Here is a 72,089-nt window from a genome sequence, read left to right on the forward strand (position 1 = left end):
CTAACAACATCATTCACCTTTGTATTGACTTCACATATGTGGTATTTCATGTTGTGCAGCCCAGTATATTTACCCGCAGCGCTGAAAAATGTACTTCATAATACTGAGTGACATGACTTACTAAAGCAGAATGAGATTCCTTCCATTGCATTTACCACCTAGTATCAGACTGCACAGGTCCAATCCTATCCTTTAGAACTTAATTTCATGCATTGCCTGCAAAACTGGCTGTTACATTTGTACAAAAAGGTCCCTGCAAGTGTTCAAAGCAGCTAATTTAGAAATGTCAGGCGATAGCGTGATTTAAAGGTGGCTCCAAAGTCCATTAAATTGCTTCATGGATGTGACTCCTGCACATATTGCGCTGTGGGTTTTATCACAACTTCTCTCCGGAGAATTGAGGCAAAAGTGTCCCCAGAGTAAAACATTGGGGGAAATGGCAGCGCTGAAGGAGGAAATGAAGGCGTTTTACTGTCTGGTAGACTTGTAATTGTTTCCATTCTCTCCAAAGACCCCTTTTGCTCCATAAGAGAAATAACCTAGATATGCAAATGTGCATTCCCAATTAATTTAATTCATATAATTATACAGCAAAATGAGATTGGGTTTTCTAAGAAGTCATACCTTGTACCAACTTGCCCTATCCCCTCACACTGCAGGGTAAAGCTAAATTAGTGTGGAACAAAGGAGCATGCTCGGCTTCACAGATGAGCATCAATTATCGCTAACATTTTAATGAGTAGTCGACAGGCTTTCAGGATGAACAAACATTGTGTTTTTGGAAGTAATCAATATAAGCAGGGCTTAAATGCAGCAGCTAAATACATAAACATGACCTTATGATCTTATTTTAAAGGCCTTTTTATGTTCTAATCTAAAATACAGTTTTGCACTGACTTTTATCAGCGTGTTTGTTTGTGGCTCTGCTCAGTTTCTGAGGTTTGGTGAGCATGAGTTATGCTTTGCCAGCTTCACAGTAGGATGGTTTTGATTAAATGCAGATCTTGAATTTTTTTTTTCACTATACAAGACAAATCTTGACAGCTGAAATATTTGTCAAAAAACTCGCATTTACTCCTAGTCATTAAATGAAGAAACGTAATAATAAATGCCCTCGTTCCAACACAGTTCTGCAGTACATGATTCAGAATGCTTAGCATGATGTGTAGTTTTCTGACAACAACATCCAGGAGACCAACACACTCGTTTTCGCTGAAGGCAAACAAGCTTCAACAATACCGAGTATAACAACTGTGGCACACTAATGCCAATTAGTTTAGTGAGACAATTTTTGAATATATGTAAATGTCCTGAATTAATTAATCCCATGACACAGTTCCACTAATTAGCTGGTAATCCCTGACTTCTATTCTTCCATATTTAAGGCAAACCCACTCAGTCCACGTATACAGTCAGCATACATCAAAGAGTGGGATCTGTGGAAATAATTATTACTTTAAATGGATTGTGAAACTAGATCTGAATAATTAGTAATGGCGCTTTCTTGTCAGAGGAGATGACAGATCTAGTCTTCTAGGGCAAAGGCAAACCAACAAGGAACCTGTTGACGTTAATCAAAGATATAGGCTTCCCTTTACAGTTCTAATTAAGAGTGATAATAATTATAGTGAATGTGTTTCTTGCATGGTCTGTAATTGACTTCAAAAGGACAGGTTTATAATCACGGCAAATAATGCAGCCACAGAAGAGCTTGACTTCCAGCATCTACAGATATTTGATTTCTGCATCAACTGCTTGTTTGTATGTTAAAAGACCCACTCTTGGGAAGTCAATTCTCAGAAAGTAGTACACAGTCAGTCTGTTTTTAATGAAGTCTGTAGCTCTGCCCGATTTATTTTCTGAGCATTAAACAAAAATGCAACCCCCGTGATGTTATCTCAACTTGATCTTAAATCATACAACTTTTTTGTAGAAAGCATCAGATCATGAAAAATTGGTGTTTATCAGACACGGAGGCTCAAACAAAATACTGTGTTGCTTCATGGGAAGTGTATAAGAAGCGTTTTTTAGTTATTATTTTTTTATGTGCCTCTGACTCTATACATAGTGACCCAGAAAACTACACATTACACAACATTTCCTTGAACATATGTGTATGTTTATGATGACAATAAGGTATCACATTCATTATGGTTTGGGTTCATAGATGTTTTTCGGTGCTTTATTGTACAGCTGTCTCATAATGTGTCGACACAGTGATCAAAGTCTGCTTTCTTTGACTCTTGGGGTATTGTTCAACAAATCAACATCTTATTCTACGTTGACAGACTCACAGGCAGACAAAGGTATGTGGGGAATTTCAACAATATGTATGAAAAATGTCAGGAAAAACAAGAAAATCCCAAGGATGGTTTATCCTTGAAATGCAGCAGAATACAAAAAATGAAATGAGAACATTGAGTGTCTCCACTTGATTCTGAAATACTGAAATTCAATCCAAACACTTAAAAACATGTCATGCCAAAGGAAGATAAAAACCAAATAGAATAGAATAGAATAGAATAGAATAGATCTTTATTGGCTCTGTCACAGGAACAATGAACATTCATTTTGCGGCTCTGTTCAGTTTAGCAGCAAAACAATTTGTGCAAAAAGGACTGTACAAAATATCACACAAAATACTGAAAAAGATAAAATATTAAATATACTGTACATATACTATCAAAGTACTTCAAAAACTACTGAAATATACAAAAAGCTAACTCTATGCTACAGATAGGAAATATGTGCATATTAGACTTCAGTTACACACATTACTTAGTTACGAATGTCAATATTTTGCAACTATTGGATTACAAGGATCAAAATGTCTAAATTTCAATTAAGACTGAGAGATCACATGATACTTTCATGGTCAATCATAGTCTCTTAAGCCTGGTTGTCCCCGGTACCTGAGGCAGCCACAGTTCTGTCTGTGTTACCCCAGTAACACTACAAAAAGCTGGTAGCAATATATACATTCTACACATCTGCATAACAAGAAGAACATCAGCTAAAAACTCAACAACACCAATTGTTGGACAACAGAACACACTCCAAACAAGAAATTAAATGGGTGAATATCTAAAACAGTGGTTCTCAACCTTTTTTCAGTGATGTAGCCCCTGTGAAATATTTTTTCAGCCAAGTACCCCCTAACCAGCGCAAAGCATTTTTGGTTGGAAAAATTACTTAAAACAAACTGCTGTGCCATCAGTGTCTGATTTATTAAACTTTGGAACTCCATTTGTAGTGGTCTCTCTTGAACTATTTGGAAATAAAAAGATATAACTAAAAAAGAAAGAAAGAATTAACTTAATTATAAATAAAGATTTGTGCACTTAAAAATAATTATCAACATAAAGTGTCCTCCTTTGGGATCATAGTAAAGATCTACTCTCAAAAACATAACATAACATAATAATCTTCAAGATACAGCCGGAATTTTGCCGGCTCTGGTTTGGCCTTCTTTGCCACTTGTCCCTCTGTGTTTTCAAAAGAATTACGCTTCAACCACAACTCCATTGTTTGAGTTTTCAAGTGATTGACAGGTGATGCTAGGTAGGATATGACAGGTTGGGTCGAACCATTCTGGTATGGGGGAGACTCTGGGTTTTTAGGATGATGAAACTGAATAGCCTACTGAATATAAAATTCATTTTATGAACTTATATATTTTCCTGAAATATTTAACTAATTTAATAATTGTTTTAAAGGATTTTTGCATGGATGCTACTTTGTAAATACATTTTAAAATCTCACGTATCCCATGGAGTGCCTTCACGTACCCCCAGGGGTACTCGTACCCCCATTTGGGAACCACTGATCTAAAATACGTTAACAGTTTAAGACCAATGAATGTCACGAATAATTTCATGAAACATCAGACCAATGTGACAAACTTTACAGTTCTAAGCTAACAATAAGAAGATCCAAAAGTATTATTTCTCTAAAACTAAAACTCACAGAATGAGGCAAAGAAAAGCAAAAATAAATGTTGAATTATGAAGCGACGACAATGTATTTTGATGTTTTTTGATCACAACCTGGTTTTATATGAATGAAACTTTGCTACTGACTAATCCATTGTTTTGTGTTACAATGAAATGATTCCCACTGGAAACAAATGGCCCAGGGCTTAACAGATTTTGAATGTATGATCTGCTTTTCAGAGGTATCATAAAATTCATGTTTTAAAATAACAGTATTGTCTGCACATAAGAGTTCAGTTTCAGTCTGCATTAACTTGCAGAGTTTCTGTAACTTTCTGCTTTGCTGTTCTTGATGAAATTTCAACTTCTGATAATGAAGAAATAAGCAAGTCCCTGGTCTACACAGATGGTTTAGAGTTATGTTAGAACATGGGTGTCAAACTCATTTTTAGTTCAGGGGCCACATTAAGCCAAATTTGATCTGCTGTGGGCCGGACCAGTGGAATAATAACATAATAATATATAAATTATGTCAACTCCAAACTTTCCTCTATGTTTTAGAGCAAAAAAAAAAGTAAAATTATACGATGAAAATGTTTACATCTACCAACTATCCTTTAAAACAACGTGAATAACATGAACAAACTGAAATTTCTGAAGAAAACTAAGTGCAATTTTAACAATATTATGTCTCATTCTACCATTTATGCATGTAAATTACAACGTACAGATCACAGTGGATCTACAAATACACAAAACATTTACTAACAGGCAGAACATTGTTAAAATTACACTTCAGACATTTCAAAATGTTCATATTTGTTGAGGTTATTCGTGTTTTTGTGAAATTTTAGTTTGTTTTTGTGTAAATACAGTAAAAAGGCATGAAAATGTTTACATTTACAAAAGGAAAAATTTGGAGTTATGAGTATTTATAGGTTATTATGATAGTATTTGACTGATCCGACCCACTGGAGAATAAATTGGTCTGTATGTGGAACCTGAACTAAAATGATGAATCTTTTCAGTGTAATTTTTGCATTTCACAAATTCATCCCAGGGGCTAGACTGGACCCTTTGGCGAGCCGGATTTGGACCCCCTAACACCTGTGTGTTAGAGTGAAAAAACATGTTTTGTCCACTATAAATCTCGACCTGACACGTTAGACAGTCACTGTATCTGTCACAGATGTACAATTAGGAATATGTGGACTAATGTTTGCTCACATCAGTTGTTGTCAATGATTTCTAATAATGTCTGAAATGATGGAAAAAATGCAGAATCTCTAGTCAGGTAACAACAATAACACCAAAAGCAACCATCACATGCACCCATTCGCCTCTAGAAACCAGTAACTTCCCTGCATTTTTCAAGGAATATTGTTATTCATATCATGGGTTGTTATTAAATGATAGAAGATCGTGATCAGCCTAAGCTAAAACAATATCTACATGATCATTTATGCATTTCATCCCGATGCATAAATACAAAATGCATCTACCTTTTGATCAGGATGGCATTGAGCCTCTATTGCAACTCCTTAAAATCACAATAACCTAGAGAGATGTACCACACAAACAACGCAGCCAAGGACACTGCAAAACCAGACCAAGACTGTTCATATTTAACCATTAAATTAACAGCATGACAGACATATTAACTCACTTGCCAAAGAAGCAGCAAATTAAAGCCTGCTACACACTAGCAAAGGGCAACAAAATGAGAAAAAATTGGCTACTGGCCTAGAGCAGACTAAGGCATAAAGGGCACAAACAGTTTGCCAGAGAGCAATTTAGCAAGCACAGTAAAATTAGTCAACCAAGCAAATATTCAATGAATAAAACAAGACATATTAGAGGACGAACTTAAAAAATAAGCATATTAAAATTTACCATGAAGTCAAGCAGTGGTAGCATTGAAGCAGCGCCAAACTCCTGACCTGAAGTGTGCCTTAAGGGGTAATGCAAACTGACAAACAAATGCCCAGGGGTGAATGAAATATTCAGATTCTTCATTTACGTATATGCAATAATACCACAATGAAAATACTTTGCTAGAAGTACAGGTTCAGCCTTTGAAACCTCGTTCAAGTAAACATGTGCAAATGTATTATTAGTAAAATGGTCTTCTTTTATATCAATGTATTACTACAGGTTGTTCTTGAATATATGATGGGATGTGTGTGTTGTATTTTATTGTTGTCATAAGCTAATTCTGACATTTTAGTTTAGTTTAGTTTAGTTTAGTTTAACCTCCTAAGACCCAGCTATGGGTTTTCTGTCCACATTTTGTGTATTTTTGTATTGTACTGATGTGCCTCTTGGTCAGGTCTCTCTTGAAAAAGAGATTTCATTTCAAGGGACTTCCTGGTTAAATTAAGGTTAAATAAAAAAATAAATTGTGGACAAAAGTTTCACAACTTTATACAAAAAACCAAAAACAAAACAAAACTGTCCACCACAAAGGACATTCCATAAAAATTTTAAAAACTGCATCTGAAAAAACTGTGATCTTTCCAATATAGGCACTTATTTAATAAAAAAATAAATAAATAAAAAAAAAAAAGCTGGTACTTTGCTGACATTTCCTGGGTCTTAGGAGGTTAATAGTTTATTGCATCGTGGACAATCCCAATTAATGAACTGTATCAGTAACAGTAAAAAGGGGCAGCTTTAGCCAATATGGCAAGTATCCTGCTGTAGTCCCCAGCCTGATGACAATAGGCACCCTAAAAAAACAATATATTAGAGCACATTAATTAAAAGAGAGAGTTAAGACTGCTAAGAGACAAGATAAATCAATAAAGATAAAAAAGATAAAAGAGAACAGTGAAGCATCAGTACAATCATACAGAGACAGCACATCGTCGGCTTCCTGATAAAACCTGCTAAGTGACATTTTTGGTTGGGAATAAAACCTGCAATCTCCCCTATTATAGCTTCAAATTTCAGTCTCCTGTGAAAGTTGTTTACATTTCATCATGAGTACCAACATTAAAGAAACAGATATTTTTTGTCATATTTCACAGTTTCCTGTTATATAAACAGTTTTTTGTTTTTCCTGTGAAATTTGCCAAAAGTCACATAGCAGGTTTTATCAGGAAGCCAACGACATGTAATCCAAACGTACAAAATCAGCACATACCATATAATCACACACAATACATCAGCACAGAATCACAGACAGGGATGCAAACAGACATCACATGTGGACAGACAACATCTATGATCATGACACAGATAACACAGAGCCATTTTTCTAAACAGTTTATGGTTTAATCTCCAGCAATGCATCATAGTCTATGAAACTATCAAGTGTGTGTTGCTGTCCTGTGAGAACCACTTTTCTTTAAAAAGTAAATTTTTCATGAGTTGCTTGAAGTTGTTTGACAAAAAAAGGAGTAAAATATAATAGTTAACTTGCTTTATTATGCTCATAGGGAAATTCTGTCTCTGCATATTACCCATCCTAAAACACACACAGTAGCTAGAATTAGCATTAGCATTAGCTGTTAGCACACACATTCAGAGCAGTGAGCTGCCACTGAAGGCCCTAGTGGGATCTTCAGATCTTCATAAGAACCATGGTCAAGGGAACTGACCTTAATCTCTGAACCTACATATACCTGTTTTTAATGATAGGGGAAACCAGAACACCCGGAGGAAACCCACGGAGAGAGCAGATAAACTCACCACAGAAAGGCTCCACTGTGACTCAGAGTTTAACCTTCATGCTATAAAGCAGTGGTTCCCAAACTTTTTTGGCTCGAGACCCCATTTTAACATCACAAATTTCTGGCGACCCCAGACATTCAAAGTGGAGACTTTTTTTTTTGCTGAAAATAATTTGTTTTTGATCATGTAATACTTTACTATACTATGTTGCAGGGGCATAGAATTGCGTAGGGACTCTAGGGACACATCCCTACCAATAACCAACCATTACTGTGTAGTCACTATCAATACAACCTCTGTCCGAATTGTTTAGTCAATGATTATGGCACACAAAGGGTTAACAGTCGGTCTCTGCTAGAAGTCCCACCTCTAATGTAAATATCGCTCTCCGATTGGCTCTTTGGTTTTGCTAACATACATGTGATTGGCCTGTTCCCGCTGTCGTTCCATCTACTTGTAAAAGGAACCTGCTAGTTGGACCGCTAACGTGAGTTGTCAGCATGTTTGGCATTTGTTCTGCCTGAGTCACATTGGCTAGACGGATTTGAATAACAGTGGTGTCATTTACATGTACATTTGTACATGTGTTTGTTTGCGTGTGCGCGCGCCCGTGCATGTGTGCTCAGTAATTAGGATTTGAAGAATGTCAAATAAAAGAAAACTGGTCATAAGACACTTCTTTAGGACTCGAAGTGTAAGTTAGTTCAAGGGTATAGAACTGTAGAGGCTCAGCAGTACAGATATTGAATAAAAGACACTATTTAATGGCAAACCGAAACACTTTTTTAAAGTTATTTTACTTATTATTTTCATGTATTTCTATGGAAGAGAGCAACTGTTAAAAACACAAATAAAGAAAACTTGTGGGGAAAATACAATAAAACCTCAGATTGTAAATGTGATTCTAGATGTGATTTTATCCATATTTTTGGGGAATAAATTGCATGTAATAATTGAAAGTAAAAGCCTTTTTTGCTCAGGCAATAACTGTACCATCAAACTCTATGATCACTGTGTGCCTGATCTGTTCATGCATGAACAGATTTATGTCAGGTGACAGTAAAGAGGCAGGAGGAGGTAGAGGAGGAGAAGAATGAAGAGGTAGAGGTAGAGGAGGAGAGGCTGGAAATTCACAGGTGAGGTTAAATAATAAAGGATATGTTTGTCATGAGAACAACATTGCAGAATGCATTAAATTTTGTATTGTCTTTAGATATTCAGATATGCATTATAAACATGTCAATTACTGATTTTTTTTTTTTCTGACTATGATTGCTCATTTGATCAGCTCTACATGATGTGAAATTATGATTGCAAATGCAAGAAACATCAACTTTCAGGTGTACTGCCTTCAAGCACTTTTGTGTCCCCACCAATGTCAAAATCAAACCTACTCCCTTGCTATGTTGCAAATAAACGTTTATTTTAGACAACATTTAGGCCTAGTCTATATAATGTATATTATTATGGACGGAGGCAGAAAAGCCCAGTTGAGATTACTGCACAAGGTGAGAATTTTATTTTCCTTGGTCAGGATATGTACAGTCAGTCCAGCTTGGATTTACAGGGCTGCAAATTAACACTGAACAAACAAGAACTCAAAAAATGAATTATGAAAGAGCTGCAGCATCTGAAACCGACCACAATGAACATTTGAAAGATAAACAGTACCACAGTGCTTCAGTTTCAGCTTCAGTTTGTCATGTCTGTTAAGTATTGTGATTGTCTCTTTCAACTCACCATATATTTTTTATTTTTAAGTTTTTATTTTTATTTTTACCAATTACTAGAAATTTGAATTCCAGGCAACCCCACATTTAGTCCTGACCCCAAGGTTGAAAAACACTGCTGTAAAGGTGCAACTACTGCCCCTTAAGTTAGATAAAATGGAAATACTCGAGTATAAAGATAGTTTTGAGTACTTTCCACTGGGTTACTGTATTTTTCTTAACAAAGCTTTATTGATGGAACTGTATGTAATGTTAGCAGGGTTGTAGCTGTAGCATTAATAGTGGCTAGTAGCTTTAGCATTAGCTAGATTATTTATTTATTTATGTATTTATTTATTGTAGCTTTGACCATTTGTCTATATTATGGAAGAGGATTAGGGACACATTTGTCATTCATTCATTTGTTGGAATTCTCTGAGTAAAACTACTTTTACTTAATAAATAGTCAAATTTATCAGCTGAACCCCAGATGTTCAAATCTGAAAATATCTGTCTGACTTTATAAAAATCTACAACGCTGAGTATTTCATCATTCATATGAACTGCATTTCATTTTCTACAACCCAATGTATTTACCTGAATCACTGAAAAATGCATTCTACACTTGTGTCATTCAAGGAGATGCTCAACATTCCTCATTTTAACCAAAACAACAGACTGTTCCTCTGATACTTCCCTTTCTTTATGATTTTATTCACATAAAATTAAAGCTTTTTACTCAAAATGTTGTGTCTGTATACTTGACATATCCTTTTTTTCAATCCTCAGTGTGATGGCCTTTTTTTTTTTTTCTTAGAAATGATTTTTTTTTTCTCATACAATTCTGACTTTGTTGTCATAACATAACAATATTTTTTTCCTGTTATGTATATTTTTTTTAATATCTTCAGCCCTAACTTAACCTTCAGCCCTAAACCTCCCTCATGCAATACAATTCCAACAATAAATAACAGAATATCAAAAAATATGTTTCTTTTCCACTGGGTAAAATATTGTTCATTACAAAATAGAAGAAATTTTTAAGCTAGTTATGTAAGCCTGATACAATGAAGTCTATAGAAGTTGGTTTCACTAGATATTTTCCTATTAAACAAACAATACTGAGTTTAATTTTGTATTATTTATGTAGTGAATTTCCCTCTGAAGATCAATAGAGTTCCTCTGCATCTGTATCTATGTGCGTCACCTGAATTTTACTCTTTAAAGTTTGTACTGGAAATGCTTTGAGCTGAAGTGGTGCAATATATTCAGTAGTAAGAAAACAGACAGGGTGCAAATTTCTGTGTTGAAAGTGCATCATATGTATGAGTTGCAGGATATTTCAAGATGTCTGGCTGATACACCTCAAAGGCTTTGCTCTGTAATGTGAAAGTTATAACAAACATTCAAATCTGTGCCTCATTTAGACGTCTCATCCACGGAATAAGCTACGATGTCATTATAATTCAACAGCATTTCAAACTGTCTGTGAGTTTTCTTTTTTTACTCAGTCCAAATGAAACCGGTTTTCTGTTCAAGCAAAGAAGAGGAGTCTTAATTATGATTATTTATTGAATTGTGATGGGATTTTTTCCTAACATCACTGACGTTATTATCTGACGCTGCAAGAAAGATGCTTTTATATTTAAAAGCATCAATACTGTACAAATGTAATGTGTTTTACAAACGTAGGCTGTAAATAATAAGTGTTATTACAGCTGGTAGGGAGTGATTTCTCCTTGTGAATGGGTGAATATGATAAATTAGCATGAGCAAATGTTCTGAATTAGTGTGACAAAACAACAGACTTATTTTTAAATTTTTTTTTTTTTTTATCATAATCCAAATGTTAACCAAAGCCGACATGTTAGACTGAAGATGAAGTCAGACACATACTAGATTACGTGTGAAGGCTGATTTAAGTCCAACAACAGGACAAAATGAGGTGCTCAGACAGAAAATAGAACAGTATATACTCTCATTGTGTGGTGTCTGCTAAGGGATCAATTTCAAGTATCTGACTCATTGTACCCCTAAGGTCCAGGGTCTCTGATTGCAGCACATTACAGATTAAAGGGCCCTTCATACTGTTACACAAGTGCTCCCAACATACTGGCTGGTGCCTAAGACGAGATGAGGATCAGGGTGGGGTGTGTGTGTGAGAATGTGTGTGTGTTTTTTCTGTTTTTGGGGTGAGTGGGGGTGCTGCTGGCCCTCCTCTTGTCCTTCCTTGTACGATTTAATTCTCCTGAGTGAACAGAGAGAATGATTCAAAGACTGCAGCCAAGGTGCCAGAACCATTCAAATAAAAAGATGCATCCCTGAGGGAAAAACTGTACATGCAGTTGCTGTATACAACAGTAATTTATTTATTACAAGAAAGATTACGCAAATCATTGTGTGGATTTAAGGAGCCTCCTACTCACTGCAGATGTGCTATTTATATTACTGCTCTACTGTTTGAACTTGGAAATGTTAATGTCATTTTTAAGAAATATGAGGCTTCAGTGGTTTTTACCTTGTTGGTCCCAGGGAGCGGTAGATGGATGGCTCTTGAAGTTTCCTGGCAGATGACCTTGAGTCCTTTATTAATTTTCTTATTTTTAGGGCAGTACCTCAGGCTATCCACCTAAAAGATGAGTCAGGGGATCACTAGAGGCATATGATTTGAAACTAGACAATTTCCTGTTAAAATACTCCACAAGCTCATTAACTATTTCAATTATAAATTCTTGTTCAAGAATAATTAAATTAAAATGATCAAATTAGCTTTATTGCTTCATGTAAGATACCCTTTTCAATTATTCAAGGGATGGTAATTATTTAAGGTATTAAGTGACATGAATGTGGTTAACGGTTAATGTTTGAATAGTTTAACATGAAAATTGGAGATAACTGCCTGAACTGGAAAAAGTAAGAATACAAAAGAAACTGATGACTGATTCAAGTTTTGAGAAGAATTAAGTGGCATTATATCACTTACATTAAAAGCTTTATTCAAGCTGGTCATAAACACATGAGAGCAACTGGATTGTGACAGAAGACTGAAAATTAGGAAGTGAGTTATGTAGTTTCCAGACAAAAGCTACATGGCTGTGTAGGTTGACAGATCTGTAATGTCTTTTAGTTCAGTATATAATTCACAACTCACGCACGGAGTCATTGTGACCTGAAATGCATTCCACTCAGTGTGTCATCTTTGAAAAGGTGTGAATGAGACAGAGTTTATCGTCTGCATTGTTGGCATTCAGTAAGCTGCATGCTGTGACTGATGGACGTGACAGTATTTCACTTAATCTTATTTTACCTTCATGTAGACTGATATTCACAGAAATAAGTTGCAAGGATATAAATGGTGATTAAACAGGCATTTATTTCCTCCAGTGAAAGCATACAGATTCACCCAGCCTTTTAGCCTCTGTGAGGAGACATAAGAAAAATAAAAACTGGAACATGAAATGTTGAGTGCTGACACTGGTGCTGACAGCAACACATCACATAACCTTGTGCTAACAATCTGACCGTTCTTCTTACATTACAGCGGAAAATGTCTTTTGGTGAAATGCGCCTCAATCTGTCACTTATAGCAACTTAAAATTCTTGCAACACAGCAGGCTGCTGCCGTGTGTCAAGTCTTGGCAAGTTCACTGCACAACATGGGGTCAGAGCAATTTATCATGATGATTGGTGTACAATAGGGTCACATCTGTCCTCCAGATTACGTCCAAGGCCTGGGAATCAACCAAACATTCCTGGAAAGATCAGGTGGGATGATTTTTCTGCTCATAATAACTTAAAAACAACCAAATATACTATAGAAGAATTCTGACTGAAAAACATTTCCTTGACACATCAGTAGGGATGGGAATTGATAAGAATTTAATGATTCTGATTCCATTATCGATTTTGCTTATCAATCCGATTCCTTATCAATTCTCTTATCGATTCTGATTGGGTAAGGGAATAAAAGAGCATAAACCAGTTTGTTTGCATTAACTGTCTTTTATATTTCCATCTCTGCACAGAAAATATAACATATACATATACAGTATGCACAAATAATAATAATAGATGACTCTGGGCCTGGCTCCAGATAGCCATATATGAGGTGGCAATCAGGGAATGTTTAGAGAGCACATGCTGCTGACGGAAGCGGCGATGGGGGTGGGGTGGTGGTGGTGGCCGTCACACCATACGACTGTACAAAATGAAAGTAATTGAGCAACTGGGTTCTCGATTCCCATCCCTCTCGATTCCCATAAATAAATGCTGCTATTGTGACATCAGTAGCATTTATTTTTTTTCATCCTTATGGTGTTTTATGCACATCTGTGTATACTGTTTTGCACATATAGCTACACAAACACATACTATCAATGTCACAGTGAGTTAAACTAGAAAAACATTTTTCTGCACCATCAGTAAAAGTAAGAGCACCATTTATTGGTCAGAATTTCTTATGTACTTTGGCAACAGACGGTCAAAAAGGACCCCACTCATCTACCTTCACAATATACTAAAATCACTCCTTTTCCTTCATGTTTTCTGCTGGTGCTGCTTGCCTCAGCACATCACAGCCTAACACCTTGGCTGCCTGAACCCACTCCTGCATCACGATCTAATGACACACGCTGATGCTGTAATTAGGTGTGGGTGGTATAGTGCAGACAGATATCATTAACTCTGAGCGACAAATGATAGTAGGGCTTGACAGCATCAACCTTGTCTCCGGTACAGAGGGGAAAAAATGTGATTAAAGTTCAAAATGGCTTTTGTCTTCTGCAGCACTTATAGAATGACAACTTGAAAACTCAACCTTAACAAAAATAGAGCAAATTCAGACATTTACCCTACACTTGGGTTATAGGGAATAAATAAGACTCAACACTCCGTGGTTAAGTCAGTCGATGAAGCAGAAACAGCCCAAGTCTGTAATTTTGGCGCATCACCACATCACCTCTGTCAGTGCTATGGACTATTGTCAGCGTTTGATCATTCACACAACTACTGTTAAATCAAAAACACAGTTATCAGTTTATCTGGTAATAGCTGTGCTGGATGTTTTTACCCTTCTGTGGTTTTTAAACTTAAAATCTTGTAAACTCATGTGTAGCCTGGGTGTTCTGTGTAATAATAATATTCCAAACTGTCAACAGTAGGGGAAAGGTGCATACTAGAACAGACATATGACTATCATAACCACCAGTCAATCAATGCTGTGTATCCAAAATGTATAACTCACTGAATAAAGTATAAAGGCCCTTGTGTGCACACATCTGTATGATGGTATCAACAAGTTTTCTTCTTAAAATCAAAACTCATAGTTCTTCACAGTTGATCAAAATATCACTCTTGTAATCTTCACGTGCTGATAGTTTACATTATAGCTTTGTTATCTTAACTCAATTTTTAGACAGAAAATAGCCACAGTAAAACCACACATTATTTCTGTTTTATGTCCACTTTGTGCTCAATAGCTGCATTAAAGATCTATATGGATTTGCTCAAACAAGGTCAGAACTGGCACAGTCTGGATCAACAAACAATGAACTTTGCAGCGATAACTTTATATCTTCAAAAGCCTCATCATCAAACTCCATTCTTTCATTAAGCGCTGTGCCCACTGGTGAAAACAACAACAGTGGTTCTGGCTTTATAACTTTCTTTGACTCTAAACATACATTTTCCTTGCCATTTGAGATTGGCAGACAGACTCACTACTCCCTCTAGTGTCTGTCACTCTAATGACAATTTTATTTATTTATTTTTTTTTCAGTTGAAAGTGTAAATACTACATAAAGCCCCTTTAATGGTTTATATGGAGCACTGAAAAGTTGAAAACCAAACCAGCAAACAATACATTTACTGTGCACTATTTAGTTTAAGTAGCTTTGTTTTTAAATCTTGCAAAGTATGCAAAAATGAAGGAGAAAAATGTGACAACAAAACAGTCAAATACATTTGAAAAATAGATCCTACCTTAGTATTATTTACCTCTCATATAAAATAAATGCAAGTGTATGAAACAGACTGTGCTTGCAGCAAAATGCAGTAAACTTCTGTTATGATACATAGCTTAACAGAGGCAGTGGGGACTGGTTAAACTCAGGACCATTAAAACATTGTGTGTTTGTGTATTGTGTTTTTGTATAAGACTCACAAATATAATATCTTGGTCTCTCTCTTTCTCTTACAGAAACATTTTTCTTGTGGTATATGTCAAGATCTCCATGGAGTTTTGTGGTGGCCACAGGAGCCTTCGTCACAGTGAAGTCCAAAGGCTAAATAAGTTAAAACAGCATAAGTGGAGCAGTTTAGATACTACATATGTTTCATATCTGGCCATAATGGGATCATAGATGAAGCAGAATGTTACATATAACATTCATATATTCATACATTACATTCTCTATGATAAATATTCAGTCACTCCAAGCACATTGAGAGTAAGCCAAACCCACAGACACGTGCTAAAGATCATTTTAATTTATGTGGCAGGTTTACATGGCCAAGTCCCTGATCCGGAACTGCATCACATTCTTCTCCCTGATCATTTTTCCAGATCTACGCTGTGAAGTTAAATTTGCTGTCAGCGTAAAATTCCACTAGTAACAGGAATCGCTAATGACTAGTACTTTATAGCCATGAGACCATTCTGGCAGGACAAGGTCAGAGATGTGATTTACAGCAATACTCCTGGAGAAACGGCGAGAGAAGAGCCTCTGCCTTGACAAGTGAACCCTGCAGAGGAACTGTGATGTTTGCATCTTAGCTTCTCCTCTTTACTGTGAGCAAGGTGAGTCACAGCTGCTTAAAATAGCGCACAGTTGGATTTTTGCGGAGAGTTAAGCCTTGATTAATGTTCACATTTTTTTTGTTTTGTTCTGTTTTGTTCTCTTTTTCTAAAGTAGAATTACACTGCATGATATGAACCTCTCTACTGTTTTCATCTTCTTTGTAAGAAGTGTATTTTCTTCAACTCAACACTAAGTAGCTAAACAACTCAAAGTGTCGGTACATGGCATCTGTTTTAATAAGGATGACTTTACACACTGACCCTTTAAGTGGGTTGTATTAATGTCTTCCTAGACCCATAATTAACGAGACACAATTTTGCAAAGCAGCACCTGCAATAGAGACTGCTAAGCTGCTTTCATTGTGTGCACCACCTTTATGAAGGAGTCAGGAGTGGAGAGGGGGAGGACAAGAAGCGGCAGTGGGAGGGATTTGGAGGGGAGGAAAGACCACTAAAGCTACTCAAATGTTTCCCTTTGGTGGGAGGATGATAAACACGTGCACTGAGCATGCAGGTGCATATTTTATGGTTAGTTACCAACCCACACTCATCTATTTTGAGCAGATGTTTTGAACAAATCCCATGGATTAAGGTTTTAACAAGTGTTAGCACAGGTAACAATTAAATAAACACTCATTATACCCTAAAAGGTTGCAAAAGGAAGGTAGCTCAAAGGAGCACATGACATCTACACTGCAGTAGCAGTAGCACATAGGCGCATGATTTAACAAGGGACTTAATACAGGTTGTACTGCAATAAACAAAGGAGAAAAAAAAGGAAGAGCTTCCCCTGGTGCTGTCCGTGGTGCTGAAACCTCAGCTTGTATAGAGATTCCAGTTTATAAATACAGCAGGGACCTATAGATAGAGTGTCTATGGTAACTGCACAGATATTCTGTTGCTGTGTAATATATTAGGGCGACTGTGTGACAGTTACCATGACAAGAAATGTCTCATAATACCTTACAATGTCCAAACCTATTAACTTTGGTTTATTTTTAGATGAAATGACTTTAACCCTTTCATGCATAGTGGTCACTACAGTGGACAGCTGATCAAAGTTGTTTTCTTGTATATTTATGGATTTGTTGTTTTGTGCATCCTCAAATACGCTGCAATTCATACCATTACTGTAACTTTGCTGTTCTAGATAAGCCTGATCTGACTGCAGTAACATGTCTGAGTGTAAAAAAAAAATGCTAATTGTTACTAGACTGAAATAAACAGTTTTGTTTTGTTTGTTTTTTTAAACAAAAGTCGCTTGTTTGTTTGGGGTTGGGTTTTTTTTTTTGCATATTATCTCCAAGCAGGTATGTTAAAATGTGAGAAAACAGATTAGCAGCATTAAACATGTTTTTATTTCATAGTTTTCACACAGTATATCAGTAAATACATGTTTCTTTGCTTCTAAAATTAAACGCATGGTGTCCAGCTGAGTGAACAGTTTTGTAATTCCATGAAAAATAGGTTCATAAAAAAAAAAAAATCAATGACATCTTTTTTTTTTTTTTTTTCATGCCTAAAGAGAAAAATTGTGATTAAGGCTCTCATAATTCATGCATGAAAGGGTAAACTGGTTCATTTCTAAATTGAAAACAGATCAGATTCTTAGTGTGTGTGTGTGTGTGGGGGGGGTTAGTTTCTTGTAACTCTAGTCTCTAGTTTCAGGAAGCTACAGTCCCTGGTGGTTTAAGAAAATCACCCATCCTGGGATTTCCTCAGGACATTTCCGCGGGATAAAGGTGTCTCACTAGATACTCAGGATAAAGCCCACACGAGGGATTTAAAGGGGAAAAAAAAAAAAAAAAAAAAACTTGTCTGTGAGTTGCTCCAGTCAACAGATGAGATCTGAATGATTTAATTCCAAATCGGATTAATCACGGAGGTAGATGATGGGAGATGTGGCAAGAGAATTTCAAAGGAGGTGGTGTGGAAGTATCATCCATCATAAAGGGAGCGTGTCTCCTCAACCTCTGCTCACTGCGGAATAAGACTAATTAAAAAGGCGAATGTTTGTCGAGCAGCACCAACTCTGACAAGACACTGGCAGCGTCTGCTTCCACGCTGTGCGCCTCTGAAAGACGCAAATACAAAGTGCGCGTCAAAACACACACACAAACACAAGACACCCGAATGCCAAGACAACGCAGTGTTTATCATCTGAATTGGACTCGGTCCCCCCCCCTACCCCTATGAGCTCTGTGGTTCATTCCAGCGCCTCAGTATCCTCAGTGCGAGGTGTTTTCTTCTGTCATCAACACATGAGCCTGGTTCAACGACTTCGACTAGAAACCAGCAAAGTGAATTTCGATGGAGATGGAAAGACAGCAACTGAAACAGAGCAGCGATCTACTTGTGCAGGACCGATTTATTTGAACTGTTAACGGGGTGAGTTATTACCGGCAACGAATCACGAATCGAGTTTTGGCTTTTTTTTCTTTTTTTTTTTCTTTAGATAAATTCACCAGGATAGAAAAGTGAAGCTGTGTTTTGGAGACGTAACAAGTGATTATAATATCCATTTTTTTCTTATCCAGAGTCAGGGATACAGACACAGGATCCCACGGGACAAATAAAGCCAAAGTTAGTCCTGTACAGATCACGTCTTTGTTAAATCTCTCAACAAATACACGTGCGTGAGCGAATTTTCTAACTTTATTGTCATTGTGGAGACGCAAAATTGCAAATGCATCAACCTGATATATGTTATATATATATTTGAGACTTCACACATAGATGCAAAGAACAAAGAACATATGAAAACGCTGCAAAAAAAAAATACAGCATACCATCTAAATAAAAAACTAAATAAAGTAAGACTATCAGCAACAGTAAGTGCAGCAAAGATGCATGTCAGATGTGGAATGATGCTGTACCAGGGTGTTGAATGAGTAAATACATGCATGTATACTCAGTGATATAAAGCACATGAGGCTGTCAAACTGAAAGGAGGTCTGAGTTTAGCTGCACCTTCCTTTGTGAAATAAGCTGTTTTTAATTCTGTTTGTGCATGTGTGGATGGACCTGAAGCGCCTGCCTATAATGGGAGGAGCTTAAACAGATTGTGTCCAGGGTGTGTAATGTCTTTATGATATCCTCACATTGCCAGTGCTGTGAAGGTGCTCTAGTGATGACAGCAGCAGTGTCCTGCGCTGGAGGGTTTTTGTGTCCGCTTTGGTGCAAGCTGCTCTACCTGATGTCAAACAGTTTGTTAGGGCTTTGGCAAGGTAGCATGCTTTAAATATCTTATAGCCTAGTATACATCATGTTCCTCAAAACCACAGATAAATCACAGATCCTAAATCAGAAGACACGTCTCCATGGATCTGTGCATACCTTCCCCCTTTTCATCTGTAAATGTCACCAAAGCTTCAAACCTCAGTGAAAGTCTCATTGGAAAAGACTGTATAACAAATGAGTGTGCAGTTGTTTCAGCATTGAAGACAGAATACACATTTTTTTTTGCTTTTTCCAATGCAATGTTATGACAGTCAGTTTAGACATAAAAAAATGGAGTGAAAATAAAATGTCAGGGCATTTTTTCTTGAATCTGACAGCCTTAGAAGCCTGTAAATTGTTTCTATCAGCAGGCTGGTGACATATGATCCCCAGATTCAGAAATTCTAAACAGGAGAATTGAGTTAAGATGTTAAAATGAAAACACATATTTCTAACATGGTGCCAGGATATAAAAAGACAAAGAAAATGCAAAGAAGCACAGAGAAATAAAAGGTAATGCTTTTGAGGAATCTTTTCCAATTGTGCTGTCCTTATTGGTTATGTCATTGCTGCTAACACTAATTTTCAGATATGATCTAAAACATTTTAATCAAAAGTTGTCCGCAACAGTGAAATGAAGTAGCTTCTGATACAAAAAACTGGCTTTTGTTAAGTCAGAAATTTTGTTACTTATTAATCAGAACATTTTCAGATCACTGAGAAATTCATGTGGTTCAGATATTCTCCCTTGCAGTAGTTCTTTTGTTCTATGTATGCTGTTTCAAATCTTCGCCTCTGACCTACCAAGCAAAAAAAAAAAAAAAGTTACATTCAGGTAATGAGATTCCAATCATGCTCTGTACATTTTTCACTTCTTTTTTTCCAACTTATTTTATTGAGTTTTTTTTTTCGGTCGCATATTACATGGAAAAACTGCTCCAAATAACTCTATGCAATAAATCGTAACCCTGTTCAACCTGTAGCATGATCAGCATCTGCACAGCTGTAAATAGTAGACATAGCTTTTTTGATTTGTCTTTATTCTTTAATTTTGCACTTCTTCTGCTCTTGTGTGCTTTGCTGCTGTAACCTGGAATTTCCCCTTGTGGGACAAATAAAGGCTTATCTTATCTTATCTTATCTTATCTTATCTTATCTTATCTTATCTTATCTTATCTTATCTTATTCATGTCTTTGTGCATAAGAAATCAATATAAGTGAATCCCTAAAGGAACTTAGTGTTGGTAAATGCAAGTTATGCAAATTTACAGGATTTCAGTTCTGTTGCAACATGTTGATGGTCATATGAACTATGTTTTCAGCTCAAAAATGTCCAATTTCATCACAATTAATGCTATATTTTCATGTCACAAATGGCCAAGTTATATTTTAACTGAATTTACCTGAAAAACAAATATTCTATTCTTTTAGATTCCCCAATTTTTCTTACAAGATTCTATCCTACATATCACATGTTTTATTTTTACAGGTTGCACTATGGAGTATGGTGCTGATCCATCCTGCTTATGTTACGCCAATACATACATGAAGAATGTCACACATCACTTTTTAAATCAACGATTTTCTAATAATAAGCATTTTTATAAAGAAATAACAATTCTATATTGTTATTTACTCTTTAGTATGATGATAAACTATACAATAAATAATTATGATATTAGTTTTTGCACAGGGATCATTAGTGTAAACGGTGACATGGCTGCCGAGCATCAGTATGATGGGATCCGTAACAACCATGTTACATCCGTCCACTGCCACATCTTGTGTTTTTGTGTCAGCTGTTATTGTTTTAGATCCACAATACTAACATTTATGAATAAGAGGAGAATTAGCAATAGTAAGTATACAAGTTTATTACTAATAAAGTACTGGTACTGACCAGAGCATCATGGGTAATGTCACGTCCGTCCACCAGCAAAAGTTTTCACATACACGTGCTATTCAAAACCCAATATTTCTGAAAATAGAGCTTCCACTGTCAAGTAATATCAGTAGTCTGTGCACAAATGTATTAGCATCATTTCAACACAGTTCTATGCATTTCTTACAACTTTTTTTTTTTTTTTTGACAAAAATGGCCACTCATTTGACCCCCTAAGTAAATTTGAACCGAAAAGCAAACTTAAACAACCTCAACAAAGAACAAAACAGACAAGCAAACAGTACCTCGACGTTAAAGAATACAATTATATGGTCCTATGTAGGTCAGTCAGTGTAAACATGGTCCATCTCAGCATTTAAGGTGCCTCATTACGCACATGATCTCAGGCTCCTATATGTTCAGGAGTAAATTAGGTTTAGCTCATTCCAGTCCAGTGGGAGAACGGCCATATGTGTGAATACAAAAGACAAAACTAATCGATCAGGGATTCACTTTTTAAAGTTAACAGGAACTAGAACGCCTCCAGTTGGCACCTGTAAGACATGAGGGTGACCAGAGCTGACACTTTCCTCACGTCTTTATAAGAAAAAACAAGTTAAAATGATTCATTCTGTCAATCAGTGTCATCTTTGTCATTCCTCAAACGTATGCGCATCTACTTATTTTGCCATCTTTTCGGTTCCGTTGGTCTTTTTATTGTGATTGGCAGCTGCTGTTAAAGAGTGCTGGTTGACTGTTGATGTCAGTGGGGATATCGTAGGATTGCGTTGCTGAATGATGCATGTTTGATAACCTGTTCCCTTCATAAGGGTTGTCCAATTTCATGGCTATTAGGCTTGTTAATAGGAGTGGGAGAAGACAGAGCAGAGGGCCAGACGGTGTGCTTGGCTGGATACTTTGATTAGAGGGCATGATTTGTGATGCTAACAGACAGTGTCAGATGTCAGAAAAATATAACAGTTGACAAGATCATGACTCATACTGTTATTATCTGATAGGACTTTTTGTTGATGCCCTTTGACTGATTACAAACCCATTGATCTGACCCAACCCAGCAGATGTCAGTGCATCAGCAAACGATTTCATGAAGAAGTCTGATTTATTTCATTTTTCAGTGTCTTTTTTTTGTGTTTTTCCTGCAGAAAAGTAAAATCCACGTGTCCTTGAAAGTTTAATAAACATTTGATTGATTTGTTGAGGCTTTATTCATCAGATTAATGTTTTAGTAACACAGCCAAAAGCCAAACAACCCCAAGAATATGAACCTATTGATTAAATCTTGTAATTTAAATCAAAATCAATTAGGGCCAATTATTTCAACTGGATTATATGCATTTGCTACATTCATTATGGGCACTTACACTAAGTACAGACGCCTGGGAAAAAGAAAACCTGAGCAAGTCATCCACTTCTGCTCGTGGCAATGTCGCAAGAAAAGTCATGCAAAATGAATGATTATCTTTAAAATTCAGGATTACAGGCAAAATTCCACTTTTAAGCCTATGATGCGATAGTAAGAAACCCTGTTATTTATTTTTAACCAGCCTGGGATCATTAGAAAAAGAAGTGAGGAAAAGAAAAAGTAGAAAAAGTACTGGAGGTGCATTTATAAATATACATGGCTGATTAATCATTAAAATTATTAAACGCCTTAAGAGATTGTTAAATCAGGCAAATCTGAATAAGCCTACCAAAAATAGGGTGCATGAAATCATTATTGCCCCCAGTCATGCTGCTGAAGTGATTTTGCTGTAAGTCAAATATGTCTTATCCTAATGAGGTGTTTTAGGCTGAAATTAAAGGTTTGATGTTAGTTCAACAATTTAGTGCATTGTTTGTTTAAAGGTTGTTGACATAGATGATCAGATGTATGCATTTGTGTCGTTTTCCAGCTCGTACTTAAGTTGGTCTACCCGTTTGTTCTGTGTATAACAGTAGTAAAAGATCAATAGCAAACCTTGAAATATTCAGCTCCCAAACCGTGGAAGTGAAGTGTTTGGAGATTTGAGATTCACTGTTTCTGCATTACTGAACACTGTGTGTTTTTACAACTTGCCTCTCCTCTCCTTTGAATGTATTGATAGAGCTGGCATGTCAAATCTTTTTTCTTTTGTGAATATGAAATGCAGACAGTCATATATTAATACAAAAGAATCCTGCCAGCAGACGCTATTATGTAAATTGCAAATAGATGCTGCCCTCCGCAACCACTTGTAACATATAACTCGATTATGCTTAACAGAGGAATTTCTGTGTTTAATATGGAAGTGAGATATTCCCAAACGAAAGTATGACAAAGACACTCAAAACTGTTCATTTTTCAACAGAGGACTGACTTTGATGCAAATCAAAGGACACCGGTGGGATGATGAAACTGAATATTTATGGTCTTTTCCAGACCCAGAGATGTCCCAGAGTACTTTTAACAGCAGATGAAATTGCACTTGAAAGTTGTAGGCAGGTTGCTTGACAGCTGAAATGGGAAACTCAAGTGCTTTTTACTATTATGAGCAAATCACTAAACTACCTCTCTGTTGAATGACACAGTGATGTACACTGTAATGCATTTACACAACCACAAGACAGCATTAATAGCTCCTTTTTGTTGGTATTATTTGGTTTTTGGCATCTAGTATTGTTCAATTATTGTGACAGCGTTAATAAAACAGGTCTGAAAACCTGTCTGTACATTAAAGCAGAATCTCTCCTCTCCTCTGCAGAATGTGTCGACTGGCTGCAGAAACTGTCTCAGATTTGTCTTTGCCCTTGGCTGCTGGGCTGTGAGCAGCTACCATGACGTATTCCAACACCAGCATACTGACAGCCAACTTCAGCGGCGCTTCAGAGGGTCATGACTCCGGGGGAAACATCTACCGGCCTTTCTCTGTTTTCAGCGTCCTCACTCTTACATTACTGGCCATGCTAGTTGCGGCCACTTTTGTGTGGAACCTTCTGGTGCTGGTGACCATCCTGAGGGTGAGGACATTTCACCGTGTGCCCCACAACCTGGTGGCTTCCATGGCCATCTCCGACGTGATGGTGGCCGCCCTGGTCATGCCGCTCAGCCTCGTCCATGAGCTTAACGGCCGTCTGTGGAAACTTGGGCGTGTTCTGTGCCAAGTGTGGATCTCATTTGACGTGCTCTGTTGCACAGCCAGCATCTGGAACGTGACAGCCATCGCACTGGACCGCTACTGGTCCATCACCAGGCATCTGGAGTACACACTCAAGACGCGCAAAAAGATCTCCAACGTGATGATCGCCCTGACGTGGCTGCTGTCGTCCATCATCTCCCTGTCACCTCTCTTTGGTTGGGGAGAGACCTACTCAGAAGGGATGAAGTGCCAAGTGAGCCAAGAGCCGTCCTACACCATCTTCTCCACCTTTGGTGCGTTTTACCTGCCGCTTTGTGTGGTGCTGTTTGTCTATTGGAAGATATACAAGGCTGCCAAGTTCAGGATCGGCTCTCGCAAGACCAACACGATCACACCAATGGCTGAGGTGATTATCAATATTCTAACTTTCACATCCAGGTTGTGGTTGAGCTTTATGTTTGTGATCATATGTGTTAGATCATGGGTCGGCAACCTTTGCAATCTAAAGAACTATTTTAGGACAGAAAAAGAAAAAGCAGAACTGTCTGGGGCCAAAAGATACCTTTATACCTTTCCTCAAACTGGTGACTGTTTAAGAAGCTTTTTAGGAGTCGTTTGTACAGAATATGTGGAGAATAAATCAAAGTTTCAGTGTTTTTAAAGAACCACAAAGAAATGACAGAAGAAAACAGTGATATTTGTCATCATTTTTGTTTGATACAAAACTGGTAAGTGAAGGCTTTCTTTGCAATTGAGAATACAGATGAATACCTTCAGTAAAATTAAAAAGTAGTCTACTTTTGCTGTTATTACTTTTTTTTTTTTAACATTCATTTGGAGTAGAGTCTACATTTTTACAACTGCAAAACATCAGAATCACTTTATTGCTATGGCAAAATGTGTACAAAAAAACTGTTATTCATTTCCATATGGTTTTTGACAAAGCTACACTGAGCCACTGGAAAAGGGCCCAAGAGCCATATGTGGCCCCAGAGCCACAGGTTGCCTACCCCTGTGTTAGATAATAGGTGATAAGTTAAGTTATTATCATGAATATGTTCTTAAGTGTCAATAAAAGCATAGCGAACATATTTCTTGTCACATTTATATTTGTATTTGTTATTATTTAGTTAATTATTTAGTTAATTACAGGACAGTATGTATTGGCATTAGTCGCAAAGAACAAGATGCATGCACCAGATTTAGTAGAAAAGCTATTTTCCGCCTATTGTCCTGGACAAACGACCAATATAATAAAACATCACATAGATTACGAAGTGCTAATACACTGGAAGAAAACCGTTAGACATGACAGATATAGGAAATTTGCTCAGACTGAACGGTTACAGCCAAGTACATAAAAAGCGGCTTACATTCTAAAAGCACAATAACATTTCCTAGAATAAGAATAAGATATAAAAGAAAGTAAAAGAAGGAGAGAAAAAAAAGAAGAGAAGAACATAAATAGATTAACAGATAAATAGGCTAATCGGACAATAGTAAGTAAGTAAGTAATTTATTCGTCCATTTAACAAAACATGATATATACATACATACAGTTTGGATTTCTACATTAAACATGGGCGAAAAGGTGTAGGCAGAAGCAACAGCTTATTTATGCCTACCCTATTTACAAAAAGGAAAGTTGCAGAAACAAAACAAGATAACACGATGGTGCAGTTTTAAACAATAATATAAGTAAGTAAGTAAGTGAATTTTATTTATAGAGCACTTTTCACAGACAGAGTCACAAAGTGCTTTATCAGTTCAAATCAGAATCAAATTAAGTTTACAGAGACCCAACAGAATCCTTCAGGAGCAAACACTTGTGATTGGTGATAGTGGCGAGGAAAAACTTCCCTTTAACGGGCAGGAACCTCGAGCAGACCCAGACTCCTGAAGGATGGCTGTCTGCCTTGACCAGTTGGGGTTAAAGAGAGAGAGTAAAGGAGGAGAAAAGAGAGAGCGATAGAAATATAGAGAGACTGGGGGGGGGGAGGGGATGACACATGGAGTACGTTATGATGAATACATAGAGTGTAATCAGTTTGTGGTGGCCCTGGGTCAGGTGGGAGACTAAAAAGCCTTTTTGAACAGGAGGGTTAGATAAACAAATAATAAAATCTAAGCTAAATCTTAGATTCATACTGATAATTAGCTTAGTTTATCCTGATATTTTATATTTATAGAATACCTCAGCTTTAAATATCCTTTTGAATGTGGTGACTGATGTGCATGTCTTTAATTCTTTATCAAGGTTGTTCCGTAATTTTACTCCAGTTAGACATATACATTTGCCTTTTGTATTGGTCCTATCCTTTGTTTTCTTGCACAAACAAGGAAACAAATGCACTGCTACTCACAAACAAGATGAGGTTAGAGCTTTGAGAGTTATTTAACAGCCTCAGTCATTTAAATAAACATAGCAAACCAGACGTAGAAAAAAGTGCAAGAGTAAAAACCAATGAGCTAAAAACTTCTGTAGAATTAACCAATACAGTTTGTACAATACATATGTACAAAGACAAGTACGATATTTGTTCTGTTTGACCAGACAGAAATCTTTGCCATTGGCACTAGAATACATATTAGTGTTGGCAGTGCTGATTACTGAGGAGCCATTTTTTTGTAGCATTATAAAAACACTTGTAAATGGAGCAAGTTTTTAAATTGTCAGGTAACCCATTCCACACTTTAACAGCATTATATGAGAAGGCAGTCTGCGCAAAAACAGAGCTGCGTTTGGGGATAATGCAGTCACCATTTGATGTGGATCTGAGGGCCCTCAATCTGAGCTCATAATTTTTCAAGATATAATATAAATTTCTTAAATTAGATTAGATTTAGATATCTGTAGTGCTTTTACGGACACTCAAAGCTCTTTACATTATTGACCCATTATTCATTCGCTCTCACATTCCCCCTCTGGTGGTGGTAAACTACATCTGTAGCCACAGCTGCCCTAGTTTATAAATCATTAATTACAAGCATATTACAATTACAAGCATAATTAACTTTACTCAGCTTCTTTTGACTCTTCATTAAGATGAATCCATACTTTAATAACACTCAGCATTACACAGCAAGATTTTTAGGGTGGCAATAGTGCATTAATAAAGTTAATGAACCTTGTGCAACAGTGTATTTATATGCCTTTTTTTAAAATTCACATTCTATCAACCTTGACAGCTTGACAGCATATGGTGTTCATTCCAGATGGGGAGCTAGCTGTGAAAAAGGATTAATATTTTAGTAATAAGATAACACTGTCGGAAGCTGTGTCTGTGAAAGTACAGCAAATTATTCATGAACTGTAGGGTTGGATTTGATCCCTACCTGGGTTTATTTATCATTACAGGTGCTCTGTCAGGTTAAGGAGAGCAGTACAATATAAGAGGAGTCCGTTTAATAAATAAATTAATCACATTAACCCTTTCATGCACAGTGGTCACTACAGTGGACAGCTGTTCAAAGGTGTTCTCTTGTATATTCATGGATTTTGTTGTTTTAGTTCCGTATCAGCCAACACAGTGGACAGTTATGCATCATCCCATACACTGCAATTCATACCATTACTATAACTTTGCTGTTCTAGATAAACCTGTTCTACAGTAACATGTCTGAGTGGAAAAAATTGTGAACTGTTAGACAAAAAGTTTTTCTTTTTTTTGCATATTACATCCATGCAGGTATGTTAAAATGTGAGAAAACATCAAATTATGGGCATTTATTTCATAGTTTTCTCACAGTACATCAGTAAATACATGTTTCTTTGCTTCTAACATTAAACACATGGTGTCCAGCTGAGTGAACATTTTGGTAACTCAGCTGGACACCATGTGTTTAATGTTAGAAGCAAAGAAACATGTATTTACTGATATACTGTGAGAAAACTATGAAATAAATAAAAAATCAATCACATAGTTTTTTTTTTTTTTTTTTTTTTTCATGCCTAAATGTCTAGAATAAAATCTTGATTAAGGTTTTCATAATTCATGCATGAAAGGGTTAAAAGGTATGGAATGGAAGAAAAAGGGGGAAAAAAACCAGAGCTCAATGATTATGTCAGAGCCTGTAATTATACAAACACCTACTATTCTATTGTTTTGTCTTTAGAGTCACTGACAGAAGCAGCAAGCAAATAATTTGTCATCAGCCTAGATTTGTTGGAAGTTATTACTGGATATTACTGATCTGATGACCTAAGAATATAAATCTATTAGCTGATGACAGCGAGGAGGTACCGCAATCTATCAACACAGGCCACAAGACACACCTCCTATGAATTCATCCAAAAAAGAAGACATGTCATACACACAATTTTAATTATGATTTTATTTACTTATTACCTCCACTAGGAGGTATTGTGATCGCTTTGCTTTGTGTGTTTGTTTGCATGTTTGCGTATTTGTTTGTTTGTTTGTTTGTTTGCAGGATAACTAAAAAAGTTATGGATGGATTTTCATGAAATTTTCAGGAAATGTTGATACTGGCACAAGGAAGAAATGATTAAATTTTGGTGGTGATTGGGGGGGCACAGATCTGTCTTGGTGGAGGTCTGCGCTCTCCGAGTGCTTTTCTTGTTATTTATTACGGTGGCTGACAAGGGCCAAACACTTTGCAGCGGCCCAATGCATCCCAGTTAAGAGAACACAGCTGCAAGTACAGAAACAATGCAAATTCACAAAATCAAACACAAGTCTAAACAAGAAAAGCACTCGGAGAGCGCAGACCTCCGCCAAGACAGATCTGCCTCCCTCCTGATCACCACCAAAATTTAATCATTTCTTCCTTGTGCCAGTATCAACATTCCCTGAAAATTTCATTGAAATCCGTCCATAACTTTGAGTTATTGTGCTAACAAACAAATAAACATGCAAAGCAAAGTGATCACAATACCTCCTGGCGGGGGTAATGAGGTACAAAAAGAGGAGCATGGTGCAAAGGACACAATGTGCTGCAAGAAACAAAAACAAATGCATAATCATCAAATACTCTGCAAATAAAGAAACAATGCAAACCAAGAAAACATCTGCCAACGAAAAATGCTGCATAATCAGTCACTACAACAGAAGTGCTCCAAACCTGCAGCCAGCCAGTGTTTATAGACAACAGACCTTTAATACCTAATAGTAATAATCATACCTAATACCCTAATAGTCCCTTCTTGGACAACACTGAAGGAAATGTGTCTTCAATTCTGTCTTGAGCTTTCATCTGCTCTTAAATGGACTTTTTTTTTTTTTTTTATCATATTATATAGATTGGAATGTGATGGGAATCTGTCTCCATACTGACTGTAAATCTCTATTTTAGTTTTGACCGTGGTGCTGCGCTGTTTTGTTTTGCATTGTTTCGAAAAAGGAAAATTTAACAAATATATTCTTTAAAAAAAAAAAAAAAAAGACGACAACAGACTAGTGTCAAAAATAATAAAATAAAGGTCACATTACTGCGTTACGCTGTAACTTCAATGTGTTCCCACTGTAGTTTGAATCATTATCAGTCAGCTGTTCTCCATCTCTCTCTCCATCCTGTGTGTCTCTGCATTGAGGTGTTCTACTGACAGCGCCCCCTACAGGTTTGGAGCACTTCCGTTGTAGTGACTGGTTATGCAGCGTTTTTTGTTCGCAGATGTTTTCTTCATTTGCAGAGCATTTAATGATTATCCATGTGTTTTTGTGTCTCGCGGCGCATTTTTTCATTTGCACCACGTTCCTCTTTTTGTACCTTGTTTAGACTTGTGTTTGAGTTTGTGAATTTGCATCGTTTCTGTACTTGCAGCTGTTTTCCCTTAACTAAGACGCACTGGGCCATTGCAATTAGGGCTGTAAGAAAATATCGGTTCTGCAACATATCGCAATATTTCATTTCACAATACTGTATTGATATTAAAAAGTACTGTATCGATATTTTTAGGTGTTTATTCAAATGCAGATATTGTGGAGGCTCATTTTTGTTTTTTGTTTTGTTTTTCTTCACTGTCTATATCTTATTTATTATTATTTAACACTGTTTTATTAAATAATGTTAGTTCCTTTGTTGGGATTGAACTAAAATAACATTATGATGTTAGTTATGAACTAATAGAATATGAACATTTGAACAGGATCTGAAACTGTAATATCTGTAAAACAGAATTTAAGTTTGAACACAGGAACATTTTGTGATATAACATCCGATCCTGTTCTGATCAAATAAAAATGTGTTTAGTATTTGTGCATATTTCTGGTGTAAGTCACTTCTGTAAGGAAACAGTCATTTAAAAAAAAAAAGAAACAAACAAAAAATTGCCTTTTTAACAGTATGATGATATATCGTGATATATCGTATCATGATCCTAGTATTGTGATTTGTATCATATCGTCAGATTCTTGCCAATACGCACCCCTAGCTGCAATGTGTTTGGCTCTTGTCAGCAACTAAATAACAGTAAATGATATCATAATTAAAATTGTGTGTATGACATGTCTTCTTTTTGTTTGGCCCTTGTCGGCCACCGTAATTTACAGTTACTATTATTATTATTATTATTATTATTATTATTATTATTATTATTATTATTATTATTGCCAATCTAGGATTACTACAATTTAAAATAACCAAGGAAGACACAGTAGTTTCAAAGCATTAGTCTGATAAAATAATCTGAACTGAATGGTATGTCCAGTTTTTCCCATTTTTCTTCAACTTTCTTGTCTCAGCTTAGAAACATTTGATTTAAGTGTACACTACAAACAGTTGATTATGAAATTCTTTATTCAGTCATCACATGATAATACAACCAGTGTCAACACTACAAATATTACCAACAGGTTAATGACTGAAAAGGCCCAGGCAGAAGCAGAATACTTCTATTAATGTCTGTCCTACAGAACAAATTCAGCTACCCAGCATTCAGTATAGGAAAAAGAAAAAAACAACAATGCATACAACCAAACAAGCAAAAACATAAAAAAGGTAAAAATAAACCAGAAAAATAGAAAACTTAACCAACCAAATTAATGGTAATTTAATGTAGAATCAAAAAAAAAAATTACCTGTTACTTATTAGAGCTTAACAATTGTATCCTTCAAAAATTGCCTTATATACCATTTTTTTAAATATCAAAAATGGATTACACATTCTTAAATCCATGCTGGCCTCATTCCATAGTTGAACCCCAACAACAGATAAATATCTTTTAGTCTCTTTTGTAGCTTTTTGGACAACAAATTTACAAACATCTCATTGAGAAGAACCTTTGTACACAGACAGGGAGTAACTTTAATTTGGCTTTATACATTATTTGCATTATTTTATAGTAAACCAAATCATAAAATTTCATAATATAGGATTTCATAAACAATTCATTAGTATGTTCATAGTAACCGGCCTTATTAATAATATGTACGGCTCGTTTTTGTAGGAGGACTACAGTATTTACAGTTGTTTTACATGTCGAGGATATTTTTAATTTTTGGGCTATTTTTTTTTTTTTTTCAGTTGGAGTTCTTGCACAGCGCTTTTTACTTTTTTTGTATGAATTGAATTGAAACACATTCTTTTAATGACCAGACGTGGTTTTATTTACAAATGACAAAAATTTTTTTTTTTTAAAATGACCAAAAAAAAAAAGAAATATCCTTAACTTTTTGTTTGTAGTGTATGTTGGAGGATTTTCAGAGAACCCTAATGTACAGTATGAAGGATTTTTACATGTTTGTGTATTTGCTGACATCATCTATCTCCATTTCGACACTACTTGACTGGCTTGGGTGCCTGCATACATGAGATTAACCTGTGTAATGATTTTCTGTGTTGAGGATTCAGGTCTGATTTTCCACAAAAAACCCTGAGGTCCTCCGTGCCTCTGTGCTGCTCTTCTTCATGTGTAATTATATACGACACTAACTACTGTAACATTAGAAAACAACCATCTCCCTGAGCAACACACATGCATAAATTCTGCATATATTTCAGTATAACCTCAGAATATAATCAGCCAAAGTAAAACATTTCTGACTGATGCTACTGACCCAACTTGAGCCAAACATGGCCGGATCTTAAATGATTTGCAAGATTTTGTCTGATGAGCTACTCAGAATTAATCAGGGCAACATAAGTATCCAATGTGTGAGCATATAGACAAATAATTGAAGCAATCCGGCTCATCCTTACCAGCTTGTTAATGTGCATAGGCAAAAGGAAGAGGGCTATAAATAACACCCACAGCGGCATGTCTAATGGGCCACTGCACCTTCCTGGCTTTAGCATTTCTGTAATCAGCAGACACAAAGGTCTAGATCTTTCCGGCAAGCATTAGTAAACATTTAATCAGGCAAATTATCCCTGTGAATATCGAATCTGTGCACACTTTTCATCACTCTGAGAGAGGAAAATGCTGGTTGAAAAGCTTCCCCCCAAAATACATCCCTGACAGAGACTAGCAACTATCTGAGGTCTTATGTGATGCACCTATTTTTTCATGTCACCTTTGAGAGGATAGTTATGAAAATTATTCACCGTCTGCACATTCTGAGAACTTGGCAGATGTGCAGAGAAGAAGAAATATGGGTGTTCTTTTCATTTAAGTGGCATAAGTTCTTGTAATACCCCCCCCATATTCCGTAAAATGCCATTTACTTATGAAGAGTGGCTTAAAATTTGGCTCAGAATTCTAAGCATGTGGTCAAGAAGAACCAGTCGTAGAATGAATTTGACCTGACTGTTATTGCTTTGATACACTGGCTTTTATGTCATGTCTCATTATGCAGGCAATCACTCTTACAGCACGGCAATTAAACAGAATATGTGTTATTAGTCTTTTTGTGCTCTGCGAGCCAACATGCAGCTTATGACTGGCTCATAAAAAGTTTATTTTCATCAATTCCCTCTATACATCGGAGAGCGGAGGCGCAGGGGACCCACTACGTGCTTTAGGTGAATGATGTGAGCGGTGGCATCAGCATCAAAACTAATAAACCTTCTGCACCCACTCATTAGCCACATCCACTGAAAGACTTTACGACATAAACATGTACACAGCAAAACCTGGAATGGATAATATTGAGGATTAACCCATAAAGACCCAGTACTACTTCTGTGGCAGTTCCCAAATGATTTTTTTCTCTATGTTTAACCTATGTTAAGTGTGTTATAATCATTTATTGTAATATTACCCTTTTCGGCTAAAATTTACTTAGGGGGTCAAATGAGTGGCCATTTTTGTCAAAAAAAAAAAAAAAAAGTTGTAAGAAATGCATAGAACTGTGTTGAAATAATGCTAATACATTTGTGCACAGACTGCTGATATTATTTGACAGTGGAAGCTATATTTTCAGAAATATTGGATTTTGAATAGCACGTGTATGTGAAAACTTTTGCTGGTGGATGGACGTGACATTACCCATGATGCTCTGCTCAGTACCAGTACTTTATTAGTAATAAACTTATAGACTTACTATTGCTAATTCTCCTCTTATTCATAAATGTTAGTGTTGTGGATCTAAAACAATAACAGCTGACACAAAAACACAAAATGTGGCAGTGGACGGATGTGACATGGTTGTTCCAGATCCCATCATACTGATGCTCGGCAGCCATGTCACCGTTTACACTAATGATCCCTGTGCAAAAACTAGGATCAGAATTATTTATTGTATAGTTCATCATCATACTAAAGAGTAAATAACAATATAGAATTGTTATTTCTTTATAAAAATGCTTATTATTAGAAAACTGTTGATTTAAAAAGTGATGTGTGACATTCTTCATGTATGTATTGGCGTAACATAAGCAGGATGGATCAGCACCATACTCCATATTGCAACCTGTAAAAATAAAACATGTGATATGTAGGAGAGAATCTGGTAAGAAAAACTGGGGAATCTAAAAGAATAGAATATTTGTTTTTCAGGTAAATTCAGTTAAAATATAACTTGGCCATTTGTGACATGAAAATATAGCATTAATTGTGATGAAATTGGACATTTTTGAGCTGAAAACATAGTTCATATGACCATCAACATGTTGCAACAGAATTGAAATCTTGTAAATTTGCATAACTTGCACTTACCAACACTAAGTTCCTTTAGGGATTCACTTATATTGATTTCTTATGCACAAAGACATAAACAAGACCTCTAAGCAAATTTTAGCCGTTTTGTATTTTGAGATTTTTTCCATGTAAATCATGTATTTTCCTACAATTAATTCAGTGATCATGTAAATGTTCATAAAAGCTAAGACTAAATTTAAAGGTTATTATATCTGAAACAGAGAAAACTGAAGAAAAAGTCACTTTTTCACCCAAATACATCATTAAATGAGCATAAATGAAATGTCTCCATCCACTGTCATTGATCCAACTCCATGGGTTTTACTGGTGAATCAATGTTGTAGAAGATGACGGTGTTTCCACGTTCACTACGGAGCCTCTGAACGTCCAAATGGGTCATATCTGATGACCATGAAAAGATGACAAACTGTATTTTACACCAATTATTTACATGTATTGATAGGATTAATGGATCAACAAGTATTACACAGTTTTTATCAGTAGATGGTCTTGGTCACCAGTGGCTGTTTGGGTCTTTATGGGTTAAGATGCACACATTCGTGGTGTAGTTATGCAAAAAACTTGATCAATCTAAACCTCTAAAACAGACGTTGTGTCAGGAAATGGACGATCACGCCAACATTTACCAATCCCTGACACCTACAGTAGTGATCTAGATGCCTGACTTTCAATAGGATGAGAACGTGTACACACTACTTTGCTGAAACGCCTGCATAAAACATTTACATGTTCTCACAAAAGGTGTATGAATAATGATTCGTCCTCTATGAGCCAAGGTTAGGTTTATTTTCAATAAATAATGTAACATCTCTGTGCATACACTTATGTGCCCTTTAAACATGCTTATAGATGGCTTTCTGCCACTGGACAGAATCAGAGGAGCTGTTTCTCACTGTTTCTGTGAAGTAAAGCTTTTCATTTTGTGGTTTAATGCTTATTGACAGGATATGAGAAAAGTATTGATCTTTTCATTCAACTGTAATCACGCTACGAAGTAAGAGTACGTCCCAAAATGTCAGACTCCTCCATTATCCATAGAGATGACATGTTTGAAAACCTTTAAAGAGTAATAGTTTTTAGCATCACAGAGCAAAAATCCCATAATTATTCTTTATTATATTGTATTTGAAGTGGTCTAAGAGGACATGATACTTCTGGATCTAGTCCAGTGGTTCCCGACCTTTTTTGGCTCATGACCCCATTTTAACATCACAAATTTCTGGCGACCCCAGATATTCAAAACGGAGACTTCTTTTTGCTAAAATTAATTTGTTTTTGGTCATGTAATAGTTTGCAATACCATGTTGCAAATAAATGTTAATTTTAGACGACATTTAGTCTATATAATGTATATTATTATGGACGGAGGCAGAAAAGCCAGGTGTTGATCAAGGTAATTATTGTTAACGAAAACTAACGAAATGACAAAAACTAGAAGTGAAAAAACATTTTTGTTAACTGAAATAAATAAAAACTATAATTCAACGAGAAAAACAATAACTAACTGAAACTGTATTGTGTGCTTACAAAACTAACGAAAACGTATGAAAATTATGGATAAAATTCCCTTAGTTTTCGTCTTTGTAAATGTCAGATTGATTTGAAATGGATTTATTTTGTTTGAGCAATTTTAGCTAGCGGCACCATACGACACTTCATGGTCTGTCATTTCTCGTCACTTGTCGTTTAGAGTCGTCTTCTGGTCCCCACTCTACCTGGAAACATGGAGACTAAAGTTGGGAGAAAGCAACAGAGTCCTGTCTGGGATTTATTTGAATATGACGGCGAAGACATGAAAAAATAAAACTAAACTAAAACTAAGCATTTAGAAGAAAACGCAAACTAATAAAAACTAGCAAACCTGCTCTAAAAACTAATTAAAACTAAGTGAATTAGAGAAAAAAAAGTCAAAACTAAATAAAACTAAACTATAATGAAAAATCCAACACTATTATAACCTTGGTTAGAATTTTATTTTCTTTGGTCAGGATATGTACAGTCAGTCCAGCTTGTATTTACAAAGCTGCAAATTAATACAGAACAAACAAGAACTCAAACTATGAATTATGAAAGAGCTGCAGCATCTGAAACTGACCACAATGAACATTTGACAGATAAACAGAACCACAGTGCTTCAGTTTCAGCTTCACAGTTTATCATGTCTTTTATGTATTGGGATTGTCTCTCTCAACTCACCACATATTTTTATTAGTAAATTTTTATTTTTTATCAATTACTAGAAATTTCAGACAACCCCATTTGAATTCCAGGTAACCCACATTGGGTCCTGACCCCAAAGTTCAAAAACACTGATCTAGTCCATCGCTGTAGACACATATGCACAGATACAGACGTTTTCAGACATGTAGGAGGGTTAAACAGCATGTAAAAGAGTCTTGACTTTCCTTTAACACCATGGAACAACATCATGTGATCTTTATTTATATTCAGGGTTTAGATTTAAACTGAGAGGACGGAGCTGAAGTGTCTCCACTCTATCTCTTCCTCAAATACAGTCCAGATCAGGATCTTTTTTCATATTCTTTTTCTGTCATTTTCAGTGACATTAAAGTAAGTCTGAAAAAATAAACAGACTCATGCTGCCTGATAATATATATCTGCATGATCAGTTTATTCATGTTTAATGTATTGTGTCATTTTGCAGCTTAATTACTCTGAGTCTTAAACACAACTCGGTACAATCTTTCATTGTCTATGATTGTATTTGTTCAGGTATGAGGACTTATTACTGTGTGTATTCTCTAAAGACAAATTAAAATGACAAATAACCAGAAACACACAGGAATAACTTATTATACAGTAATTTCTACAACTTCTTTCTTTAAAGATTCAGGAAAACATAAAAATGACTGTTCATATACAGTAGCTGGAGTTGTAATAAATATTCCTATTATAATATAGAGTTTTTGGTAACACTTTACTTGAAGGTCTAGTTTATAATGCATTAAGCGCACATTCATAAGACACTATAATGCATTTATAATGCATTAGAAAAGTCATTACAACAGTTTATGATCATGTAAAACAACTTATACCAAGGTTAATAAAGTATTATAAGTGTAGGCATAACTAGACCTTCAAGTAAAGTGTTACCGAGTTTTCTTTACTTTCTCAGATAAAACATAAAAAAATCAATTTTTTTGTCTTATTACATTTTACTTATGAATATTTTGATTTTGTAAAAGATTTTTAATATAATTGTTGTGAATGTTCTACCCCTCCATTTGTGAAACATTCTGTTGCTTAACAAATATTTGTTCTCAGACCATGACCTTTAAAACCCCAACTAACCTTTTTTTTTTACACTCAGAACCTATGTTTTTGTTCTTCTATATTTTATTTTGCTGTTGCATAAACGGAATAAGCACTAAATGATTTATGTGACTAAAAGAGTTTATGTCTTCTAGTTGGTTATGTCTAATGCATCTTCTACATCATTTTCATCTTGTTTCATCTTTTACAGTTTTTTCATCTCATTGCACTTTTTCTTCAACTTTCAGACTCAAATCGATCTTTAAACTAGATGAAGCAGTGTCTGACATTACTCCTTATAATTACTGGAAGCAACTGATCCTGCGTATACTGTTTTTTTGTTTTGATATTAGCCATTTAAATTGGGTTTCAGTCTCTTAGTTTGAACTTTACCTCATCTGTTCAGTGTGTGCAAAAGGATCTGCAGATAAGTGTCAGGGTTTTTTTTTTTTTGCTATTGCACCATTTAATGAGCCGTCTTAAACCATCCGTTGAATTTAAAATCTCTTTTTCCGGCAGTGCTTTGCTGTTAACGTCTGGCCTCGGCTTTGAATGTGTTTGCTTCATCCATTTTATCAGTTACAGGCGCTACTGATCTGTGTTTACTCCAGACTGAACAACTTTCAAGGTGCACAGTCTTGTTGGAAACGCTGAACAAAACACAACAATTTTTCTTCCAATAGATTCACATCACAGGAACGCTTCATCTTTTCTTTCTTTTTTCTCTTATGTTGTTAGGCTGTGGAATGATGACTTCATCTAATATATAATAAAAAAAAAAAAAAAAAAAAGAAGAAGAAGAAGAAGAAGTCAGCAGTAGGATGAGCTGGAGAACAAAAACGTCAGCAGATTATCACAGACATTTTAGGTTTACTTTTCTTGCCTGGCTGATGCACGGTATGTTTGTGAAATGGCACAGAATTGGCTGCTGAAAAATGCAGATTAAGACATGGCACTGGCTTTATGCTTTGCGCTGTGTGTGTATGTGTATGAAATGAAAGAATGAGCTTGGCTTGTGCATCCACCTGTTGATCCACATTTCTGTTCAGCAGCCTATAATCCCTCTTTTGTTGAGCAGCCACAAAATTTCACTTCTGTAATTACTTTTTCTTTGGCCTACTTTGAGAAAGAGGCTTTTTAAAAAAATGAAAAATTCCAATGCTACTTCTCTGTGTTTGGATGATTAACAAATCAATCGAGTAATTGATTTATTTTATTATCTGATTGTTTGGTTTCCAGGTAAAAGAAGAAACCCAGCAGCCACAGATGGTGTTTACTGTGCGACACGCTACTGTGACCTTCCAGACAGATGGCGACACGTGGCGTGAGCAGAAGGAAAAAAAGGCAGCGCTGATGGTAGGCATTTTGATTGGCGTGTTCGTACTTTGCTGGATCCCCTTCTTCATCACCGAGCTCATTGTCCCGCTGTGCTCCTGCGACATCCCACCCATCTGGAAAAGCATCTTCCTGTGGCTGGGCTACTCCAACTCCTTCTTTAACCCGCTCATATACACCGCCTTTAACAAGAACTACAACAATGCCCTGAGGAACCTCTTCTCCCGCCAGCGCTGAGCCGCTAAGCCCGCTCGGCAGACACACTACACCAGCATGCTCTCTGCAGTGTTATTCCTCCAGACAGGAAAGGACTAACCTGTCTGTGTCAGTCATTCATCATAAACCAGATGGATGATAACCAGAAGCTGTGTCTGGAAAACACATCTTTTTAAAAACGTGTCATTTTTATTTATGGTTTCTTTCATTCTATATCATCCTAAGTGAACCTCACAGTTGGACTGAGATGGGTGTCTGAGCTACAGTATCTACAAAAGAGAGGAAGTGTTTTATGACAGTGGCAGATATAGTCTTTAACCCATAAAGACCCAAACATGCACCGTAGACCAAAAACATCTACTGATCTAAAATGTTTAATACCTGTTGATCTTATTGAAAGTCAGGTATCTAGATCAATCACTACTGTAGGTTTCAGAAATTGGTAAATGTTGGTGTGATCATCCATTTCTTGAAACAACGTCTGGTTTAGAGGTTTAGATTGATCAAGTTGTTTGTAAAACTACACCATGAATATGTGCATCTTAACCCATAGAGACCCAAACAGCCACTGGTGACCAAGACCATCTACTGCACAGGTGTCAAACATGCGGCCCGGGGGCCAAATCCGGCCCTCCATAGGGTCCAGTCCGGCCGGCAAGATGAATTTGTGAAATGCAAAAATTACGCTTTAGATATTAACAATCAATGGTGTCAAAATCGTTTTAATTTAGGTTCCACATACAGACAGAAGTGGGTCAGAACCAGTAAAATATTATCATAATAACCTATAAATAATGACACCCCCAAATTTTCTTTGTTTTTCAGTGTAAAAACAGTAAAATTACATGAAAATGTTTGCATTACCAAACTATACTTTTACAAAAAAATGTGAATAACCTGAACAAATATGAATAAACGGAAATGTCTTAAGAAAACTAAATGCAATTTTACCAGTATTCTGCCTGTTACTAAATGTCTTGTGTGATTGTAACGCACATGTAAATGATAAACTGATAAACCGAGGCATAATATTCTTAAAATTGCACTTGTTTTTCTTAAGACAATTCAAAATGTTCATGTTATTCAGATTTTGTAGACGTAAACCTGATCAGAATATAATTTTACTTTTTCACTGTTATTATTTTACTGGTCCGGCCCACTTGAGATCAGATTGGGCTGAATGTGGAACTGAACTAAAATGAGTTTGACAGCGCTTATCTGCTGATACAAACTGTGTAATACCTGTTGATCCAATAATCCTATCAATACGTGTAAATAATTAGTGTAAAATACAGTTTGTCATCTTTTCATGGTCATCAGATTTGACCCATTTGGACGTTCAGAGGCTCCATAGTGAACAGAAACACAGTCATCTTCTACAACATTGATTCACCAGTAAAACCCATGGAGTTTAATCAATGACAGTGGATGGAAACACTTGGTTTATGTTCAGTTACTGATATCTTTGCTGAAAAAGTCACTTAGATTTGATTAGACTGACCTTTATTGATCTTTTGGGCAGAACCCTCAGGAAATGAAGGTTCCGATAGCAGCACAGCACCGAAAATACACACAAGAAGTACCACAAGAAAATAGCAAAACAACTACTCTAAAAAAGAAAAACAGTGTTAAAAAAAGAAGCAGGTAATTGCACATTATATAGTACTAGTAATAAGTTCATTAAATATAGGACAATACCTGATTTTCACTGCAAAATGCAAAGGATAATTAAAAAAAAAAAAAAGTGATAAATTGAAAAAATAGAGAGAAAAATTCATTTGGGACCTGCCACAAACGTAGCACTGGGTCTTTATGGGTTAATATTGATTTCTTTTTCATGAGAAATACATGTTAGCTCCCGACAAATCATATGGTAGATTATAAGGAATAGTGTTGAAGCAGAGCTTAAAGATATTTTCAAGAAAAAGTTTTTAAAAAATGAACCAGCTTTGGATTCAAATGTATTTAAGTATAAACATGATTGCAGAGGATAAGATGTCCTTCAGTATAAAAAGGTCAAGTCTCCAAAGAACGTCAGTATTATTGACAGCAAGGTACACATGAACTTACTGGCCTCACATGCATTTAATTCGTACTGACTGTGAAATATCTCCTCTACTGCTGCCTAGGTATACACCATTTCGCCTTGCACATAATGTCGACACATTGCCATTCCATTTATGACAGCAGGAAAATTACAGGACAGTTGTTGTTGTTTCCATCACCTCTCAAAAGATGTTGAGAAACTGTAGCCGTGAATTATTACATGTCACTGCACATAAATAAAGTGAGATGCAGAAAATATGAGACATGACGTTTCTGAAAAGCGTTGTAATAAAACAAATATGTCAGATAATGTGAGCCAGTAAGAAGTAAAGGGAAAAATATATATATTAAAAAAATAATGCATACCTTTGGGCCACTATGTGAAGATGTATGACTCATGAAGTGATACTGTAGTAGGGATGCTGTAAAAGTAAAAAAAAACAAAAAAACAAAGAAAACAACCTAATGACAGTGGAGTAATGTCTTGTGGGTTTGTTTCCAGTGCACAAGTCGACACTTTTAAAATCAATGTTGATTCAGTAAGTGAACCTTGTGTGACAGGAAAGTGGGAAACCAAATAATGTTTATTGCATTAAATCCATGAAATATTTATTTTTTTGTTACTAAATATGATTAATATTAGTGCATTTGTTTAGCTACATTTCTACACAACTTTTGTACTAACTGAAAACTAAAATGTGTATGCGTCTGGTTAAATACTGATTCAACTTTCAGTCTGTTTATGTTTTCCACTGTACCTCAGCATATGTCTTTATTTATTATTTCTTTACTGTTCTTTTAAGATCTGGTGATGAGGTTCAGTTCACTACATTACCTTTGTGTGTATAAATGCCTCTGTAGATAAACAGAAAGAAGATTAATATATAGATGAAGTAACAACAAATGTATATGAAAAAAACAATTAGCCCTCCACTTTTGAGGCTGCTCAAATAGTATATGGTCAATAATAAAATGCATGGAGTGTAGGCAACTGAATATTAATATTACATTTTTCAGATATGGTGAAACAATGTACGGGTGAAACTGGTCTCTTAACACTTCTTTCATGTCTTAATTGCATGAACTGGCTGCCTTGAGAAGCCAGTGGTGTTTTTCAGGATTCACTTATTGAAATGACTCTTCAGTGCTCTCCACATTGCCTGAGGATTGTTGATTATTCACCCTTGCCCTTCTCAGGTTTGTGTTCTGTGTGATGACCCAGCTCAGGAATTGCAATTTTATTTATTTATTTATTTTTTTCCCTGTTAGAACACAATTTGCCAGCCCTTTTCTGTTTCATGTTCAGACGAGGAATCAAATGTGGATAATGACCTCCTTCGAAAAATCCATACTTGTATTCATACCCAAAGCATAAAAGTAATGGAATTTTGAGTAGCTCCTGATGTATAATTGTGTCAGTGTTCTTTAAATGTGTGCACGTTTTCCTCCACAGAAGCCTTGGATAATAAAATTGAAAAGCAAACAAGTATTTAATTTGCAGAAGACTATCAAACCTTGGCTCTTTGACAAAACGGTGACTTGTATTCAGGTCGAGGCGTAGGGCACGCTGCTAGATCTATGCAAACTCTGCAGATACACACAAACACATGCACAGAGAGAGAGAAAAAAGCTTTCAGTGTTTTAGTTTTAATACGTTTTTAACCCATAAAGACCCAAACACACGCCATCGACCAACAGCATCTACTGATCTAATGTGTTTAATAACTGTTGATCCACTAATCCTATCAATACATGTAAATAATTGGTGTAAAATACAGTTCATCATCTTTTCATGGTCATCAGATATGACCCATTTGGATGTTCAGAGGCTCCACAGTTACCATGGAAACACCGTCATATTCTACAACATTGATTCACCGGTAAAACCCATGGAGGTGGATCAATGACAGTGGATGGAGACAGTTTTTTTATGTTTAGTCAATAATATTCTTGCCGAAAAAGTACCTTCTTTATTTTTTTTCTGATTTAATGTAATAACCTTTGAATTTACTCTGAGGTTTTATGAGCATCTACATGATCACTGAATTAAATATAGGAAAATACATCATTTCCACTGAAAAAACCCATTTGGACGTTCAGAGACGCCATAGTGAACGTGGTAACACTGTCATCTTCTACAACACTGATTCACCAGTAAAACCCATGGAGTTGGATCAGTGAAAGTGGACGGAGACACTTGTTTTTATGTTTAGTCAATCATATTTTTGCTGAAAAAGTATCTTTTTTTTCTGATTTCATGTAGTAACCTTTGAATTTATGCTGATGTTTTGTGAACATCTACATGACCACTTAATTAAATATAGGACAATACATCATTTCCACTGAAAAAACCCATTGGGGCATTCAGAGACTCCATAGTGAACGTGAAAGCACCGTCTTCTTCTACAACATTCATTCACCAGTAAAACCCATGGAGCTGGATCAATGACAGTGGACAGAGACACTTGTTTTTTTGTTTAGTCAATGATATTTTTGCTGAAAAAGTATCTTTTTTAATTTTTTTTTTTTCTGATTTCATGTAATAACCTTTGAATTTACTCTGAGGTTTTATGAACATCTACATGGTCACTGAATTAAATATAGGAAAATACATCATTTCCACTGAAAAACACCCATTGGGACAGTTAGAGACGCCATAGTGAACGTGGGAACACTGTCATCTTCTACAACACTGATTCACCAGTAAAACTCATGGAGTTGGATCAGTGAAAGTGGACGGAGATGCTTGTTTTTATGTTTAGTCAGTAATATTTTTGCTGAAAAAATATATTTTTTTCTGATTTCATGTAACCTTTGAATTTACTCTGAGGATTTATGAGCATCTACATGATCACTTAATTAAATATAGGACAATACATCATTTCCACTGAAAAACAACCATTGGGACGTTCAGAGACTCCATAGTGAACGTGGGAACACCGTCATCTTCTACAACATTCATTCACCAGTAAAACCCATGGAGTTAGATCAGTGACAGTGGACAGAGACACTTGTTTTTATGTTTAGTCAATGATATTTTTGCTGAAAAAGTAACTTTTTCCAAAATTTTTTTTCTGATTTCATGTAATAACCTTTGAATTTACTCTGCGGTTTTATGAGCATCTACATGATCACTGAATTAAATATAGGAAAATACATCATTTCCACTGAAAAACACCCATTGGGACGGTTAGAGACGCCATAGTGAACGTGGGAACACTGTCATCTTCTACAACACTGATTCACCAGTAAAACTCATGGAGTTGGATCAATGAAAGTGGACGGAGATGCTTGTTTTTATGTTTAGTCAGTAATATTTTTGCTGAAAAAATATCTTTTTTTCTGATTTCATGTAACCTTTGAATTTACTCTGAGGATTTATGAGCATCTACATGATCACTGAATTAAATATAGGAAAATACATCATTTCCACTGAAAAACACCCATTGGGACGGTTAGAGACGCCATAGTGAACGTGAAGGCACCATCATCTTCTACAACATTCATTCACCAGTAAAACTCATGGAGTTGGATCAATGAAGGTGGATGGAGATGCTTGTTTTTATGTTTAGTCAATAATATTTTTGCTGAAAAAATATCTTTTTTTCTGATTTCATGTAATCTTTGAATTTACTCTGAGGATTTATGAGCATCTACATGATCACTTAATTAAACATAGGACAATACATCATTTACACTGAAAAACAGCCATTGGGACGTTCAGAGACTCCATAGTGAACGTGGGAACACCGTCATCTTCTACAACATTCATTCACCAGTAAAACCCATGGAGTTAGATCAGTGACAGTGGACAGAGACACTTGTTTTTATGTTTAGTCAATGATATTTTTGCTGAAAAAGTAACTTTTTCCAAAAATTTTTTTCTGATTTCATGTAATAACCTTTGAATTTACTCTGCGGTTTTATGAACATCTACATGATCACTGAATTAAATATAGGAAAATACATCATTTACGCTGAAAAAAATTAAAATAAAGAGAAAAATATTACAATAATTGGTGATAAATCACATAAGAAAGGCTAAATAGAGAGAAAAAAAATGTATTTAGGAATTGCCACAAAAGTAGCAGTGGGTCTTTATAGGTTAATTAGTTTTATAATAATTTTAATAAGAGTGTATTGTCAGGATCATCACTGTCTAACCACTGGAGGTCATTTTATAAAGAAGCATTTGACTGTGTCCTATCTGTCTCCAATGCCACTGCCAGGGTACACATCTCAGAGCCCAGAGTCAGCCTGCTGCTGTTCAAAGAGCACATCTATCCATGTTTTCAGGGAAGACAGCAAGCATGAAAATATGGCTTGGCTAAACTGAGTTCGGATTAGACCCAGATGCCTCTGGCAAAGAAAACCTGCACTTTAGCTACTCAGTTCGACAGAAATAGCAGCAATAAGCAGACTCATGACAAATATACTGAGACAGAATTCCCTCTACCACACAGCACATGGGAAAAGTCTGATATTTGGATCATTTCAGGCATTTGCAAACATGTTATAACGTATATGTAAAATAAAATATTTGCAGATTTTATGCACTGTAATTTCAATGCCATATACTTCTTGTTGTTCTTTCTTTTTGAGCTGCAGCTATCAATTGTTTTCGTAATCAATCTATCAATTAATTTGATTTGATTAAATTATTTGAAGAAAAATTTTTTACAAAAGCGAAAAAGACATGTCTGAAAATGACAAACTTGTCCTTTATTCCAGCTGAAATAACAACCACAAAAAGTACAAAAGTAAAAGGATATATTTAAATATAAATAACAGAATAAACGTATGAATGAATTCGTACATGTATATGTAAGTGTATGAGCATGGGTATGTATGTGTGCGTATATGCATATATGTGTATGTATGTATATGTAGGTGTATGTGTATATGATATATGTGGATGGTATATGTATGCATGTGTGCATGTATGTATGTATGTATGTATGTATGTATGTATGTATATGTGTATGTATGTGTATATATATGTATATGTGTATAGATGGATAGATGTGTATGTGTATGGGTGTATATATATGTATGTATATATGTACATATTGTTGGTTTAGACAAAGGGGTGAGAGCTAATAAGCTATGCTTCTTCTCACTCCTTTTCGAATATGACTTTTTTTTCCTTTCTTTTCTTTAACGTGTATCATTGTTTTATGCTTCCTCGAATTTTCATTTCTATATTATGTTGTGCAAAGAAGTCAAATAGTAGCAATCAGGAAGCTTGTATCATATCCATATTCGAAATAAATCAATTAAAAAAAAAAAAAAAAAAAAAAAAAAACGTACATGGAAAAATCAAAAAACAACAATAAACAAGTCAAATAACATCTACTAACAGTATGTGCACTGCTGTCTTTACCACATTTCCAAGTTATTAACAACTTAATAAGATGGAACTAACATAAAAAAAAATTTAAAAAAAATGAACATAAATATTTTTAATGTTTGAATGAAAGCTTAAAAAGTTTAGAGTAAGTGTCGGTTCCAATGAAGAAAAGTGAACATATTGACATTTTCTGCCTTTTTTCCCCTTGTCTCCGTGTTGTTTGTGTTGATCCTGGCCTCATGTGCATCACAATAAGCGTCCGTGTGAAACACAACAACAAAATTAAGGAAACAAAGCTTTTACTCAAGAATACTGTAATCAAATCATTTTTTAAAATTAAATTGAGTCGATTAGTCAATAAATCATTTCAACTCTAATTTCCTTCATAGGATTGTAATTTCCAGTTCGGTTAAATAAAAATGTTCCTAATTTAGCCGTAACAGGCTGGAAATGCTTAACCAGGTTTGTGTGAAGTCCATGTGGTGGAGACTTTTAGTGGAAGCGGACCAGACAAGACCAGATGTCTGTTATCTTGACAACAAAGTAGGCTCAGTGTCTTCCCGTCTGCGGATGCGTCGGCTGTGTGACTCCACTTGTTGTACTTGTTGTTTGCCGACAGCTCAGTTTCATCCAAATAGAAGCAACACAGCAGGAGTGTGAAGAAGAGAATCCGTCATCTAAGCCTGAGCACCAGACTCTCTCTCTCTCTCTCTCTCTCACTGCTTCTCACTTGCTTTTAATTCAGGTTCTCGGGGCAAAACAGAGGTGATTGTACCAGAATAGTAAAATAGTCAAATACTCCAGAGGAGATACGATCGGCTAAACTTTTTTTGGCCTCGGGATATAGCAGGGATGGACAGTGCTTAGTGGATTTTTAAAGTTTCTTCTTACATATCTGAAGAAACCTGGTGGGTAGGGATTTTAAGTGGTCTACACTCGTACCAAAATGGATACTTGATTTCTGAAAATATCAGTATTCTTTATTTTTCACAAAAATAAACTCTAAAATTTGTCATAGAAATGATTTGCTGCATAATTAAGGACTAACACTAAAATAAACAATTCTAATAAAAAAGAGATGAATAATGATAAATGGGTTTGCCCTCCCTTTGGGTTGTAAATTCATTAATAGCCTATTAGCTGAAATTACTATTCTTCTTATTGGGCTGTAGTGCAACAATATGTTCAGATCTGGTTTTATGGCTGTTTGTCCCCATGTTTCCATTTGGTCCACAGTATGCAGTCTATTTGAACACTTCCTGTGGTTTTAACCTCTTCATTTCTTGTTCCGCAGAGTAGCTCTCACACTGGGGCTCAGTTTACGAGACCTTTGTTTAGCTATAATTTTAACAGCAGTTATCTCAGCATTGTGATCTTGGCCAAATTTTTCAGGACAAAATTAAAGGAAGAGTGTGAGATGTTTTCCTGGAGCATTTTTTACTGTATTTTTATATATTTGCACCCCAATTACAACCAATTAATTAAATGCTCTAACATTCATTCATTCATTCATTCATTATCTGAACCTGCTTTTATCCCCACTAGGGTTGCTTGGAACCTATCCCAGCCACTTATGGGCAAAGGCGGGGTTCACCCTGGACATGTCACCAGTTCATCGCAGGGCTGAACATATAGAGACAAACAATCACTCTCACATTCACACCTATGGGCAATTTAGATCAACCAATTAACCTATGAGTGCATGTCTTTGGATGGTGGGGGGAAGCCGGAGTACCCACAGAGAACCCACGCAGACACGGGGAGAACATGCAAACTCCACACAGAAAGGTCCCACCCCCATCGACTGGTGTTGGAATCGAACCTTCTTGCTGCAAGGTATGAGTGCTATCCACTGCACCACCGTTAGGGATGGGAATCGAGAACTGGTTCTTTTTTGACAACCGGTTCTCAGTAGTTCCTTGGAATCGTTTGCCTGCCTGCTTAACGATTCTGCTTATCGATTCCGCCTTCGTTGTGCATGCGCAATGACGTCACACGTACGCTGCATTGTTTTGGTCAGAACATAGCCAACATGGTGTTGAGGCAGAAACGGTCTAAACAGACGACACCAGGTCCACTTACTTGGACCACTTGCAAAGCTTCTGTGTCTTCAAAAGGGTGGAATCCCTCCAAAATCCTCAAACATTTGTCCACAGCATGTGAATCATTTACAGGAATGTCACGTATTTGATACTCTACTTAGCGGCGCTTGTGAATGTAGCGGCAGAGTGAACGCCGGGCCAGTTCCAGTTCCGGTGCGGGCAACAAACATTGTAACTCCTCAAATATAAGTTTCCGAAGGTAAGAAGGGAAAGGAAATGAGGTACACAACAATGGGAGACAAGCCGAGCCGAGTTGAACCGGTTCCACGTAGTAGAAATGCGACAATAGAGGAATTAGTAAAGCGTCTTTAGTTTCACTTTCACTGCACCCCCCCCCCCCCCCCAACTGGCCCGGCGTCATCTGTTATTATTATTTGTGCATACTGTATATCAGGGCTCACCAACACGGTGCCTGCGGGCACCAGGTCGACCGCAGGGACCACGCGAGTCGCCCGCAGGCCTGTTCTAAAAATAGAACTAGTTCAGGGTTCTCCAACACGTTGCTCACGATCTACCGGTGGTTCACCAAGGGTCACTAATATAAGAACACAAAGTTGATTCATCATTTGGTAGAACAGGTCTAAATTTCCACCCAATCAAAATTACAAGTGTCCCCCTCCCGAGATGAAACGGTCAACTAGCTGTCAATCAAACTTTAGCGCTGGTTTGCTGTCTGTCATTGGAGAGGGGCGGGGCCCAGGATGAGCCAGATGCCAGGCAGGTAGTGGGTTTAGCCCTGCAACGATGTGGGCTGAATATAGTCAGGGAGTTATTTTCACCAACAATGAGACACGGACTTCTGTTTGACAAATGTGAAAGACGAGTGTGTGTGTGTGTGTGTGTGTGTGCGTGCGTGCGTGCGTGTGTGTGTCTGATCTGTGGCGCGTTCTGGAAGTCAGTAAAAGATGCAACGTGGAGCGGAATTTCACCAAAGTTCACAGCAACTGTTCTGGAGATTCTCCGGTGGGAATCAGCCTCCGTGAAGAGAAGGTAAAAGAGCTGAAAACTAAAGTCCAAAAACAACAGTCCATGTTCACTAAACTGACCAAGACCAGCTTCAGCAGAGGCATCAGTAAAGTGGGTCACATCCTGGACAAGCACAAACATATGTACACTATCTGCGCATGCGCTCAGACAGCTGGAGTCGGACCTGAACAGATGCCTCTGCGTTTGACTCCAGTGTGACGACTGTAGAAGTGACGGGGATGGTGGATTTATGTGCACAAAGTTCTGGTTTTAATTAATATTTTTTGACAGCATATGTGAATTTAGAAAAGGTCAAATCCTTCAGAAAAACAGCAGCACATACTGGTGAAGTTTTATTGTGTGACAACGTTCCTTTTCACAATTTCAAAGTATTAAAAATGCACATACAGGTGTGTATTATTTGTTTTTAATAATTCTATAAAAATATGCAGGATTGTTCCATTTCATAATTTTTGACATAGTGTTAAAATATTTAGGAATACAGCAGCAAATGCTTGTATTTGTTTTTTTCTACTTTTGATTTTCTTAATTAAAGTAAAATAATAGTTTCATATTAACACTTTTTAAGTATTGTAAATGTTAAAACAAAGATATATAAATAAATAAAATAAATGAAGAGCACAATGTTACAAACATATGATACAAAATATGTGTATGTATGAAAAATAGGTATGTAAATAAATGTTGCTAAATTAGAGTAGCCCTCCGGCAACTTCATTAGGTAAAAGTAGCCCACAGAGGAGAAAAGGTTGGTGACCCCTGCTGTATATGTTATATTTTCTGTGCAGAGATGGAAATATAAAAGACAGTTAATGCAAACACACCTGTTTGTACTCTTATTCCCTCACCCAATGAGAATCGATAAGAGAATCGATAAGGAATCAGATCGATAAGCAATATCGATAATGGAATCGGAATCGTTAAATTCTTAACGATTCCCATCCCTAACCATCGTGCTCTAACACAAAAAATAAAAAAATGTAGTCACCTGTGGAACGGACAGGACTGAAAAAAACACCATCCAATTATTATAAGCGCCCAATCAAAATGATTGAACGGTGATATGTCTATCAAACTCAACTGCCATTTGAAATTCAAAAATTTCCACCATAGTGTGTTTTTGGAGGACCTAACAGGACTTATTGTTTTTATTGAAGGTTAATGAAGTTACCATATTTGGTTCCTTACCCACAAGTGGCAAAAAAAAAAAAAAAAAAAAAAATTTTTAAAAACCCAAGAAGTATATATAAAAAATACAAGAAAAACACATGTAAGGTGCTAGGAACATTTATTTTAGTACATTAGAATCACATAAGTGCATGATCCAGACACCTGTCCACATCCACATTATCCCTTTGAACATCATTATTAGTACCATTACTTCATGGTACCAAACAAAGCAGGTACACTCACTGTTCATGCAGAGGTGGACCTTACAGACCCTGTAGACCACATTGGACCTGAGATTGTTACCCCACTGTCCTCACTGGAACTGATGCTGTCACTGTCTTGTAATGTGTGCAGAAATTACCAAAAATAGTCACCTTGCTTGTTAAAGGGTTAAAGTTGTTAACCCACTGGAGTTGACTCCAAAAAGCCCTGGGTCCCATAGACTTAGCATAACCCTTGCATTATTGCAGCAAAGTTAATTTTTTCCAAATATTGTGACATCCAACTCCAGACATGGTGACAGTCATGATTATAACAACAGGCTTTGAATGAGCTCTTTACAAACCAGTGGGTAATGTCATGATTCCTGTACTGTCAGTGTTATGACCACAATGACAAAAACTATTACTGGCTTTATAAACAATATTTTTGCCATATTTCCAAGATCTTAAAACTCAATCATAAAACATTAATTATACTTTAATTAGATTTTCATGAACCATCAAAGGAAAACAAAGGATTTAAAATCATTGAGAAAAAAAAAAAAAAAAAAAAAACAGATCCTTTTAAGCACCACAAAGAGTTGTCAGTCTTTTGTTGTAGTTTTGTGAACTGAAGTGATTTGTCTCTGAACACTGATCCATCACTGTTCTGTTATTTCTTTGCGCTTTCCATCGTCTGACCCCCTGCAATTCTTTATAATAGCTCACTCTGCATGGGCATGAATTGTTAATACAATGTATGAGGGAAGCATGTGGGAAGCAAACAGATTGAGCAGATGTTGCTGTGCTACAGCGCCTCTGATGAATTAAGATAAGCATATGACATTTTAAATGGAATCGCTCTGGTGCTCCCCGATCAGTGCCTATACTATTCTGAGGCTGGTCTAAATAGTAATGCATCCTCTAGAGATAACAACAGCATACCGCAATATCTGTCTGCACAATTGGCTTACAGAGATCCTGCCCATGCACTGTAACATAAATATTTTTCTTTTATACTAGCTCAAATGGGTTGCAGTGAAATGACAGAAAGAAATATTGCTTGTGTTGTCTGCATTTCAATTTTGCACCCCAGGAGGCTTGGTTAAACCAATGCAATCATAAAGAGAACACAGAGACCTTTTAGAAAACTTGAAGAGAAAAAAAAACACACACAAAAAAAACATGCTGCACAGACAGATGAGCCTAAATTTTCTCACAATAAGGTTGGCTCCCAGTGAGATTAGGCAGGTAGTCATGTAATTTCAAGGCTGCTGGAAATCAGAAACAAACCAATTCAGGTGGCGGTGGCACAGAGTGGGTAAGTGGTAAGCCTTTGGATGTTTCATGGGATACATTCATCAGGGACACAGAGATATGCATGCAAACATAGAACATCCCAGATGACATACAGAAACAAGAAAAGGGACGCTCTCGGTATTCATTCACTATTTATTCCATTGCAGATGAGTCGAAGCAGAAACAGGTGACTTCTTCACTCCTCAACATTTAACCAACACTGCCTGATGCTCTGTTGCTATGGCACCAAGACAGTGAAAGCAGCACTGTACATATCTGTGAAGATACACCGTCATCCAGGTTTTACAGGATGTCTTTAAGAAAAAGGCAAGTGGATATGCTGTGACGGTCCAAGGTCTTTCAACAAGTCAGTTTTTCATGGCCAACAGCCGAAGAAGACATGGGCCTCTGCTCAACACTGGTAAAACGCCAAGTTTCAACACTCATAAATGTCAAACCAGTCACCAGAATAAAGCACTGATATTGTACATTTTTATAAAGAACAGATCTGTATAATATCAGTGTTCTAATTATTTTGCATATGAAAATTGGTATTGATGCTATTCTGTTTTAAGAGCCTATGATGCATTATGATGCATACAACGTTTTATCTATTTCTCCAGCATTATCACAGTAAACTTTTGTGTTTAGGTTTAGGCAATGGCAGCCCAAGATAGCAGAACCTTCCTTAAAACAAAAATATTCTGCCATGATTTGATTTAAAAATGCAATGGATCTGGAGCTAGTCTTGAAAATCATGATTCTATCAAAGCAAGGCAGGTTTATTTATATAACACATTACATGTTCAAGACAATTCAAAGTGCTTTACATAAAATATTAAAAGCATTACAGCAAAAGCAATAAAAAGTATAGGCGTGAGAAAAACAAACAAAAATCAGATAAATAGATAAAACAGATAAAAAATTTTAGCTTAAAAGGAACAGTGCAGTTCTGAACTGATGAATACAAACTCTATTCAAATGCAGCTGAGAACAGGTGGGTCTTTAACCTGGATTTAAGTAAACTGAGTGTTTCAGCTGATCTGAGGTTTTCTGGGAGTTTGTTCCAGACATGTGGAGCATAGAAGCTGAACGCAGCTTCTCTGTGTCTGGTTCTGACTCTGGGAACTGACAACAGACTGGATCCAGATGACCTGAGGGGTCTGGTGGGTTCATCTTGGGTCAGGAGGTCGCTGATGTATTTTGGTCCTAAACCATTCAGAGCTTTATAGACCAGCAACAGATCATCACTAAAAGTCCTGGATTTTGGTGTCCTGGATCAACCCTTGACCCCAAAAATCTCTATTTGTTGTGGAAAGGCAAAAAAGTTAGTTCTATAGTAAACATATCCATCGTTTTTAGAGAAAGATTGTGATTTTGTTGTGTGGACTGGGTTGAAAACAACTGTATCAGGATTGAAATTAGTTAACTTTGCATGTCTGGTAAAGTTCACAGAAAACCCAGTGTTACATAAGTAGGTTACTCTGGGAGAAACAGAATATTTATTATCCTTCTCTGTTCATTTCTCAGTTGATTTAGTCCACACTGCTGCCCTTCACCTCATTCTGATGTTTGCATGCACCACTTTGATGTCTGCTGTTGCGCCTGTCGGGGCTGTTTTATCATTGCTCACATTATATAAACCCAGAGGAAAAGCTTCTAGTTGAAATTCCCTAGAAGAAACATTATAATATGAATGAGATCTGTTGCACATGGACAAAACGTGGTTGATTACTCTGCCTGATGATCAGAAAGACTACAAAAGCAGCGTGACCACAGGCTTCGAAGCCTGCCCCAGGATCTACAGCATTAAGTCCTTGGGCTGTGTAGCTTTACAACAATTTAGAACCGTCTTCGAAAACATGTTGACCCTACCACTGCAGCTGGAAGAGTCGGCAAGAAGTCCCAGGGGCAAGAGAGCCTTTGTTTTACACTCCATTGTTGCAGCGCATTCATATTCAGGAGATGTTTGTGGTACATTGGCAGGCAGTAAACCAGCTACATGGCCCTAAATATACCATTACCTCATTTCCACACAAGACGTGACTTTTTTTGGAGTTTTCCCAAGACAAGTATTGTTGGAAAACTGCAACTTCTTTCTGCTTGTTGCTATGGTATTTTGTGGATGGAATACATCTGTACCGGTTTAACCAGTTCCTCTTCTATCATGCACACTACACTGACAGTAATGAATGCTCATCGCAGACAAAATGTAAATACTTTATAATACTGTGCTCATTTAAGCACTGGCATAAACCGTTTCTTTTTATAATTAGAGAGGAGGCTTTTTCTGCATTTCATTCATTTTACATTTTTATATGCACAGCAAAGTCTAAAGTATCTATAAACTACAAACACATCTCTATGTGCTACTGTTGAGTTTTCATTATCGTGCACTGCTGAAAAGCCTGCAGTGGTAACCTTTATTGGTCAGCTGATTGCCTCTTCGTTTCTGCTTCTGGTGTAGCTGTTTTTCAGAGACTGAAAATGCATTAGAAAATGTTGAATTAGCATATCATTGTTTCCAAGTGAGAGGTACTTAACTAAATTGTGAAATCTTGCTGTAAATGGATAATGGATGATGAAAATGTTATGAAATATACACTACAATGTATGATGTAAGAAAAAGCTGTAAAATGTACAGGTTCATACGGTATAATTGGAGTTTGTGTATCACCAACATATTTATTCAGCCTCTGTTCTATAATTTTCAGCAAGATATTTAAATCTCATTCAACGTAGTCAACAATATAATGACTGCGTGTGTATCCTGTTCACTGACCTAACTACAACAATATGAGCCTGACAAATTAATGGAAAAAAGACAACTACAAGACTGTGTTTAGCATCACAGCCAACCTATGCCTTCACTTATGAGTGTAAGTGGAGCACAGTGGGAGGTCGGGGGGATATCCCACAGGAGATCTTCAATACTAAGCACATCGTTTCCTGCGTACTGGTGACATTTCTTACCCTGTCCCCGAACGAGGAGGCAAGGGGTATTGTTTTTGGTTCGGTTTGTTTCTTTCTTTGTTCATTTGTTTGTTTGTTTGTTTGTTTGTTTGTTAACACTCTAGCAGCAAAACTATTGGTTGAATTCATACCAAATTGGGTTTATATGTGGCCAGTGATCCAGAATAGATCTGATTATATTTTGGAAACAGTAAGTCAAAGTTCTAAATTTTTTTAATGAATTTTTAATTATTTTTTTTTCCCATGTACTTATGATGAAAGAAATTTCAAATGTTTGTAGCAGAAAAATTATTGCCTGAATTCATACCAAATTGGGTTTAGAGATTGCCAGTGACCCAAAAAAGATGTCATTACATTTTGGGAAAAGTAGGTCAAAGTTAATTTTTTTTAATGAATTTTAAAAATATTTTTTTCCCATTTACATATAATGGGCAAAATTTCAAATGTTTGTAGCAGAAAAACTAGCTCTTGAATTCATACCGAATTGGGTTTATAGATTGCCAGTGACCCAGAATAGATGTCATTACATTTTGGGAAAAGTAGGTCAAAATTTGGATTTTTGATGAATTTTTTAAATCTTTTTTTCCCATTGACTTACAATGGGTGAAATTTCACATGTATGTAGCAGCAAAACTATTGGTTGAATTCATACCAAATTGGATTTATAGACTGTTAGTGTTAGTGCTAGTAGAATGTATGTGGTTATATTTTGGGGAAAGGTCAAAGTTCACATTTTTTTTTTACAAATTTTTTAAAATCTTTTTTCTTCTCCCATTTACTTACAATGGACAAAATTTCAAATGTCTATAAAAACATCAATTTAGTTTCAGTTTACTTCAAACTTGGCACATATATAGAGACAGCTGATTTGCTGACATCAGCACACACATAGACATGATGACATCAGCTGGATCAATGCCAAAATAAGCTTTAATACGTACAAGGGGCGGGGTTTGTTGTGCCTGGCACCACTTGTTAACTAATTTATGCCACTGGTTAATGGAATATACAGTAGTTTTAGGTATTCTGTCTCACATTCAAATATCTTCCTTTATCCCAACGGTGCTAAAAAGGTCTAAAGCACTGCTACAAAATACATCTACACACATATTCTTATTTATTTCATGCTACCAAACAGCATGTTAAAAGAGGTCTAACCTGGAGCTCATTCCATAGTTGGAAACTAATTTGAAAAATTCCACAGTTTGTAGCTTCAATTCACTGACTTGGATAAGGCTCTGGTGTCATAGGCTGTGCTGTTGTTAAGCACAGAGCTCACTTCTACAGGTACAATTTAATACATTCACAACATGATCCAGCTGTTATTGTTCCATGTCAGTCATCAGAGGTTTTAATGTCTGGTTTCAGTCACTACAGGTGTGTGTCGTGTCATACTTTTTGGTAATAATGGAAAATGTCATTTGAAATAGAACCATAGGACCTAAATAGGACCTTTTCTACGTATTAAATTCAGGAAATAAGTGTTTGCTTATAGGGAATGGTCCCACAGAGGCAACAACGGTCTAAAACTGATCTTATTGCACATGTGTAGCTCAGATCTGTTTTAATGTCAGTGTGAACAGTACAAATCACATTGAATCAGATCTTTTACACCCAGATCTATGTATGGTTCTAAATTAGATGCAGATATGATATTTTCGATGTGACTGTACTCTAAACAGTCAGATCAGAATTCATGCAACTTTTACATCTCTTTAAATGGATTTGCCTTTACTCTGCAACGGAGGGAGTTAGTTCGTTAGCTTAATTTATTTCGAGCACATAAAATCATAGATAACAAAGAGCCATACAACATGTCAAACCAGATTTTCAGCGCTCGAAAAGGAGTGGGAAGAAGTATAACTTATAGACTCCCATCCCCTTTTTACAAACTAAAAATTCAATTAATTCCATTTCCTTTGCTTTGTTAACACACTCATAGTTACTCATACTATGAAGTTGATCAAATGCAACTTATACATGAATAAAAAAGTAAAATGAAACTTACTGAACACACATGGGAAGATATTTAGAATACTGCAAAAAAACATAACAATCGTCTTTATAAATTCAAACCTGAAACTTTACCTATGTGTCCTGAGTGCAGAATGAATGCAGGTGATCTTGCACATTGCCTTTGGTTCTGCCCTAAACTACGAAGCTAGTGGGACTGATTCTGAGGGAATTAGGGAATATTTTTGGGACTCATTTAGAGCTTGACCCAGTGTCCCTTCTCCTTAGTCTTCCCAATGCACAGGTCCATAACAAACACCACAGGAAACGGTATAATGTCCTGATCTTCTGTGCTAGGAAGAACATAGCCCTTCACTGGATCTCTCACAGACCCCCTACAGCAGGGGTCTTAAACATGCGACCCGCCGAAGGTTCTGGCCCATGGGATGAATCTGCAAAGTGCTGTTGAACTCATTTTAGTTCAGGTTCTACATACAGACCAATATGATCTACAGTAAAATAACAACAGCAGAATAACCAACAAAAAATAATGACTCCATATTTTCTTCTCGATTTGATGTGAAAAAAATAACAAAAGATTACATTATGTCTAAATTTTGTCCTTGTTTTAGTGCAAAAAATAACATTAAGTTATGAAAATATTTACATTTACAAACTATCCTGTAACAATAAAATGTGAATAATCTGAATAAATATGAACAACCTGAAATGTCTAAAGAAAATTAAGCACAATTTTAACTATTTTCTGCCTGTTACTAAGTGACCATAATGCACATGTAGAAATGATAAGTTGAGGCAGAATATTGTTAAAATTGCACTTATTTTTCTTAAGAAATTTCAGTTTTTTTCAAGTTATTCACATCTTTTTTGTTTGGATAGTTTAGAAAAGTAAGTATTTTCATAGTTAAAAGGGGTTTTTTGCACTAAAACAAAGACAAAAATTTGCAGTTGTCATTATTTATAGGTTATTATGTTATTGTTTTACTGGTCTGACCCATTGGAGATCAAATTGGACTGAATGTGGCCCCTGAAAGAAAATGAGTCTGAGACCCCTGCCCTACAGTATCTGGATGGTACAGGATCCTAATGGAGCACATTCCACTGGACTAACCCACTCTAAGACTGACGGTTTCAGCCAAATGTGGAGACCTTTCTTGGAATGGGTGACTGTAAATGTGTCGGCAGTTCTGATTAAGGCTTTTGTTTGAGTATGAGGGCTGTAGGAAAGGTTTTGTCTGGGCAGTGTTTTCCTGTCGTTGTTTGTTTATTTGTTGTGTCTGTTGTGTATGTGTTTTTTTATGTTCTGACAAAAATAAAACATATAAAAAAAAAAAGAAAGTTAAATGATTCCAAGGCATAGGGATGGGGAATCGAGAACCGGTTCTTTTTTTAGAACCGGTTCCCAGTAGCTTGATTCATTGGAATCGTTTGCCTGCCCACTTAACAATTCTGCTTATTGATTCCGCCTTCGTTGTGCATGCGCAATGACATCACACGTACGTTGCATTGTTTTGGTCAGAATGTGGCCAACATGGCGTTGAGGCAGAAACGATCTAAAAACCAGGTCCACTTACTTGGAACACTGTCAAAGCTTCCATGTCTTCAAAAGGGTGGAATCCCTCCAATATCCTCAAACATTTGTCCACAGCATGTGAATCATTTACAGGAGTGTCACGTATTCGATACGCTACTTAGTGGCGCTTGTGAATGTAGCGGCAGAGTGAACGCTGGGCCGGTTCCGGTGCGGGCAACAAACGTCGCAACTCCTCAAATACAAGTTTCCAAAGGCAAGAAGAGAAAGGAAATGAGGTGCACAACAACAGGAGAAAAGCCGAGCCGAGTCGAACCGGTTCCATGTAGTAGAAATGCGGCAATAGAGGAATTAGTAAAGCATCTTTAGTTTCACTTTCACTGTACGCCCCCCCCCGAACCGGCCTGGCGTCATCTGTTATTATTATTTGTACAAACTGTATATGTTCTTTTTTCTGTGCAGATGGAAATATAAAAGACAGTTATTGCAAACACACCTGTTTATACTCCTTTATTCCCTCACCCAATGAGAATTGATAAGAGAATCGATAAAGAATCGGATCGATAAGCAATATCGATAATGGAATCGGAATCGTTAAATTCTTAACGACTCCTATCCCTACCACTGTCAAGGTTAGGGTTGTCACTGTCAGGCACTTTTTCACTGCACAATACATATAGATCATATTTACACACTTTACCTTAAAGCAGGGTTTTTTAACATTAGAGTTGGGACCCCACGTGGGGTTGCCTGGAATTCAAATGGGGTCACCTGAAATTTCTAGTAATTGATAAAAAATAAAAATAAAAACTTACTTTTAATGGATATAGTTTCAGGTCATCAAGTTGCTATGGCAACAAAGTACAGGGTGTCCCAAAAAAGAGTATACACACTTTAAATAATTGTAAAGAAGGTGTTTATTAAAATTCATTTAATTTTCAAAATGTAATAGAATTTACAAACATCATTTTATTATTTTGTCACCGTCTGTTCTCAAACTGATGTCCGTTCTGGTCCAGACACTGGAAGTCTAATGGTGTGAGGTCTGGTGAACTTGCTAAACAGGTGGATTGGAAGGAGGGGTTTTGTTGAATACCCTCTGCGTTCTGTTTTTTTACAGGGATACCTAAAAGACAAAGTCTACACTATGAGACCTGCAACAGTCGCTGAATTGAGAGCAGCCACTGAATGTGAATGCGCACAAATACCAAGGGAATTGTTTGGTGATGTGTGCGATTACGTTGCTTCGCGTTGTCAGCAGTGTCTGGACCAGAATGGATCAGATCAGTTTGAGAACAGGCAGTGACAAAACAATAAAATGATGTTTGTAAATTCTATTACATTTTGAAAATTAAATGAATTTTAATAAACACCTACTTTACAATTATTTAAAGTGAGTATACATTTTTTTGGGACATCCTGTAGTTTATTAATCTGATCATTGTATTTTAGATTTTTTGGGTTATTTTAATTTTGCACATCATCAAAATATCTGATTTGTTGTAACTTAAGTCGTTTTGTTAAGTCAAATAAGTATTTTCCATTAAGTAAGTTCATCCTGGTCAAAGTTCATGTATTGTCATGTGACCCTCAACACTGAAGCGAAGGACAACGCAGGAGAAAAGGACAGATCTGGTGGGTCTAAACAGAGAGCATTATACCTCGCCCCATTTTCTGTTGGTTATCCAGATGAACACGGTAATAACGACTTTTAATTTATGTTAACAGAAAACTATTGTTGTGTAAGAATGATGTTTAAGTAAAACCTGGCTTAATTTTTTTGTTTGTATTTAGTTTTCACAGTGTGCCGTCGCATTATCTTATGTGAATAAACTTGTTGTGGATATCAGTACGAAGCTTGCACCAAGTGACAAAGAGATTTATGTACAGTATTATACAATATTTACATTACATCATCATAATGTGTGTGTGTGTGTGTGTGTGTGTGTGTGTGTGTGTGTGTGGTGGTGGTGGTGGTGGTGGTGGTGGGGTTTAAGATATATGGCATGTAATATACAAAAGAAGCACATGTCAGTCAATAATAAAAATCAATGTCCTGTCCTGGTTGTGTAAATGTTCTGTGTGTGGTGGAGTGTGTAAGATGTGTATGTGACTGCTGTGATGTGGACTTATCAAGAAAAACTAACTAAATAAATAAATAAAAATAAAAATAAAAATCAGGGATATGACCCAAGACAGTCATTCGGTAACTGAAACTGAGTGAGATGAAGAGAAAGGAAAAGGAGAGAGAGAGAGAGAGAGAGAGAGAGAGAGAGAGAGAGAGAGAGAGAGAGAGAGAGAACAAAGGAAAAAAAAGCAGTTATATTACTAATAAAAAATATATGGTGAGTTGACAGAGACAATCCCAATGCATAAAAGCCATGACAAACTCTGAAGCTGAAACTGAAGCACTGTGGTTCTGTTTATCTTTCAAATGTTCATTGTGGTCAGTTTCAGATGCTGCAGCTCTTTCATAATTCATAGTTTGAGTTCTTGTTTGTTCAGTATTAATTGTCAGCCTTGTAAATCCAAGCTGGACTGACTGTACATATCCTGACCAAGGAAAATAAAATTCTCACTTTGTGCAGTAATCTACACCTGGCTTTTCTGCCTCCGTCCATAATGATATACATTAACCCTTTCATGCACTGTCCACTCCAGTGGACAGTTCTTCTCCAGCTGTTCTCTTGTATATTAATGGGTTTTGTTGTTTTAGTTCCATATCAGCCAACACAGTGGATGCTTATGCACCATCCCATACACTGCAATTCAGATCATTACTGTAACTTTACTGTTCTTGATAAACCTGATCTGCAGTGACATGTTTGAGTGTAAATCAATTATTTGTTAGACAAGAAGGGTTTTTTTTGTTTGTTTTGCATATTATCTTCATGAAGTGAGTAATTACTAGCATTAGAATATGTTAAAATGTGAGAAGACATCAGATTAGCAGCATTAAAAATGTTTTTATTTCACTGTTTTCATATCACTTTCTGATATTGGGTTTTGAACACATGTTTCTTTACTTCAAAAATTAAATGCATGGATGTTTTTGGAACTCCATAGGAAAAAAAAAAAACTCGATCGCTTTGTTTTTTTCATGGCTAAACACTGAAGAAAAAAATCTTGACTAAGGTTCTCATAATTCGTGCATGAAAGGGTTAAATAGACTAAATGTTATCTAAAATTACCATTTATTTGCAAACATAGTATAACAAACTATTATATGATCAAAAACAAATCAATTAAAAAAAAAATTTGAATGTCTGGGGTCGCCAGAAATTTGTGATGTTAACCATTTCAGGCACAGTGGTCACTACAGTGGACAGCTATTCAAAGGTATTATTTTGTATATTCAAGGCTTTTGTTGTTTTAGTTCCATATCAACCAACACAGTGGACGCTTATGCATCCTCCCATACAATGCAATTCATACCATTACTGTAACTTTGCTGTTGTTGATAAACCTGATCTGCAGGAACATGTTTGAGTGTAAAAAATTGCTAGTTATTAGACTGTAATTGACAGATGTTGGTTTTTTTTGTTTGTTTTTTTAAACAAAAAGTTATGTTTTTTGCATATTATCTCCATGAAGTGCATAATAACTAGGATTAGAGTCTGTTAAAATGTGAGAAAACATCAGATTAGCAGCATTAAACATGTTTTTATTTCATAGTTTTCACACAGTATATCAGTAAATACATGTTTCTTTGCTTCTAAAATTAAACATATGGTGTCCAGCTGAGTGGACGGTGTTGTAACTAAGGTTCATAAGGGTAAGGTTCATAAAAAAATTGGTAACACTTTACTTGAAAGTCTAGTTTATAATACATTAAGCGCACATTCATAAGACATTATAATGCATTTATAATGCATTATAAAAGTCATTACAACAGTTTATGATCATGTACAACAACTTATACCAAGGTTAATAAAGTATTTTAAGTGTAGGCATAATGTATTATAAATTCAGCTTTCATAATGTTTTATACATCCATACCAAAGCAGTGTGAAGGAATTTATTTTTTTTAGGCGAGGAACTTTTGTTAGGTTTTGTCACTGGTCCCTATACCCATCTGTTTTAGGGATTTCATATTTATTAAAAAAAAAAAAAGTATGCGTTTGAATTAACAAAGATTTGGAGCTGCCACATTATTTTTTATTTACGTATAAAGCAACATGTAACACTTCTATTTACTGTCTCTGTTCTTTTAATGTTTTGTTCTTCCAAAATAAAGAGTTATTAAGAACACTTGGATGTATAATTTTTGACTTACACTTTACTTGCCAGCAGATACTGCTCATATGTCATCATACTTGTGTTATAATATCATACAATTACTAATAACTTTAGACAGTGTTGTCACTTTACTAAAAGCTCTTAAAGTCATCCTGTAACTTATTATTGATGTTTATAAGGCATTATTCCGTGTCAGAAACTACATGTCAGAGCAGTTCTCTGTGTCTTTATAACTGGCTAGAGTTATGATGGTTAGAATGTGTATTGTAACCCAGGACTTGAGGTTCTTCCTACAAACACTGTTGTCACTTTGGTATGGATGTATAAAACATTAAGAAAGCTGAATTTATAATACATTATGCCTACACTTATAATACTTTATTAACCTTGGTATAAGTTGTTTTACATGATCATAAACTGTTGTAATGACTTTTCTAATGCATTATAAATGCATCATAATGTCTTATGAATGTGTGCTTAATGCATTATAAACTAGACCTTCAACTAAAGTGTTACCAAAAAATTCAATTGCATTGTTTTGTTTTTTTTTCTTTTCATGCCTAAAGAGGAATAAAAACACTTAGGAAAAAAAATCCTGATTACGGTTCTCATAATTCATCCATGAAAGGGTTAAAATGGGGTCACGAGCCAAAAAAGGTTGGGAACCAGTGTGTTAGAGACAAGGTTTCAAATGCACAGCTTTTACTTTTACTTGAGTGTTTTCTCTGGTTGTGTGCTTGTAGCTCAGTTCAGGACCATGACAAATTCACACTGGAATCTGATACTGGCTACATTTTGGCCAGTGCTAAGCAGTAAATCAGAACTGAGCACAAAGGCTGGCAGTGTGGCTGCAGCCTCAAACAAGCCTCCCTTGAATAAAGTCCTGTTACCTTCTGTAGCCGTGCCAAAAATCAAGGACATACAGCTAAATTTATGGTGTAGTTTCCTTTGACTATTTGGTGTTTTTTTATTGTGGGGGACAAATACGGTTGGTCTAAATATTAGGGGTGATGTGTCCCCTCCATCCCCTTAAAATAAACGCCTATGCATGGAGTGTTTAATAATCACTGTGGATCCACACATTTCCACTCCACACAGTCTTCTTCTCACAAAATGTCCTCTTGGGCGGCAGCACATAGCAACATGTTCACTCTGGCAGCTCAGGACAAGTCAACGGCAGCCAAAATCACTGAGCAGATAAGGAAGAGCTGAACCTAAAATACATTTTTTTATCACCCACACAAAACTTCAAATACTCACTTCACTTCTGCTGTCTATTATGAAAGAATATTCACCGTAAAGGGTTGATCATTTCACACCCCAGGGGGCATCTCATGTGAATAATTTGCTTTAAAATGACTCAAAAGTGAGATAACAAGAGAGTAAAAGAATGAGTGACTCCCCGATAAGTGATAATCATGAAAGGAGTGTCATCATATCATCATATAGCCTGGCTGTGAACTTTAGTTGGTCAACAATTGATTCATGCATCAGCAGCATTGATTCAATTATTGATTAATCCATTAGAGTGTTCACAATGTGCGGAGTGGGCAGTTTCAAGAGGCGTGAGCTGCCCATTAGCTAAAGTATGTTGACACTAATTGTGAGAAGTGCTGCACAGGTGGGCGATGCTCTGATCAGTGGAAAAACTGCATTTTTAAAGAGGGGGATGTATTGAAAATAAACACTAACGTATTAAAAATGGAGCCCATTAACACCACCGCAGACGGATGGGAGTGAATACAAAATACTGTAAGTTAGAGAGAGAAAACGCACTTTAGAGGCATTTAGAAATGAATTATTAACCAGGATCATTAAATAAACAGTAGCAAGTAGCAGCAGATCTATAGTGTCGACAGGTTGCTGTGTGCTGTTTTGTACGTGTCAAACACCTGCTGTGGTGTGTGCATGAATATAGAGTCATTTGTCATCGTTAAAACAGGACGGAGAGGGCAGACAGAGGCCAATCAAACCTTCATCACAGTACGGTGATTCAAAGGAAATGCATGCACAAGGCACCGACACACGCACCAGCCCATCTATCAGTCTTCAAAGCCCAGTGCGTTGTGTGTTCATCAACAACAGAGCGTTCAGGCCACATGCAGGGAATCCAGAGAGGTATATACCGGCATGGGTTATTACTTAAGCATGCTAATATCAGACATAAGATAAACCCCACTAATGAAAAGGATGCTCATTATACTTGAACACTTTTATTGCCATAATTACTATTAGATAACACCTCTCTTCCTAGAAAATAAAATTGCTTAGTTACGGAAGCGTATTGCATTCACACAAAAAATAAAATTCGGCTCTGTTTTTCCGAATTAACGAGATAATTATCTTGTAATTACCAGAAAAAATAAGTAAAAAAAAAAAGATATCGGCTCTGTTTTTCTGAATTAACGAGATACTGTTTTCTGCAAAAAATAAAAATTCGGCTCTGTTTTTACCAGATAATTATCTCGTTAATTCAGAAAAACAGAACCGAATTCAAATTTTTTCAGAAAACAGTATCTCGTTAATTCAGAAATTCAGAAAAACAGAGCTGAACTTAATTTTTTTTCCAAAAACAGTATTTTGTTAATTCAGAAAAACAGTCGAATTTAAATTTTTTTCAAAAAAACGGTGTCTCGTTAATTCTGAAATTCAGAAAAACAGAGCCGAATTTAATTTTTTTCTGAAAGTAGTATCTCGTTAATTCAGAAATTCAGAAAAACAGAGCCGAATTTAATTTTTTTCCAATCACAGTATCTTGTTAATTCAGAAAAACAGAGCCGAATTTACATTTTTTTCAAAAAAAGTATCTTGTTAATTCAGAAATTCAGAAAAACAGAGCCGAATTTAATTTTTTTTCAATAAACAGTATCTCGTTAATTCAGAAATTCAGAAAAACAGAGCCGAATTTTAATTTTTTCCGAAAACAGTATCTTGTTAATTCAGAAAAACAGAGCCTAATTTAATTTTTTTCAGAAAACAACATCTTGTTAATTCAGAAATTCAGAAAAACAGAGCCGAATTTAAATTTTTTCTGAAAACAGTATCTCGTTAATTCAGAAATTCAGAAAAACACAGCCGAATTTTAATTTTTTCCAAAAACAGTATCTTGTTAAATCAGAAAAACAGAGCCTAATTTCTTTTTTTTTTTTTTTACTTATTTTTTCTCGTAATTATGACATAATTATCTCATTAATTCGGAAAAACAGAGCCGAATCTTATTTTTTGTGTGAATGCAATATGCTTCCGTACTTAATGTTCAGTGTGGATTTGTTTTTCTATTCTGTTCTGCAATATGTTTTTGTTTCTAAGACAGTTCTCACAAGGGAAGCATAATTCGTGACACGTTCGTTAGCAGGTTGGTCACGTGAAAGGAATTCCCACAGAAGTCTGCCATATGCTCACATCCATACACATGTAACCCTGAATGCTCCCTATCAGATGTCAGTTATTTGGAACGTACGTATATATGTGTCTGACTCCTGCACCACCCCTTAAAAAGTTCATCAGTGCATCATGGTGTACTGCATGAATACTAAATCCCCAGCTGCATAGCTTGATTGAGATTCATGATGCAATTTAGCGCTCCATATGTGGATTCATGCCTTTGTCTCCAGAGTCTGCTGCGTTATCCATCACTGTCGTCGTTTGTGTATGTTCGTTACTGTAGGAATTGTAACTATTTATCAGTATTGATTTAGAACCTTTAGCAGAGCCGCATTTCTCTAAAGCGTCAGGCTCAATTTCATCTCCAGCTGGTGGAGCAGGTCATACCGGGTGAACGTATGCTTTCAGAAGTGGGATAGACGTGTAATGCAGAGTGTTGACAGTAAAAGGTGAAACAAGGTGAAATGGAGGTTTGTTCGGATGTTGAACAACCTGCTGAATGTGCTGTTCCATTTCACTTCAGGTCATATAATGGTGTTCTCCTTTGAGGCCAGAGATCTTAATTTGGATCCCACTGCTCTGTTTTCTGGTCAATAAATTCTACTTAATGCCAGTGTTCTAGCTCATCCGGTGCTTCTACGCTTCATAATGGTTCGTGGGTGGTGTTCTGTGTCATGTGCATATTTTTGTGTGAAATGCAGAACACAATTTGCGTGCGTTGTATAATTAAATGTATATTCATTCATATATTCAGTGCAGGATTACAGACAGACTGAGAAACTCCCTCACTGCTATTGAGGTTATGAAACTGAGTGTTTGCAAAGAAGACAAATGATCTCCAGTGCACTGTGCTACACTACATTATAGGGGCAATTTCACTGTGAAATAATTTAAAGTCTACAGCAGAACCCAAACCCTAAAACATTTCTACCATTACTACCTATAATTGTCACTGTTTTATGGGATAACACATGATTTACAGACACTAAATGGGTTTTTTTGTCTTTGCAGCATATGCATCCATGCATTACAGTGGTGCTACTGCAGGTTTAACCCATAAAGAGCCAGTGCTACTTTACTGTCAGTTAACCTTTCTTAAGTGATTGATCAGCATTTATTGTAATTTTATCCTCTTTATTTTGCATTTCTTCAGTGAAAATCCTGTATTTTCCTATATTTACTTCACTAATCATATATATTTTCATAAAAGCTCAGATTAAAGTTGAGGGTTATGATATCAGAAACAGAGAAAACCAAAGAAGTGACTTTTTCAGCAAAATACATCATTAACTTAAAACCCACCTTTTAACACTCGTGCAGTGTGAACATTTTGTTTCTGTTTTTATATTTTAACTTGCTTTGTTTATCTATTTTTATTTGATTTTAATGTTTTTTTTTAATGCTTTTATTAATTTCTGTTGTGCTTTTAGTCTTCTGTAGAGCACTTTGGTCTACTGTGGTTGTTTTAAAGTGCTTTATAAATAAAATTGGATTGGATTGGATTGGATTAACTGAACATAAACCAAGTGTGTCCATTCACTGTCAATGATCTAATTCCATGGGTTTTACTGGTGAATCAGTGTTGTAGAAGACGACGGTGTTTCCACGTTCACTACGAAGCCTCTGAATGCACTGTAAAAAAAAAAAAAAAAAAGTAATTTAACAGAATTTTCACTGTTTATTTTACAGATTTTTTCCTGTATTTTTAAGATACTGGAAAATATCAATGAAATGGCAAAAATAGACTGTGATTTTACATGTCAAATGTAAAATAACAGGAAAAAACTGTAACTGTGAATAACCATAAAATTTCCATTTTTTAAAAGAAATGTTTTTCTTTTTTCACAGAAAAATACAGTTAAAATAAATTTGCAAATGCATCATAATTTCACAAATATTCCTTTTCTATTCATATTAAACTGTTAATTTAAAGTTTAATACTGTAAAAAAAAAAAATAAAAGAAGATAAAATTACTGACAATTAACCATAAAAGAAGTGTTTGTTCTGTAAGTTTAACAAGACTTGTTTGTTAATTGACAAATATCTTGTGTAATTACAGGAGGTTTCACTACAAAAATGTTGAATAAATGTATTTTTGTGAATGTATAACATGTATAAGCACTGATAAACTGTCTAAATACAGTTTTTATCAGTGGATTGTACAACTTAGTTTCATTGAAAATTATTAATATATATATGTATAGGTAATTTGATTGTTTTAAAACATGTAAATGTTTTTTTTTATCAAACATTAAAAAGTTAAAAACTATGCAAAATCTCATGTCAAGTTAAGGCAAAAAACTGTATTTTAATTATGGAAAATTACTGTATTTTATGAGATGGTTATTTTCCGTTATTTTACAGTATTTTTTCGGCACCCCTGCTGCCGGAATAATACCGTTTTTTTAATGTTTTTTTTTTTTTTTCTTACAGTGTGTCCAAATGGGTCATATCTAATGACCATGAAAACATGAAAAACTGCATTTTACACCAATTATTTACATATATTGATTGGATTAGTGGATCAACAGGTGCTAAATATTTTAGATCAGTTTTGTTCAGTGGTGAATGTTTGGGTCTTTATGGGTTAATTTGAGTGTATTATGACAAACAAAACAGAGCAAAATTATAATAACTTTGACCTTATGAGAATTATTCATTAAAAGTGTCAAATAAATTTAATAAGAAGAACAGAATCAAACTAAAGTTCACTTTTACTGTTCAAGGAAATTCATCGTCTGCATTGAACTCCCACTCCCACACACACAGGAGCAGTGGGCTGCTACTGAAGGCGCTCAGGGACCAACTCCAGATCCATGCTAGTACCTTGGTCAAGGGCACTGACAGGAGGATTAACTTAGCATACATGTTATTGGTAGTGGGGGAAACTGGAGAAAACCCACATACCACAGGGAGAGCTTATAAACTCTGCACAGAAAGGCTCTGGTCCAGCTGGAAATGGTGCTAAATCCTGCACCACTATGCAAAGTGGTTAGTACTGTGAAAAATAAAATAATTGAATCTACTCTTTAACCCATAAAGACTCAAACATCCACCATCGACTAAAGCAGGGGTCTCAAACTCATTTTCTTTCAGGGGTCACATTCAGCCCGATTTGATCTTCATTGGGCCGGACCAATAAAATAATAGCATAATAACCGATAAATTATGGCAACTCCAAATTTTTGTCTTAGTTTTAGTGCAACAACCCCCCATTAAATTATGAAAATACTTACTTTTATAAACTATCCAAACAAAGAAGATTTGAATAACCTGAAAAAAACTGAAATTTCTTAAGGAAAATAAGTGCAATAAGTGCAACAAATTTATGCCTCAATTTATCATTCATACATGTGCATTATGGATGGAATCTACAAAGACACTAAACACTTAGTAACAGGCTGAAAATTGTTAAACTTGTGCTTAATTTTCTTTAGACATTTCAGGTCGTTCATATTTGTTCAGGTTATTTACATTTTATTGTTACAGGATAGTTTTTAAATGTAAATATTTTCATAATTTATGTTATTTTTTGCACTAAAACAAAGACAAAAATTTGAAGTTGCCATTATTTATAGCCATAATGTAATATTAGTTTCGCATCAAACTGAGAAGAAAATATGGAGTCATTATTTTTTGGAGGTTATTATGCTGTTATTTTACTGTAGATCCTATTGGTCTGTATGTGGAACCTGAACTAAAATGAGTTTGACAGCCTTGACTGGAATTTCTTTGCACTTTGCAAATTTATTCCATGGGCTGCATGTTTGAGACCCCTGGACTAAAGCCATCTGCTGATCTAAAATGTATAATACCTGCTGAGCCACTAATCCTATCAATACATATTAATAAGGCTATGTTTAGACTGCAGGCAAATGTGGCACAAATACAATTTTTTTGCCCATATGTGATCTGTATCTGATCTGTTAAAGACAATTTAACAGCACAAATACGATTTTTTCAAAGATGACCCAGGCCACTTTCATAGGTGCTCCTAAATCTGATACGTATCGGATATTTTGCAATGTGACTTCAGTCTGAGCAGCTAGGTCGCATTTATCCAACCTTTATGTCATTGAAATGTTTTGAAAAACATAACTTAGGCGCGGCCATGTATTATGTCAGGACCTCTTTTGAGCATGCGGGTCACTTCAGGGTTGCATTCAGTTCATACTCAAAACTGACAGAAGTCACATTTAATGTGTAATATGAACAAGCACACAAAAAAAAATCAGATTTCACCAAAAAACCTGAATTTTGCATTAAGACCTGCTGTCTGAATGTAGCCTAATTGGTATAAAATGCAGTCTGTCATCTTTTCATGGTCATCAGATATGAGCCATTCAGAGGCTCTGTAGTTACCATGGAAACACCGTCATCTTCTACAACATTGATTCATTAGTAAAACCCATGGAGTTTGATAAAAAAAAAACAAAAAAACAGTGGATGAACACATTTGGTTTCTGTTCCGTTAAAGTAGATTTGTCTGACAAAGCTACTTTTTCTTCACTTTTCTCAGTTTCTCGTATAATAACCCTCAACTTTAATCTGAGCTTTTATGAACATCTACATGATCAGTGAAGTAAATACAGGAAAATACATGAATTACACTGAAAAAATGGAAAATACTGTTGATAATGTTATAATAAATGGTGATAAGTCACTTAAGAAAGGTTAACCCTTTCATGCATAGTGGTCTCTACAGTGGACAGTTTTTCTACAATGTAATTTAACCTAAACTTCTATAACAGTACCTGCATAATATCTGAATGAGTGAAGATAAAGGCAAGGAAATAAAATGTTATTAATATTTAACCCATGAAGACCCTGCGCTTCTTTGATGGCAGTTCCAGAATGATTTTTTTGTCTGTATTTAACCCTTCTTATGTATTTATCACCATTTATTATTATATTATCCTCTGTATTTAGCATTTTTTCAGCGTAAAGTAGGTATTTTATTACATTTAATCTGTTGATCATGTTGATGTTTATTAAAACTCAGAGGAAATTCAAAGGTTATTTAATCAGAAACTGGGAAAATAGAAAAAAGTGACTTTTTCAGCAAATCTATCATTAATTAAGTGTCTCCATCCACTGTCATTCATTCAACTTCATGGGTTTTACTGGTGAATCAATGTTGTAGAAGATGGAGGCGTTTCCATGGTAACTACGGAGCCTCTGAACATCCAAATGGGTCATATCTAATGACCATGAAAAGATAAAGAACTGTTTTTTACACTAATTATTTACATTTTCATGGAGTTAAAAAAAAATGTCCAACTGAGTGGACATTTTTTTAACTTCATGAAAAATAGTTTCATCAAAAAATTTCGACTGCATTGTTTTTTTTTCATGCCTAAAGAGGAATCAAACCACTCAAGAAAAAAATATTGACTAAGGTTCTCATAATTCATGCATGAAAGGGTTAAATAAAGACAAAAAATTTTTTGGGAATTGCTACAAAGGTAAAACTGGGTCTTTATGTGTTAATTGTTACATAAATTTTGATTCTACATAACTTCTAAAAGTGAGTGCTACTAAATTCCTCTTTTTGAAATGAATAAAAACAAAAGGTTTTACCATTCTGGAAGGTGTGAAAGTTTTCATCCCTGAGATGAT

General features: G+C 35.9%; 1 protein-coding gene across 1 annotated transcript; it reads left to right on the forward strand.

Moving 5' to 3' along the window:
- The first annotated feature begins 18,391 nt into the window (after nucleotides 1-18,391).
- Nucleotides 18,392-39,549, forward strand: htr5ab (5-hydroxytryptamine (serotonin) receptor 5A, genome duplicate b). Its single transcript, XM_030123695.1, has 3 exons — nucleotides 18,392-18,500; nucleotides 23,955-24,735; nucleotides 38,903-39,549. Exons 2-3 carry the CDS (start codon nucleotides 24,028-24,030, stop codon nucleotides 39,233-39,235), a joined length of 1,041 nt encoding a protein of 346 aa, XP_029979555.1. The 5' UTR covers nucleotides 18,392-18,500; nucleotides 23,955-24,027; the 3' UTR covers nucleotides 39,236-39,549.
- The last annotated feature ends 32,540 nt before the right edge of the window (nucleotides 39,550-72,089 follow it).

The sequence above is a fragment of the Sphaeramia orbicularis genome, chromosome 20 (assembly GCF_902148855.1).
Source record: "Sphaeramia orbicularis chromosome 20, fSphaOr1.1, whole genome shotgun sequence".
In the NCBI taxonomy this organism is placed as follows: domain Eukaryota; kingdom Metazoa; phylum Chordata; class Actinopteri; order Kurtiformes; family Apogonidae; genus Sphaeramia; species Sphaeramia orbicularis.

Coding starts and splice junctions, on each gene's coding strand:
- htr5ab (XM_030123695.1), top strand. CDS start 24,028: ATGACGTATTCCAACACCAGCATACTGACAGCCAACTTCAGCGGCGCT. Junction 24,736..38,902: donor CGATCACACCAATGGCTGAG/GTGATTATCAAT, acceptor TTTGGTTTCCAG/GTAAAAGAAGAAACCCAGCA.